This window comes from Alligator mississippiensis, chromosome 5 (genome assembly GCF_030867095.1).
Source record: "Alligator mississippiensis isolate rAllMis1 chromosome 5, rAllMis1, whole genome shotgun sequence".
NCBI lineage: Eukaryota > Metazoa > Chordata > Crocodylia > Alligatoridae > Alligator > Alligator mississippiensis.
The window spans coordinates 10,114,999-10,186,649 of record NC_081828.1 but is presented as its reverse complement, the minus strand read 5'-3'; the positions used below and the strand labels follow the sequence as shown (position 1 = coordinate 10,186,649).

At 45.0% G+C, this 71,651-nt stretch overlaps 2 protein-coding genes and 1 long non-coding RNA gene across 3 annotated transcripts; 1 reads left to right on the top strand and 2 right to left on the bottom strand.

The window, feature by feature from the left end:
* Positions 1-34,599: 34,599 nt before the first annotated feature.
* LOC106738071 (uncharacterized) lies at positions 34,600-42,245 on the bottom strand. The gene is made up of 3 exons (XM_059727848.1): positions 41,531-42,245; positions 39,644-39,746; positions 34,600-36,212 (listed from the first exon to the last, which is right to left on the bottom strand). The coding sequence occupies exons 1-3, from the start codon at positions 41,750-41,752 to the stop codon at positions 35,416-35,418; spliced, it is 1,122 nt and encodes a 373-aa protein (XP_059583831.1). The 5' UTR covers positions 41,753-42,245; the 3' UTR covers positions 34,600-35,415.
* A 1,113-nt stretch (positions 42,246-43,358) lies between these two features.
* LOC132250730 (uncharacterized) lies at positions 43,359-46,677 on the top strand. The gene is made up of 2 exons (XR_009462318.1): positions 43,359-43,526; positions 44,261-46,677. It is a non-coding gene; the product is annotated as an uncharacterized LOC132250730 (long non-coding RNA).
* Positions 46,678-50,124: 3,447 nt separating this feature from the next.
* DMRTB1 (DMRT like family B with proline rich C-terminal 1) lies at positions 50,125-64,752 on the bottom strand. The gene is made up of 4 exons (XM_006268747.4): positions 64,241-64,752; positions 62,126-62,358; positions 57,712-57,859; positions 50,125-51,330 (listed from the first exon to the last, which is right to left on the bottom strand). Exons 1-4 carry the CDS (start codon positions 64,665-64,667, stop codon positions 51,227-51,229), a joined length of 912 nt encoding a protein of 303 aa, XP_006268809.1. The 5' UTR covers positions 64,668-64,752; the 3' UTR covers positions 50,125-51,226.
* Positions 64,753-71,651: the final 6,899 nt, after the last annotated feature.

The window sequence follows — 71,651 nt, the reverse complement described above, 5'->3', positions numbered from 1 at the left end:
GACGTCTCTGAAATGAATGTTTATATTGCAGACTATAAAATACTACAGTCAACATAAATATGCTATTATATATTATGTCAAAGAGATATTTACCTTAAGGAACTGGCAGAGTAGCTTTTCCATTTTTCCAACAAAATTACTGCCCCATTTCCTTTCTTGGACTCATATTTAACATCAGGATTCCAATAGTTACAATTTGAACGCTTGAAATAATCCAAAAGGGTGGATTCATCATCATCTTAAATTTAATTAAGAATATAAAAACCACATGTCAAAATCTAAATAAAAATTGTCGAATGTGGATGTTTTTTGCCAAAGTGGTTCTTTTGATTATATAAAATCAAAGTGTGTGAAACAAAAGGCAATGTTCACTTCGCAAAAAATTCATATTGAAGTGCTGAGTCTCTAATTGAGTCATTTTTTTCCCTCCCCATTAAAATGTTGAGGAAAAAGTTGAGCTGGCTGCTCATATGTGATGAATCAGCTACCTGAATTAAATTCAGCTGCAACTATTTAAATCCCAATATAGTTTAGCCACTAGGCACCAAAAGCCAGTACTTTTTTTCCTGATCTTATTTATTCCCAGATTTTCAATGGTCCTCCTGGAAAATACTTTAAGATTAATATTGTTCGTCTTTTCTCAAAGTTCAATATCTTATAGATACAGATTAGACCATCCCCATGAGGCTGTACACTCTCGATTAGGAAGTCTCACATGGTTCCCTCTTCACCAGGACACTACCGCAGCCACTAATTATCATGGATAAAACATCAGCAATGAGATGCATCAGTGTGGCTTGCACACTTTTGCCCTCTTTTGTCCCGTGGTGTGGCACACTTAAATCATCACCACCACCATCATCAGATGAACATCAAAGAACAGGAGCTCCAGACAAAAGGAGTATGCCAGTAAGTAATGCAGGTAAGTAATTTGGAAACAAACACATTATTCGAGCTACCACTATGCCAGGATGGAAGAGTGAATATTTGCTACTGCTATGATTTATGCTGTGTCGTGCCTGAAAACCAGAGTCCCGTTGTGCGAGGCCCTGAACTGACACACAATACAACTGCCCTTGGCGTGCTACTGTCACTCTCTTTCCGCGACGTTTGTATTAGTAAAAACGTATTGTATGCACATTTCTTTCAATCGACACTTAATTATATTTTACTGTGCACCAAAGGCATTTCCCAGGTTTTGGCATCGATAAAGATGTATAATTGTGTGGCTTTTTGAATTAAAATAGGAAGGGAATCACAATTTCATTTTCCAAGCTTAAAAAAGAATGGTGTCCATACAGAAAAGCCTGATTAATGTGGCCAAAAACAGTGTCGAAGAATGCCTGCTCTTCTTCAGAGGAAAAGAAATCATTGCAGCTCAGGTCTTTGCCAGTTAGAACAAGCAGGTGTATTATGTGAAGTATGATTTTCACTCCATCAAAAAGCATTAACCCACAAGAAGATGAATCTTACTCAACAAGGATGTTAATTGGCGATTCATGAAGCACAAAACTTTTACCCTCCGTGTGAGAATTTGGGAGAATTAAGTTGTTTTTGCCATTCTGAAGCAGATGCAATTAAGACAATCCCTATCACTTTTCTATCTAATACTATTAAGAGCAGGGGTGGGCAAAATTCAGACCGAGGGCCAGATGTAGCTCTTCAGGCCATTCTATCCGGCCCGCGGGGCCCCTAAAAAATTTAGAAAATTAATAGTTATCTGCCCCTGGCTGCCCGTCATGCGGCCCTCCATGGCTTGCCAAAATTCAGTAAATGGCCCTCCGCCCAAAATAATTGCCCGCCCCTGATTAAGAGGGATGTGCCCAAGGCACTTAAAAGAAAGATCTCACACACACACACACACACAGAAAAAGTCAAGACGGCTGTACAAAGAAAATACAGCTTTGTCACAATGAGGCAAAATAAACCTTGCAAATTAAGATTCATCTGTAATAAAATCCCCTTGTGATTTCCACTTGTATTATTGAGTGCATAAGCGTATCTTGACAATGTTTGCATCTGGGCATACGCAGTCGTGGATCAGCATCAGCTAGCTAGTCATTTACTTACAGCGCTAACATGTCCAGGAACTGCCACAATCTCTTTGTGCTAACCATGAGTTTTAGATTTAATTGGAACGTGAATAAAGAGGCAGAGCTAGACAGTTCCCTACTGGGAGTGGAGAAGGCTTCAGAGCACAACTTAATTAACATTTCCATTACTGGCCATAGTTTACATTCACTCCTGCTCTATGAGCTGCTCAAGCACTAGCATTCCTAAATTATACTTTTTGCTAAATGGGTATATTTTTGTACCGTACATATTATCCCATCACAACTGTAATAGTCCAACATGTTCCATATGGAAATGAACCTCAATGTTGGCTGGAAGATGGAAGAACCAATGCCTTTGATCCGGTCATTGTTTCAGGGAAAATAAATGACAATATAACTTGTTAAAACTCTCCACACACTCTTCAGTTCCACTGAAGTCTTACTCTGCTATTGCTCCAAGTGGGTAACATAAGGTCAAGTTTATGGGCTGTCCTCCCCTTAAAACCCTTAACAAGTTAGTTTACAGTTCAGAGATCTATGGAGTGGATGTGAGAGCAGATTTTGGTGCAGTGTGTTTTTGGGAAAGTAGGTCATTAAGGCTATATACATCCTCAGCTGTATTATTCTTCCTATATTTATGTGCACCATCATAGCGTTCTACAGGTTAACCATCTATAGGATGTGTATCTTACAAGTAAATGTTGAATTACTTCCCCAAAAGAAACCATGACTGTCATTGGTAAAATATCTTGTAGCTACTGTCCAGTATTTACTAGTCTTGCTATGTTATACTGAAGCAGTTACTGTTTTACAAGTGTTGGTGTTCTCTGGTGGGAAATTCAGTAAAAATGCAGAAACTGAAATGTTGGGGGTTTTTTTTCATCTGCTGAATTTATAATAAACATGAGTCTCAACAGACAGTTACTCAGGCTGTAAGCCATTTGGTTTGTGTCAAGGGAAATTTAGGTTCGTGTGGACAGCCTACTGTTCTGCATTGGCTAAACTAAGAAAAACATGAAAATGTAGCTCCCCCCGCACACACACATGTACATATAATGGATTATATATATAACACAACTTGTGTTATAAAGAAAAAAAATTACAGAACTTTACATAAGGCATTGGGCTGCAGCAAACACTGCTCAGCGGTGGTGAGCGGGGAGGGGGGCACTTTCCTCCACGCTGAGCAGCAGGGCGCTTTTCCCCCTTGCTGAGCACCAGCTCATTCCCCATGGGTGAGCATGGGGCATGCATGTTCAGGGCTGCTCATTGCTGGAGCAGGGGCACTGGGAGTGAGCAGGCGCGCAGAACCTGGCAGGAGAGCAGGGCTTGCGCTGGTGCCCCGGGGCCAGCACCGGCGGGGCCCAGAGCAGGGTGGCAGGAGCGCAGGGTCCCAGCTGGCAGGGGATCTATGAAGCTGGGCCAGCTCCCCGCTCTCCGTGCTGGTGCAGCCCAGCCCGGCTCCACAGACCCCTACCAGCCTGCACCCCATGCTCCTACTGCCCCATTCTGGCCCCACTGGTGCTAGCCCTGGGACACTGGTGCAGGCCCCATGCTCCCACTCACTTCCACTCCTCTCCGCCCCCGCTGCCGCTTTCCCAGCCACTGGCTCCTGGCTGCATGGCCAGACCGTGGGACTCAGCAGGAGCTGGCCTGGCCCCGAGGACTGGGGTGATCCCTGTGGTAACCTCCCCTGCCTCCCCCTACTCCACACTTCTTATGTGAATTTCCCATGCCAGTACAGCCCGGACAGCCCTACGGTCCCTGGCCAGAAACCATGGCTAGGCAGGGGCTTCCAGCTGGGGGGGTAAGGCAGGGTCATCTTTAACAGGAGCCAGGGGCAGGTAAATATTCATTTATTTCTGCCAGGGGCAGGTAAATATTCATTCTGTATTCTGCCCACCCCTGATTTAACTCCCAGTTATTCATCTGAACTGTTTCCTTTTTTTCTGGGAAGTAATGCTTACATTATATCCATTACCTAAATTCTTTCCTATACTATAAAAACACTTTCATTACCATTACCCTTCATGCATTTCCTCACACAGCCCACACCTACCAACAGCTCGAGCTCTCACTTGGCCTTCAGATCAGGCTTTATCTCCTATAATTAACTCTAACAAGTTTGAAAGAGCCATTTTATGAAAACGTAAGGCTTCGTATGAATGCATTTTTAACTGCCATCATAATGTTAGCTTATGAGAAAGGAATATTACTACTGAAGACAGACTTGGAAGAAGCACCGTCAGTTCTCCAGTCCTTCCCCCCGGCACTCAATACTGTAACTCCCAGGTCATCAAGACAGGCAGTTTCCATGATTACATAGCAGATGTCCAGTGTACGCAGAGTTATATTCACAGCTAAGCAAAATAACACATCTTAGTTCCACGATGAGTGTGGACTTTGACCCAGGATGGGTTGGCTTGATGCAACAGCTACGAGAAGGACCTTATTCCTATTTGCTAATCTGAAAAGTGTCATCCTTAAGTGATCTTGGCCTATCCAGGGGTAAAACTTGTGGGACTTATATTTGCTGTCATCTCATTAAGTCCCTTAAAGTATAAATGCCCCTTAACTGTTTGTAGAACAGCGTCCTATATTGTCAGTGTGTTAAAGATGACGTTTCATCAAAGTGCTTGTGATGCTGGAGAACAGTTTAAGACGTGATGTTTGAATCACGTACTTACAGTTATCTAATTAAAATTATTGTTCTTTTGGTGTAGCTATTAAACATGAATTTTTCCTTTTGCATCTAAATATTTGCTGGTGGAAAAAATGTACCCTTTAAAACATACATTGCAGCCCAAGCTGATTAAGAAGAACATACTGCATTTTTTCACTTATATCATGTTTTGTATCTGATTTTTGTTGGTTTGTTTTTTGGGTTAATGTTATATATTACATCTTAGTTTTCCAAATGTCCAGCATTTGTGGACAAAGCATTAGAAATCGATCAAATTACCCTTCTCAGCTATTAAATAGCCATTGAAAAAGACGTGTTCAAACTTGCAGATACATCAAACATTTTAAATGCCCAACAGCTGTTTGAGCAAAATAAACCCTTGTTTCCATTTCTAGGTTAAAAATAAACTCAGAATGAATCTTGTCTTAATGAAGCCTCTCATCCAAATGATTTTTAATATTTCTTCCTTTTTATTACTTTTTAGGGGAATATTCTTAGAAGTCAGAATGTTTAAGGTTTTTTTTTTTGTTCTCACAAAACTAAAAATAATGAAAATATTTTGTAGACATTAAACTATTATTCACATTCACTGCATTCAAATTCTTCAAGTGCCTAAAACAGCTACTGTGAAATAAATGATTCAGCCATAGTTATTCTGGAATAACTCCCCTTGTATACATACTATCTCAGAATAAAGGGCAGTTTATCCCAGAATAATTAGTGTACTTCAAAGCACTGAAGATTTTTTTTTTTTTGCAATAGCTATATCTCTTTTCCCATATCTCTGTATGAAGTTCGCAACGCTACTCCAGGCAATCTAGCACATGGGTGCAGAAACCCCACAACGCCAACAAAAAGAGGCTCTCCAAGAGGCAGGAAACTTGTACCGATGGTCATTGTATTAACAAGAGACCAGGAAACGTGTACCAATGGCCATCCCATTAACAAGAGACCAGGAAAGAGAGAGGCAAGCTAGAGTGCGTAAACCAGAACTCATACACCAATTGCCAATCATCAGATGGACAAGCCAACTCACCAATGCTTTCTCCAAGCCAGTTCCTCAATGGTCAATCAATGCCCTTCAGGGTAAAATCCCACCGCTGCATTGGTTGGTGGGCTGAAAATGATATCTGCAACTCATGGTAGGAACTAAGAACATGTTAATTATGAAAATAACATATTTCCCCCCAGCAGTGAAGGAACAATCCTTTCAACAAAGTGCTAAAGAGAGCACACCTAGATTGCTCTGCTCACTTCTAGCCACCTCCCTCTTCCAATGTACTATAGCATAAAACATTTGGAGAGGAAAGAGAAATTAAAAAAATCAAAATATGGACAGGATAGCTGCTCCCAAATGTGGTCAAAGCTTTACCATCCTTAATACACTGGCATTCAAATAATCCTACTGAAATTGCTAAGTAAGGTATTATTTTAGTGTGAGTGAGTATCAAACACCTGCCCTACAGGAAATTAAAAGTACCAGGCAGAGGAGATTTTTATAGGTTTGCACAATAGTTATGATTAAGAATGAGGTGAAAATAGGGCAGGGAAAATTTAGGATGAATAGTGAGGGGGAAAAAAGTCCCCCCAAGATGTACTGTGATGTAAGGATATTAAACAGCTTCCCAAGGAAACAGAGTGTCACAGCAGGTCACACTGCCCCTTTATAACTGGACTGCATAAAACGCTAAAATGTGACTTCTATGATAGCTGCTTGTTTAGGATACCAACACCTGTTCTTCGTATTTTCAAAATAATTTATTAGTGTAAATGCCGGTGAAAAAAAAAATCTAGAGAATTATTTTTAAATTAGTTCTTTGTTATTGGGGAAAGTTCACCTAAGCAGGCTTTGCATTAATAAGCAAAGAATTTTTAATGTTGTATTATCACCACGAGAGGGAGCTCCAAGTTTGGAATTTGGAAAAAATGAGACAAAGTTCTTCTTAGCCAGTTTGTTCAAATAACTGAACACTTTGTTTAGTATTGGGCGCTTGAGTAAAATGTATCCAACAGAAGTCTGTCATACGTTTTGGAAATCCCGCATTTTTCCACTTGTAAAAAAAGTTAATAAAGAAATTGTGCTTGTGGAGCAACCACAATCATATTCATTCAGTTTCTTCCTATTTTTATATTATTAATAATAATACCTAATGCTAAAATATCTATATCTTTATACACACACTACATTATTTATTTGGCTCTCAAAATGCATTAGTTGCCCTGCAACCGTTAGGCATGTGGGTTTATGGTTTCTTTGTTTTTTACCCCAGTGATACAACATAGACTTAAATGTGATTAAATAGATTCATAGATGCTAGGGTCAGAAGGGACCTCAATAGATCATCGAGTCCGACCCCCTGCATAGGCAGGAAAGAGTGCTGGGTTCAGATGACCCCAGCTAGATACTCATCTAACCTCCTCTTGAAGACCCCCAGGGTAGGGGAGAGTACCACCTCCCTTGGGAGCCCGTTCCAGAATGATTTATTAACTAGCTGAAACCTGCAAAACATTTGAGATTAAATTTTTATCGCAAAAGTGTTTCTTTAAATATAGGATTTTTAGCTATGAGAGGGGTGGGGTTTGGTGTTGGGTAGGTGAGTCTTCTTATGTCATGAACCATGTGACAGGGCAAGATTTCCGGTTCCAAGACTGCAAACCTCACCTTCCACAAGGAACACTTCTAGGGCAAGGGAAAGGACTTCTATTGGCAAAGGTCAGGGGCTTGGGGTGAGTCTTACAGTCCCAAAGTGGTGGCCAGGGGTTGGGGAACCTGTCAAGACACAGGGCTTAACAGTTTGACAAAAGGTGTACCCTTGTGGCCTTCAACAGCACCCCAAAACTCATTAAGTGGCCCTCCAATTGCTCACCCCTGTTCTAAAGCATCCATTTCTGCCACTGTCAGACCCAGGATACTGGGCTAGAGCTTCACATGACCCAGTATGGCACGTTTTATGTTCTTATTATGTGATACCATTTGAGACTGAGACAGAATCCAAGATGAACATGAGTCAGCAGTGTGACGAAGCCATCAGAAAAGCTAATGGCACTTTATTGTGCATCAGCAGATGCATGACGAACAGATCCAAGGAGGTGATACTTCCCCTCTATCGGGCGCTGTTCAGACCGCAGTTGGAGTACTGCGTGCAGTTTTGGACACCGCACTTCAAGAGGGATGTGGATAACCTGGAGAGGGTCCAGAGAAGGGCCACTCGTATGGTTAAGGGCTTGCAGGCCAAGCCCTATGAGGAGAGACTGGGGCACCTGAACCTCTTCAGCCTCCGCAAGAGAAGGTTGAGAGGCGACCTTGTGGCTGCCTATAAGTTCATCACGGGGGCACAGAAGGGAATTGGTGAGGCTTTACTCACCAAGGCACCCCTGGGGGTTACAAGAAACAATGGCCATAAGCTAGCAGAGATCAGATTTAGATTGGACATTAGGAAGAACTTCTTCACAGTTCGAGTGGCCAAGGTCTGGAACGGGCTCCCAAGGGAGGTGGTGCTCTCCCCTACCCTGGGGGTCTTCAAGAGGAGGTTAGATGAGTATCTAGCTGGGGTCATCTAGACCCAGCACTCTTTCCTGCCTAGGCAGGGGGTCGGACTCGATGATCTATTGAGGTCCCTTCCGACCCTAACATCTATGAATCTATGAATGGGTCCTAACATTCAAAATGTTTTTTATTGTAGATAGTTGAATCCCATTTTAAACGTATATGTAAAATTTGGCTAGGCACTTCTGTTCTATAGAATGGTTAGTATTCCGCAAATGCATGACCATGCAACACAGCCTTTGCTTTACAAGAGTAAAGACACGAGTCACTTGATGACTCAAATTCCATCTGCCAGAACGTATGTAAATTTTGTCCAGAGAATCTAGCTTGTCTCCTGTTGCTCAGTGGTGTTGAAAGATTTTATGTATTTTAGTTTAACATTTCTAAGGCCTTGAGCTGTCTGAATATTTCTGAAATAGTTTTGCTTCAGAAACTCTTGTGAAGATAAACAAGCTAACTATGTAACTCTATCACATAAATTCTGGTACTTTTTATCCCTGATCTTTAGATTTCATTACTTGATGGAAGAGACTATGACACAAAAGCTACTAAGGACCTGCCATTTTTCCCATTTGAAAGTTTCGTAATGTCTCAAAGAGGCAAAATAACAAATGCAATGTAAGTTAAAGGGACACCATGTACTTTAGAATGCTTTTCAAAACCATCTGTTTAATTTAGCATTGCTAGAAATTGCACTGCAGAAACATTACTTGAAAATTGATTGTGATTTGAGCGTTTAAAGTTTTTTTGGTGTTCTGAAACTGCTCTGGAAATCTACATACCAAATTTGTCTTCCCGTTTTTAAAGATATTTTCATTTCATAGATCCAATACAGTTATTCTGGAATAATTTAAAGTATATGGCAGTTGCTAACATTCCTTCAAATGTTTCATTCTTTAGATGGAGGTATGGACTGGCCATCATATACTTCTGAGCTCCAGTTCTAGAGGTTATACTGATATGTATCATGACTTGTGGCACCATGTACAACCTTCTTTCCCTACTCTGTTCCATCTTTAAAATGAAATGAAATACTGCTTCCTTGCTGGTAGGGGTGGTAGTATCATCAGACCTAGTGCTAGTTTCTAGGAGTGTGTGAAGCGGGCCATATTCGATTTGGATTTGGATCAGCCCGATTCGGGGACAGTGATTCAATTTGCTGATTTGAATCACTGGCCTGATTCAATTCGGCTGAATCTGAAGATTCAATTCTGATTCAGCGAATCAGTGATTCGGCCATAGACACAGCTTTATATGTTTTTTCTACATACCTCAAGGTACCAGGTGCTGCTCATGAACTCTGAGATGGTGGAGCGAATGGAGTGTCCCACAGGAGCGTGGGGGGGTCCCCCGCATGCGTGGCGGTGGACCTGGAAGTGGACCAGAAGTACTTTTGGTCAACTTCCGGGTCCACTGCTGAGCGCGCAGGGGACCCTCCCTTCACCTGTGCCCACCTGGCCCAGCGATCTGCCATGGGGGGGGGGGGGGGGGGCTGGGTGCCCCCCCAGACCCAGGAGGCACCAGTCCTTACCCTACATAAAATCATAGAAAATTAGAGTTGGAAGGGACATCAGGAGGTCATCTAGTCCAACCCCCTGCTCAAAGGAGGACTATCCCCAACTATATCATTCCAGCTAGGGCTTTCTCAAGCTGGTCCTTAAAAACCTCCAACTTTTCTGGCTGGTGGAAGTCACGAGCATCTGGTTCAACTCCTGACCTAAATAGCCAGTGTGGCAATAAGAGAAAGAACTGTCCCTTATCCTCTTAAACATGCAGTAAGTCAAACCATCCTGAGGAAACACCCCCATATACCATTTCCAGCTAATTATTGTCCACTGAGCAAGCTCACTGAAGAGTTGACCAAGGGTAAACTAAAAGCTAAGTAACAGAAGCTAATGTTCTAGACCAATGGTTTTCAACCTTTATTCATTTGCGGACCCCTAAAAAATTTTGAATGGAGGTGCAGACCCCTTTGTATTGTAAGTGTGGGTATTCATTTACTTTTGACTGATTGTACTCATCTTTCACGGACCCCCTCACAGTCTGTGGACCTCCAGAGGTTCGCGTACCACATGCTGGAAACCACTGTTCTAGATAATACGGAGTCAGGGTGCTGGTCAGGACATGGAGCTAAAATTGTCTTTGAGGCATTGATGAATAGTCTCCTTTGGTCAATGGAGACAGTAAGTCATAAGCATCTTCCTGAAACCTTCTGCTGCCTGCAACACAGTTGACCATGAGATGCACCTGCCTTTCCTGAGAGAGATATCAGGAGACCAGAAGAGTGTGCTAAGATAACCTGAAACCTTCCTGGAGAGGCGGGAAGCTGCACCTCCTTCAATTGCCCCTTCACCTAAGGAGTTGTGCAAGGACCAATTCTTTCTACAGACCTTTTAACATCTACATGCAGCCACTGTGTGAACTAATCAGGCAACATGGGCTCGAGTGCCAGCAGAATATACATGCTCTACTTATCTGTCACCACATACTGCTATGTATTCCTACCTCAATGATTCAGGGTTTGGGTAAGGTCAGGCTGCAGATGAAGAGCAGTTAAATGAAGCTGAACTTGAGTCAGACCAAGGTGATGTGGATAGGTAGAGAAAAGTCTTTTGCAGTAATCACAGCCTGGAGCCATGTGGTCTTGCCTACCTGTATCCTGGTGTTATTATAGGACAGAGCAGCAGCAGCACATAGCTGGAGGGGACTAGGGGAGGAGGCTCCAGAGGGCCACAAAGCTTTGACAGCGCGCCCTGCAGGGTGCTGTGCTCCTGCTCAGACACCATGTGGCACTGCTCTGTTCTGTTTGTCCTTCAACATCTAGTCTTATTCAAACAGTGGAGCTTCAATCAAGCTCATGGTTGCCTAGTTTTTTTATTGTTGGGTTTTTTGTTTGTTTTTTTTTTATTTTACAGTCAGCTCCATTTTTATGGACTTTATGGGCAGGCATTTTTAACCTATTTTAAGGACTGTCTATAAAAACGCACGGACAACTGGCAGCCCTGGTTCATGTATACCTCTGCAGTAGGAGAATTTCTGACTTCATAAGGGAGGAAAAGAAGTCATTTGTAAATCAACAGTGAGAAGGGTTCCTGTTTTATCTCCGTATAGTCCCCATTCAGATATGAATTAGGCCAGTGCTTGACTTTACACAATTCAAGAGTTTCATTGACTTCTTAAAATTAAAGTGGCCAGTTGTCTGAGGCTAAAAATGCCACCGGATGTCAACCCAGCTCTCCCTCTCCGCTGCCTATGTCTCCTTTAGTCTGATTCATTGAAGACTTGCTCCAACATGACGGTAACCTGGCACAGACCACTTAAATCAGCTTTTGATAGCACTGTACAAGTTCCTAAATATTACCTTTTTGTTAGCCATTTACCACTAAATTCTTGAGCCCCTTTCAGAAACATTTCAAGAGCAGGCTGCTCTGTATGACTCCCGTCCATGATCTCACCCAAGCAGTCCTTCCCTATATTATTCTCTCTCTCGTAGTGTTTTTCAAAACGGCGTTAGTGCAGTAACTGGAAAGCTAACAAGATGTGAACAAAGCGAGAGATCTGAATTATTGAGGGATTTGGGGATTTGCAAACCAGCAATCATGACAAAATGTAAACAAGTGGAAAAATTCCTAGCTGCCACCGCATTCAACGCGGACGGAAAGGTTCAGCTCTTAGAGTATCCTTTGTCCATCTGACTGCAGGAGCAGCACGCGGAATTGAGCTTGATGTGTTATTTTCTGTCAAGGACATGGTTCAGTTGGCAGCAAACTACTGGCAGGACGGAGAAACCCTGTCAGTCTCTCACATCTCCCAGCTTTCTTCCCAGCTGTAGGTCCTCCTCAGCAGACAAACTGGAGGTAATTTGTTTCATTTTAATTGCCACTCTTTTCTGCCACAGAACGCCTACTCCTTTTGGATCCACGGTGCAGGCACTGCTGGGGAGGGGTGGTGAAATAAAGCCCTTTTGTGAAGGCTCACTACCTTCTTGTTTTGCTGCCTGCCTACCCAAGGCAATTAATGGAAAATACATTGCCTGCTGTGCCCCGTTCAGGTTATTCAACCTGTTCCTTGCTTTTTCTTGTTATATAAACAAGAGGGGTCAGACTTGACTTCTTTAAACTGAACTTTCTTCCCTCTTGTTGCAACAGGACGTTTCTCTGGAAGCTATACACAGCCCCATCGTTGTGCAGGAGCAGGATTGCATTGTCAAATATGGGGCTTTGGCCCAGAGAGGGGAGAAGGGAGGGGAAGGATGGGAGACTTATAAAGAGGGTTCACCAAAGCAATCTAAAAAGGCCCTAAGTCTGAGGTTTTTTAAGCTGTTTACAATTTAAGAACAATAATCAGAAACATATAACCTGTCTTTTTCTGTGCAAATTTTTTTCTGTGCAATGCAAATGTAAATAAAGGCCCATGCTGCAGCAGCTTGTTGCTCATTATGAACCTCTTTTACCAATCAGCCTTTAAAATACTCCTTGGAAGGAGCACAAGGCAGCTTAGCACAGACACACATGGGAGCTATGCCTAAAGGCAGTAGTGGTAACTGGGGAGGCTGAAAGCATATAGTTAGGGAGGTGGTAGGATGGGGTCTTTAGGAAACACGCTGGAGAGTCCACATGAGGATACGTGTTAAGCCAGGCCAGACCTGCTGAACTTCAGTAGTCCATGCAAGCCCAGCTTCAAGAGTCATAGGGCTGCGATTAGTTTTTGAAAGCGTGCTTTTTTGGCATTCATCCTGTGGGAGAGCCGCGGCTCCTACACATTGTGATTGCCCAAGTCTGGAAAACAATCCTCCATCCAACAGTCAGAAGAGGGGAAAGGAAGCAGTGGCTGATGCCTTAGCCAGATGGTCCTTCCCTGGCTTTCCTAGCAGACAGGGGCAATACAACAACCTTCTCGTCGTTTCTTTTGCTGTCCTTCTTGTGCTTATAAGCTCAGCCTGCTTACAGGTGTTTGTGTTGCCCTTTTGATGCAAGTGCTTTTGCAAATATAATTGATTTTGCTGCCCCAATTCCCAGTCTTCTCTTTCTATATTTCATCCCTTTCTCCAGCCCTTTGCTTTGTTTTGTCCATTGTATCTGCTTGTCCGTTAGCTCTGCGGGGCAAACACTGCATCTTAAGGTTGGAATTCAAAACACACGTCGTGGGACCTGATATGAGCTCTGCCACTACATACTACTGCACTGAAAATAATGATGATTAATAAAAATGATGAGAATGGTGACGATATTTAATTCATACCCATAAAACTATCTTGTCTTGATAATGCACAATAAACACACAATCCTCTTTCACCCTCTGTGTCTCTTTGCAGTATTTGACACCACTGACTGTCCCACTCTATCCAATGCTGACCTATTCTCGCTGACCGATGCATTTAGAGCTTCCAATCTTGATGACTGGAATGAAACCAAAGACGCAATGAAACGCCAGGAGTTGCAAAAATGCTCCAGGATCAGCCCATTGATCCAGTCAAATACTGCATGAGGTCTCATGTCAGAGTCACAATCTTATGACTCATCTCTCAAGTAACTATCTTCAGTTAGGTTAAATCTGGGATGAAAATACTGTTTAAAAACCTACTTAAAAATTAAATAAAGTTGCAAACACAGAAACGTTTTTTTGTTTTGACAGCTTCTGCTTCTTGCTTGCTTGAAGCACGTATGTGAAAGCTCTCCAGATTCTGAATAACTCATGGGGCTATTTGTTGTTCTGTGGCGTTTTATGCAACTAATCCTATTGGTGTTAGTTGAAAAATGTCCATACCACTCAAGTAAAGGTGGCAAAATTAAGCCTCGAATCTTTACTGGATTAGTTTATAAACAGACATTATGCAAACTAAGTTCATAAGAGGTACAGCTGGTGTTTAACTACAAATTGATTTGTCAAATTACACAACAATAAACAAGACACTTCCTTAATGGCACCATGAAAAGGCGATGAAGATTGTACGTATCCCAAAACTCATCCAACATCAAACATATCATGTGCATTTACTTTTGGTATCAGAAACTTCTTTTTAGATGTTGGAGTTAGTGTCATCCAAAAACCATTCTCCGCCCTGTCTCTTTATATCATTTTTCTTAATACAGAGTAATTGAAGCCTTGGCCATTTTTTTCCTTTGCAGTCAAAGCATTTTTTTTCTAATATTAGCTCTATTTAGTGTTTCATTTTTTTGTAGGAATTTGTAGAATATTACATAGGAAAAGGTTTACAATCAAGTCTTGCATGTACCATAAATGGGCTCTTAGATCCTCTAATGAGTTGGGTAAGCACTGTGTATTAAGAAGGGATTGCATGTCATATTTCTCCCTCTCAGTGCAAAGCACCGTTTTTACTTCAGCCATAACAGCTTCATCTTACTACTGCATAAACGAACCCACCCAATTACATTAAATTTAACCAGGGAGAATAGGCTCCCTGTTCTTAAGGCCATATTGTTCCCCCAGTGAAGTAAAAGGTCAAAAAAGATCTAGTGTATGTATGCTCGAAGGACGAGGCTGAGTGCAACTGAACCTACTTACTAGTAGCAAGTAGTCCTGCTTACAATTAGTGAGGATAATTGAATTGACAAATGGTGAATTAAGGAGGCATAGCATGAGTTAGTGGACAGGACACTAACCTGGCAGTCAGGTGACCTTGTTTTGCAGCCACTGGGCAGTGTGGCCCTGGGTAGCAAGTGACTTATTTGCTTCTCTGTGGATAGGTCTGTGTTGCAGACTGAAGCGCAGAGATACCCCAGCTATCTCAGATACTGGAATCAGACTAGACTCAGCAGCAGAGCTCCATGCAGGCTTGTTAACCCTGCCTCCTGGCACTATAAATCACACTGCAAGGACCTCTGGATTGCTGCAGCACACCTGCTTCCACTACTTGGCCTAGGTCATATACATCTAGCTCAGGTATCTACAATCTGAAGTGCAATGTAATGCTGAAAGACCCATGTGCAACTCTGTTTCCTATCCTACACTTTGGCTGTGCCTACACGTCGCCCTACAGTGACGTAGCTGCGCTATGTCGTGGTATGGTGCACTATGGAGATGTAGTGATCACACGGGTCTACACAGGATCGGCAGCTACGTCGATGTAGTGGTGAAATCTAACTGTGAGCTGCACGCACGGCACGGCACGGCACGCACGGTGGTAACTACCCGTACTGTGCAGTGCTTCCAAAAGGAAGTAATAAAGCACAGTGCCTGCCATAGCAACCTGGCCATATGGTGATGTGTAGACCCCCACTTTGAGTATGTTGACACTGCTACTTAGGCCTGCCCCGGGGCCACTCTCTAGCCTTAACCCATTGGCCATTTACATTACATTGTAGTCTAGCCCCCACATCCCTAGAAGCTCCCCGGAGCATCTGAGGCTGGGCTTTCTTCTTCATCTCCCCAATGTGGCATGTCCAGTCTCACCAGAGCTGAGCAGGATGGGAACACAGAAAAGCAGGCACTGGCCCTTTGGCATACCACCTACTGCCTCTACAGCCTGTAATCAGAGTCACCACCTGAGAAGAGATAAGAATAAGCATAATTCCTAGAAGAGCAACTTCTCTCCTGCTCCTGTCCAGTGGACCTCTTCTAGGAATCAGGACCTCCGCTACTTGTTTCTGCTGCACTTCACAAGAGAAGTAAGGGCAGAGCAGCAAGGTAATGCAGACAGGAAGGAGAACTTGTGTGGCTTATGATAGCCAAGAACAAGCCTTCAAATTGCCACTAAGTGGAGGTATAGATATAACTTTGGTCTTCTCTGTCTACTCAGAATTTAAGCTCCTTGGAGCATGGACTGTTTCTAAGCGTACGTGTATAGAGCACCTGACAAAGGGATTCCATGATGTAGGTCATAGGCAGACAAGGTTCTTTGGGTGAATCTGATATCTTTTATTAGACCAACTTAAATAGTTGGTGGAAATTTGTTTAGCAAGCTTTCGGGTTTAAAAACCCTTTGTCAGGCTAAGGAAGTCTCTGCAGCTGTTGCGTGCTCTTCCTGGATGGAGTGAATAGTAAAGAAGCCAGAGGCTGGGATGCATGCAAGAAGGGCAGTCAGTGAAGATGTAAATTGAGGAGTCAGTGGGTGAGAGAGAGGCTGGGTGGGAGTGGGGGGAAGAGAGAAAAGGGGGGTGCATGTAGCAGGTAAATAGTGGAGAGGTACCTGGGGAGTGACTAAGGGTTTTTAAACCTGAAAGCTTGCTAAAAAAAATTTCCCCAACTATTTAAGTTGGTCTAATACAAGAGATCAGATTCACCCAAAGAACCTTGTCTGCCTACGTCCTTAGACCAACACGGCTACAACCTACACCCAGATGTGGGTTAGGATCTTAAGGTACTGCTTTAGTTCAAACAACTACCACGTAACAGAGCCTAAATAACTGCCTTGGCATTGGTTAGTTTGGTATGTCGGCAGGACGACTCCTGCAATTAAGGTTTTCCTCTGTTTAATAACTAGTAATTTGAGGAAAGAGTCCAAGCAGCAAGGCTTAAAATAGGTCTGTTTAGTAATAAATTCCAATTAAGTGCCTGGTTCTGTGACTTTCTTCACATGGGTCATTCTTACATTAGCAGTCCCTTTGCTTTCACGGGAAAGTTGACTTGCATAAACTAGGTTTTGCAGAATCAGGCACTAGCATAAAAATCTCCACACAATATCAGGGTTAAAAAAAATAACTATTGATATCAATGCTAGAAGAGAACAGTAATTCCATAAACCAGCTAGAGGCCCAGGGAAGACTTGTGTTATCTTTCTCCGTGCAGCCCCTGGAACAATACGTAGGGATCTCAGAGGCAAAACCAGCAGCAGCAGAAAGAAGGAGTCAGGAGGAGGAACAGGAAGCGATGGGGAGGAGACAGGAAGAGGAAGAGACTTAGAGAGTTACAGTAGGCCCTGTAACAGCTCTGTAAGAAACTGCTATAATAAAGATACCATTTATATTAAATAGGGAGCTGTTCCTTGATTGCCCAGTCAGGGTCACATGAAACAGCCCCCACAAGCAGCACATGCAAAGTACATATAGTTTGCAGCATATATTATCCACAGCTTAATGATGCTGCCATCTGCCTCCTTTTTATGCTCTTCTCGAACCAACACTGTTCGAAGGGTGCTCTTCCTGCTTTTCATTCTTGCTTTTTGGCCTGCATATGAGCGGCCAGTTTCCTCTTCACAGGAAAGTGGATGGCGTTGTGCAAGTAAAACGCCTGCTGCTGTTTTCAGATCAACTTCAGTGAACATTGTAAGTGCTCGAGGTTCAGCACATGCATAAGTGGGTTGATGGATCGGGGCCAGAAGTTTCGATATCTTGCAAAATCAAGCCATGAGTCCCCCTGTGCTTCTATCTCCATTTGTGAAATGGGGTCATACTGCCTTTGTCTTGTCTATTTAGACCGCAGGCTGTCTGGGAAAGGAACTCTCATGTTATGGGTTTAGCACAATAGGGCTCCCATCTCTTGGTTTTCAGTACCTTAAAATCAGTAGGTGCTAATACAAATAAAAAGGAAGTCAGATCTTGAAAACTCAGGTCTTGATGATTTCTACACACATGAGCAAGAAGTACTCAGTCCAGTAAATGTCTACACTTTTATTAAATGAGCCCCAATGTATATATGCCTAATTCCTGATTGGTCTACAGACTGATCGAATTACACGTATACTGTACATAGCCCACGTGGCAGTTGCAAAACTAAACTAACTGCCTTAGGGTGATGGCAAAAGGACTTGAAATTTTAAATTCCATTTTCTAAACAAAATAAACAGTACTTATGAATCAATACTGAAACTTCATTATGGTGAAACGTTATACTGTTCATCTATCCACTTACCATATAATAACAAAGGCATGCTGACTCTGGTATACCACTATACATTCTTTTGGTTAAAAAATGTATTTTATAGCCTTTAATAAATGAATGAAGTGTTTTTTGGGGGGTAAATTATTTTTCATGATCAAAAGTTGTTTCACATTAATTTTATACACACATACACACACGTGTGTATGTGTATGTGATGAGAACTTCCCTTAATGTGCATTGTTTGATTTTAAAAGTATGTTTTCCCCCCTGCCATTCACTTACAGAAGCAGCCAGATCTGTCAGTTTATACCAAACAGATTTAAATGCTTCTCAAAATATTTTGAAGTTGGACTTAAGAACACGTAGTATTTATGAATGAATTATCTGGAGTTGAAAGTAATTTGGGATGAGTAAAAAGAAATTTCTCAGGCCAATTGTCCTTCTTGGCTAAGTACAGACAGTCAAAAAGCCTGAGGCTGAATCGATTCAGTCATTGCAGGTTAGTCTAAGCTCCACAGATTAAATTGAAACAGAAGTGACCAGACATTTACCTTTGATTCAGGAAATGCAGCCACGTGTCTGTGGTGGCTCAGGCCAGAAGCCATAGGGAGCTAGAGCACAGCTCTGGCTGTGTGTTCACTTCCTCTTCCAGCTGCCCCCAAGGTCTCTGGGATTTGCAGTCCAGAATTACAGCAGCAGGACTCTGCAGGGTTGATTATCACTTCTTCTTCCTGCTTCTAGGTGCCTTTGGGATTTGTAGTTGACAGTTGCAGCCAGCCGTAAGGTTGAGGGGAGGAAGGGGTGTTTCACCCCCACCCCCTGACCCCAGACCCCAGCTGGGGTTTGCCTAGGTGGGGGTAGTCCCCCTCCCCCCCCGTAAACTGGGCTGCATTCCCAGCTGGGCTTGCTCCCCACCCGCTTGTCAGCCAGCCCTCACTGCTCCAGCTGGGGAGCAGAGGGGCAGGGCCAGCCCTGCTCTCTGGAGCAGACAGCACAGCCAAGCCCAGGGTTGGAAAGCATGCTGGGATACTGGGGGACTGTGATTTAACTTGAACCAGAAAGGGGTCTGGGACAGAAGTTTCATAAACTAGCTTGACCCAAATCAGTTAAGTCTACATTCAACCAGGTTTATCTTAAACCAGTTTTAGCCATTTGAAACTGGTTTATGTGCACTGAGCATCTGTTCTGTTACAGGTTTAAACCAGTTTCTGATCACTTAAACTCATTTATGTGTAACTTCTGTCCCTGGCCCTTGAAATCCCATCTCAAGGCCTACTTCTGTGATGTTCCCAGAAAGTCAACCATTGTTGTTAATGAATATGTAAATTAAATGATAATTCCCCAAGAGTACTGTACAACAAGGACATCCACTCCCCTAATTGAGGTAATTGGATCATCTTACTGCTGTTCTTCCTGCCTTACCATCATTCCCTTGTTGAAATAGTATCTGAAATCAAGTTGTAAGCTCAGACCCAATATTTTTCACTTTTGAAGTAGCTTTTAAGGCACTAAATGTGATCTTTCTCTTTTTTACCTCCTCCCTTCCTCCCTGATTCCAGCAACGTGCCTAGATTTGGTCAGCTGTGCACAGCCAGAAACAATCCCATATGGCCATGTGGGGCAGGTACACATATTACCCTTTTACCAGTATAAGTGACCAGAAACCAGTCTATACCCATAACAGAACAGGATCTTGGCACACAGACTGGTTTAAAAATGGCGTAACCTGATCTAAGATTTGTCCTCCTCCCTCCACCAAAAGGGCGAATGTGTGTTCTGTTCACTACCGACCTAAGTACGGCGCTTACAGAAAACAGTGTAACTTAGATCAATTCTGTCTCAGGCTTTTTGAATGTCTGTACCCAGCATCGGTATCCAACTCCACTTGCCCTCTGTTCTGATCTGTTCGATCCAGGAAAGGGGCACACACCCTCTACATACAGCCCTGAATCCTACTGCCGTTGGTAGGAAAAGGGCTGGGTTCATACAACTCTCATGTTTACAGGGTTTTTTGTTTTGGTGGGGTTGGGGGGGGGTTGTTTTTTTAACACACACAAATGTCTCAAGTTTGATATTTGTATCTGATCTCAAACAGCTTAGCCAAAAAGGCAAGTTAACACATTTTGTATAAAAGCTGAGCAAGTGCTTTAAAATGACTGCTGGAAATTCAATTCGGTACCCTACTCATACCAGGAAATTCATGAGAATAAAACCCAGTGTTAATAATACCGGGGGAAAAAAGAGATAGACTGCGCAATCCTTTGTCAGGTCACTGAGCACAGCCTCCTATATAAGCCGTCACCAATATGAGTAAAGTTTGTGCTTTCTAACCCCAAATCTGGGTCAGGATGTTATAGTTTGTCTAGTTTTGTTTAAGAACTCAAGACAGCGGTGGTTTAAACAAGCTGTCATCTCTGACATGAATGATGGCGTGGGTATCGATACAGATCACACACATACTTCCCGAAACTGCGCTATGTAGCAGCATGGCTCTTTAAGTGGCATACGATATTTTAAAGTATTGCCCAAATTTACTGCACAATCAAAGAATGCTAGAAAGCACTGTATTGTTTTAATAGTCGAAATCAAGTATTGGTAGTCAGCTAAAATGCAATCGTTTAAAATACAACGTCACATTAGAGACTAAGTTTACTTCAGGCAGTCAGCTCATACTAAGTACATCCTGAAAACCTTGACTTTCTTCCCAAGCTCTCTTTTGAAAAACTTTTGAGTGATGAATAAAACCAGTCAGGTTCTGAAGACTTCCACTCATTATCTCGAGTAAATATTATTTCAGTCAAAGTGACAACTAATATGAACAGCTTTTCCTAACAGAGTTGGCTTCATCTATTGTATACATGTAACAAGTTAAATCCCGGCATTAAGGTTTAGCAAAGAGATGACTGTCAAAGTCCTTCTACCCCAATGCCCATTTCTTGTGTATTTGGAGAATTAACAATGAAAGCACTTTTCAATCTGCTGAATGAGATTTTGGGACATTTAACAAGCCTTGGCTCAGGACTGAAACTTCAAGAAATGTGAAATGCCAGCAATGTTGACACTGTATGACAAATGAGATGTTTCTTAATATACTATGTCACTCCATTCAGCTTGATAATTGGCACAGACTGAAGTTGAAATCTCATCCAAAGTATACAGAATTAACTGGCACCTGTTTTGTCTTTTTTTAGTCTTTTGTGGACTACAGGACTTTAAAAGTACTTATTCAATGGGGCAGTATGCTAATATTACCCATAAAAACATATTTAAATGTTTTAAACGATACAATTCTTTGCTTTAACTTTCTGGCTAGCTGCGTACAGCCATCTTGAGCTGCAATCGATGAAAATGCACTTGGCTTTAGTGTCTAGCCAATGAACAAAACTAATTGATACATCATGTACTGTACGTACGGATCACCTTACCCTTCAAACTGCCAACCTCATTCAAACCACTGAAATTCAATAGCTTATTAGCAGTACTGTATTTGTTTAGTACAAAGATTTTCAAAGGACTATTGTTCGTGGGGAAGAGTACATGTAATATTAGCTCTGGGGGTGCAGCGTTTCAAGTTATAATTATTACCCTGGTTAACAAATTAACTCTGAAGAGGAGATGCAAAAAAAGTAGTGGTAATGCAATTTATATACCGCATATTTCACAGATGGGGAAACTGAGGCACAGATTGAGTCCACAACTAAGACCACGGGGTTCTCTGAGGCCATAACAGAAATTACTAGTTAGTAGCCAAAGCTGGCAGGAAGCAGTTTGGGAGGCATGTTTTCATTGTGACATGTACTGACTTTAATCATTCCTGAGTTGTATTAAAATGTCGGATTACTATCACCCATAACTCTTCTGCCTTTCAGACCACTGCTAGCAGTCTACAGCCCCTTAAGAACTACACCTTCCAGCCCTCATCTGCCTTCAAATTCAATGGCCAATTTTCCATTACCTTTGACAGGAGTTGGAATAAACCTTAAGATAGGCTTTATGGCCAGATGTTAAAAGCATTTAGGCCTCTAAGGAGGCAGATACTTGCCAGGTCATCTCTGAAAATCTCCGTCGACCCCAAACCCACATCAGTTTCCGGGGGTGTCACAAACGCTGCTTTTGTAGATAGATGCTACTGAAAATTAGGGCTGTGCGAAGCTTCAGGTGCTGATTCGATTTGGAGGAGATTCAGACCGATTCAGTGGCCGAATCTCTGAATAAGAATTAAATCAGGGGACCAATTAAAAGGTCCGAATCAATTTGCAGAGCTTCAGTGATTCGGGCAGTCCCTATCCGCTGCAGCAGGGAGCTGGACCCGGACTCCAAGCTGGTAAGCAGGGGAAGGGATGGGGGAGGCTGGGGGAGGGGAGAGGGGACCATAGGGGGACCCCTGCCAGGCCCCATCCCATGCCCACTCCCCCAGCTCACTGACCCCTGCCCACACTCCCAGCCCCCACCCCTCATGGCTGCCTTGCCCACCCCAGCCCCAGGCCCTTTAAAAAAAGCCCCCACTCAGCAGGTGTTGCTAGGCAGGGGGGTGATCTCTGCTGCTCCCCACTGTTTGGGGGACTCTGCTATGACCCCCCTAACCCCTGTCTGCTCCCCCAGCTGCCCCCACGGCTGCCCCACCTGCCCCAGCTCCTGCCCTTCCAGAAAAAAACCCAAACAAACCCCCAACTCACCGGCTGCTGCAGTAGCCTAGGAGCTTCGGGGGCTTGTGCAGAGCCCCGCCACACAGCGCGGGGCAGTGGGGATTGCCTCCCCCCGCTGCTGGGCAGCACCTGGTAAGTTGGGGCTTTTTTTTTCCCCAAGTGCCGGGAGCTGGGACCAGACGGGTCAACCATTGCCCGGCTGGGAAAGCGGGTGGAGGATGGGACCTGTGTAATTCAGAGATTCGGTTGATTGGCAGCAACCGAATCTCTGAATCAGATTTGGCCAAATTGATTCGGGACAGTGATTCGAATCACCAAATCGAATCACTGTCCCCCAAATCCACCGAATCTGAATCTGAAGCAAATACTAGCCGCTTCGCACAGGCCTGAAAAATCCCGCCAGGCAGGCACCTACATCTCTAGTCTGGTCCGTGTACCCTGATCAGCCGTGGAAGGAATTTTTCCATTGACTTCAGTAGTCTTTGGATAAAACCTCACTTGTAAAGAATCAAAATAAAAATGCTCTTATGAGATCAGAAAGTATGTGCAACTTCTAAAAGAAAGGCATTGGGACAGCAGAAAGAAGAATTTAATTATGTATAGGGGTAACCATCTACCAGCTGACTAACCAATGACCTTATAGCAAGGGAGATAAATTAAACAATTCATAGATCGTAAGGGGCTGGAAGGGACCTTGCAGATCATTGGGTCCAGTCCCCCTGCTCTAGGCAGGAAGACAACTGGGGTTAGATGACCCCAGCGAGGTGACTGCTCAGTCTCCTCTTGAAAACCTCCAGGGTAGGTGACTGCACCATCTCTGGAGGGAGTTTATTCCACAGTTTGGACACCCTGACTGTGAAGGAGTTTTTCCTGGTATTAAGCCTGAAGCAGCTTTCTAGGAGTTTATATTCATTGGTCCTGGTCTTCCCCAGGGGTGCCCTAGTGCACAACTGTTCACTGAGCTCCTGATGCACTCCTCTGATATAGCGGTAAGCCGCTATCAAGTCCCCTCTCCACCTTCTCTTCTTTAGGCTAAAGAGGCCCAGCCTTCCCTCATATGGCTTGCCTTGCAAGTCCCTGATCATACGGGTGGCTCTTTTCTGGACCCTCTCAAGTTTCTCCACATCCTTATTGTACTGCGGCGCCCAGAACTGGACGCAGTACTCTACCTGCAGGAGTATCACTTCCTTAGTTTTACACGAGATGCATCAGTTGATGCACACCAGTGTTGTTCACCCTGCTCACCACCGCATCACACTGATGGCTCATATTCATGCAATGGTCAGTCGTTACCCCTAGGTCCCTTTCGGCCGTGGTGCAAATCAAGCTATCACCTCCGAGCCTGTATGTATGTTGAGAGTTATTTGCCCCCAGATGAAGCACCTTACACTTGGAAGTGTTAAACTTCATCTGGTTCCAGTCTGCCCAACTCTCCAGCCTGTCCAGGTCCACCTGTATCAGCAACCTATCTTCTGGCGTGGCCACACTGCCCCATAATTTGGTGTCATCCGCAAACTTGGCCAGCGAGGTTTTCACTCCCCCATCCAAATCATTAATAGAGATGTTGAAAAGCAACGGTCCAAGCACAGACCCCTGAGGGACACCACGGGCCACTTCTCGCCAGGACAACACAGATCTGTTCATGAGAGCTCTCTGGGTCCCACCATGCAGCCAGTTTCCCACCCACTGAACCATCCAGCAGCTGAGCCCACAGTCTTCCAGTTTTTCCACAGGGATATTGTGGGATGGATACTAGATCAGAAGCCTTTTGGAAGTCTAGGTATATAGCGTCTACCTGTATCTCCCGTGTCCAGGTGGCGAGAGCCCTGGCCGTAGGAGATGAGACTGGTAAAACAAGACGTACCCGCAACAAAGCCATGCTGGATGTCATTCATAATCTTACCTTTGCACATAGATTCTTTAAGGAGTTTTTCCAGGATTTTCCCTGGGATAGAGGTTAGGCCGATTGGCCTATAGTTGCCCGGGTCCTCCCTCTTCCCCTTCTTGAAGATGGGCACAATGTTGGCCCTCTTCCAATCCTCAGGGATCTCCCCCATGTGCCACGATTTCTGAAAGAGCTTTGCCAGGGGTCCTGCAATGACCCCAGCCAGCTCCTTCAGCACTCTCGGATGGAGTCCATCCGATCCCGCTGACTTATAAACGTCCAGCTTTTCTAGTTGGTATTGCACTTGCTCAGCATCCACAGTGGGCGGCTGGTAGTCCCGGCATGCCCCCTATGATCCTTACTTGCTTGACTTTCCCCATGGTCCGGTGAAATACCAAAGCAAAGTGGGCATTCAGGAGTTCAGTTTTTTCCTGAATGTCAGTCACCAGCTGTCCCGAAGCGTTGAGCGGGGGGTCACACACTTCCATTTGTTTTCCTTCTACTGCCTACATACCTTAGGAAGGACTTCTTATTGTCCAGGACTCCCGTGGCTAAGTTGTCCTCAACTCCCGTGGCTAACTGTACACCTATATAACTTTTCAGATCAACGCTCCAAGCCAGATTCCACGCAAACTCACCTTTAGGTGAGAAAAATCAATTGAAATCAATGGAGTTCGTTCAATGCAAAAATCAGTGTTGTGAGAGGAGCTTTAAAAATATTTGTTTCTAGGATCATGCAGCCTCATGCAGCCAAATCATATATATACATACATATACATATATGCACACACGTAGATAGATAGATAGATAGATAGATAGATAGATAGATAGATAGATAGATAGATAGATAGATAGATAGATATCTGTTAGGGCTCATTTCCTTCTAATCAGAACTTATTCTACACTTACTTTTATTCTTTTCTCCAAACATGCTTGGGATTGTTGTGGGGACTCTTTAACCTTCTTGGAACACCACAACTATTCCAGATATACCCAAAGGATCACTCTCTGGATTATGTTCAAGTTTCAATTAAAAAAAAAAACTGTTTGCAAAGATGTCTTAACTTGGCATGAACATTTATCTCAAATAAGTGAAATTTATTATATTACCCAAACTCTTAGCACAGGAACTATTTGAGAGAAAAATGTAACTGCTTTTTATTTAGAAAACTAACAAAAAAGTTCAGTTTAGTTTAATGCTGTTTGTCAAATGAAATTGTGTTCCATTACCTTAATGTCTACATACTTGCTATCATTAAATTTAGCATTTACCAATAGTCGCTATGACAAGAGGCCAGAAAAACTGGGATACTTCTGCATATTGAAGCACATGGAAGGGATAAAAACAATTAATTATTTAATACAACCTGAAATACGCAATTTGACACCCATTTACAGTAAAAGAAGTAAAGAAGATTAGACTTCTTACCTCTTAATACCTTTGTTTCACTTGAATTATAACTGTAAATGTACCTAAACATTATTTTCTGCATGCACATTTATTCCATGTCCTCAATTATTTTTCAAACAGATGCAAGGCACAAGAGATAAAGCTGTCTTTCCACATTCCTCTTCCAGTTCTTCCATTGCATAACCTAGAACAAAGGGTGTAACTTCTCTGTTCTCCCGTTTATTCATCTATAAAGCGAAACAATCAATTAGCAAACGTAAAGTGCTTTGAGATCCAGGCTTGAAAGTTATCAAAAGTGCAGAGTGGTAATTATTATTGTCGTTAATAATAATAATAATAATAATCAGTTTGTTCATTTTTGTTCCTGCAGAAAAGCATGATCTACTGCATCAGGTTTTCATTTACACAGATAAATACTGGTTGAATTCAGCCTCACTTTACACAAGTGAACATTTCAACTTCCAGACTTGGATTACAGTCTAGCTTCATTTTTTTTTTTTTTTAATCATAATAACCTGGGCTTCTGGGTAATTGGAACAATTAGGGTGATTAATTGCATGTTTGCAATAAAAACAGAAGACTAGGAGGGTTGCATTACAGGCTAAATATTTTCAGAAAACTCTATCAGCTGGTAGACATAACAAATGTGATCGGTCCAATGTGCAACATGAAGCGGGGCGAGTTGCTGCTGACTGGTTTGCTCTGGACCTCAAGTCTCCTTAAAAAGCAGCCAAAGTGTTTAAAAAAATAAACGAAGTAGGAGTGCATAGGGGGAAAAGAAATATTGACATGTGAGGCCACCATACTTCCAGCATAAAGAAACATTGTTTCCCTTTGGTCCTTTTTATTGTCTAAATAAAAAGTGCAAAGCATTTGAGAAAGCACACAATAAGGCAAAGTGTGGGAGCGAAGGTCATTAGTGTTAGCTTGGAAGTAATGAGTTCTGCTGGAAGGAGAATTAGTAAAGCACACAGCAAGATACCTACTAATACTTACTCATTCCTTAATGGCAGCAAGAGTTAACCTGTCTGTCACTGTGATCACAACGGAGAACTAAGCTTTTCCCTTTCCAAGGGTAGAGAAGAGAGGTTTACACTGAAAATCTTAGCTGAGGAACCATTTACATCCATATCTCATCTACCTCTTGGGTATTTATACTTTGCTCATCATTTCCTTATTTAAATTTCATAGACATTAGGCCTTAGGGCTGGAAGGGACCTCGGAAGATCATCGAATCCAGCCCCCTGCTCAAAAGAGAAATGGTTCCTAATAAAGCAGGCCATGTCCACTTACTACAAGCCACCAGGCCATCACAGATCCCTTTCATTTTATGGCAAAATGAGATTGATTTAAGTTCTCAGAGACAGAGCAAGAGAAAACAGATAAAATAAAGAGTCCTTAATGAAATAATAACTTGATTGCATGCAGAATAGTCTCTGTGTTAATTAGGGACACATCATGAATAGAGTACTATAGATGCAATCACCTCAGTAATTGGCTTGCTAATCACCTTTTTGGGGGAGCCCTGTTGAGGGTAAGGTGCAGGGCGCACAGCACCAAGTCTGCAGGAAGCCACAGCCAATGGGAAAGAAACAGAAGTAGGCAATCTGTTTTAAAAGGATTTGACTTGTGTTTGGGGAGAGGGACTTTGTGGTTAGTGGATTGGCAATACAGCAATAAAACTTTCAAAATCAATGACATTTAGGTGTGCTGACTCCAGGAATCATGCTAACTTGCACTGCTGTGGGAGGCTGGACAACCTCACTACCAAGGCTAAGATCTGACAAAGAATTGTGAACAAGCTCTTACTTCTATGTGTTAGTATTTTATGTTTCCTAAGCAATGAACTGGAAGGCTAGGACAGCTTGGGTACAGTAAGAAGTCCATGTTTCCACTGGACATATCAAGAAGGCACTATGCTTTGAGATGTATATTAAGATGTTTTCTTTGAAATGGTGGAAATCATTATTGTGCTTGTAAGACAGATCTCTGCTAGATGAATTAAGGATGAGGCTAGGAGATCTGGGATCTAATCCTGGTGTTATGCTAATTTGCTGTGTCTTTTGATAGACACACAGCAAATCAATATGTTCCTCAGCACGGAGGAGTAAAATAGTGCCTCCCTCTGGAGGGTGTTTTAAGGATTCATAATGTGATTTTTTTTTTATGGAAAGTACTGAGTGCCACTGTTCATGCTCTGCTGATTTGGAAGTAGAAGAACTACTAGGGCTTAAAGCTGAAACTGTCTGAGTAACTCAAACATAAGGCAAAGCTTCCTACTGACATGATTTTGTATTTGCTTGCCGTGCTTGTTAAATGGGCTGGTGCAAGAAATTCCCCAAAGTGCAAAGGGGGTTGTGGAAAGTGGCAACATGGAGGGTGCAAAGGAAATGTCAAGCCATTCTGTATAACATCCCTGAAAACATTTCCATTATTTCAGAACAATAACTTACTGCAGGACAGACTGATCAGTTATCACTGACCTAAATAGCAGTTCCACCCCATCAGTAGAAATCTGGATTTTGGGAAGCATAATGTTACTGTTCCAGCCTCCGGGCCAACAAAGAAGCAATTAAGCACATGCTTAACTTTAGGCGTGGGAGTGATCCCACTGAAGTCATTGGGGCTACTCCTGCTTCTGAGTTAAGAACACAATTTGAAGGGCTTGCTGGACCTTAGTGATTTCTTCTACAAGAGCATTACATATGGGTGGGTATGTGTGAGGTCCATCTCAAATGGAAAGGGGCTAAACAATCATCCCCTATTCCCTCAGCTAACATATGCATTGAACTGCTGTGCTATTCGCTTTCCCTAGCAAGGTACTAGTGATGTTTTAGCACCCTCTTATTACAAACTCTTGATTCAATGGCATAGAAATCATAGAATCATAAAAAATTAGGGCTGGAAGCGTCCTCAGGAGGTCACATCTAGCCCAAACCCTGCTCAAAGCAGGACCAGCCCCAACTAGATCATCCCAGCCAAGGCTTTGTTTACGCAGGTCTTAAAAACCTCCAAGGATGGAGCTTCCCCACCTCTCTGGGTGACCTGTTCCAGTGTTGTACTACCCTCCTAGTGAGAATTTTTTTTTCTAATATCTAACCTAAACTTTCCTTGCTGCAACTTGAGCCCATTGCTCCTTGTTCTGTCATCTGTCACCACTGAGGACAGTCCAGCTCCATCCTCTTCCAAACCCCCCTCCAGGTAGTTGAAGGCTGCTATTAAATCTCCTCTCAGTCTCCTCTTCTCTAGACTAAATGAGCCCAGTTCCCTCAGCCTGTTCTCATAAGTCATGTACCCCAGGCCCTGAACCATTTGTGTTGCCCTCCGATGGACTCTCTCCAATTTGTCCACATGCTTTCTATAATGGAGGGCCCCAAGCTGGCATGTTATATATAGAGAGACCCTGCAGCAGGGGTGGGCAAATTGCGGCCCGCGGGCCAGATGCAGCCCACCAGGCCATTTTATCTGGCCCATGGGGCCCCTAAAAAATTTGGAAAATTAATATTTATCTGTCCCTGGCTGCCTGTCATGCAGCCCTCGATGGCTTGTCAAAACTCAGTAAGCAGCCCTCTGCCCGAAATAACTGCCCTCCCCTGACCTACAGTTAGGTACTTGTGCACATTTAATGCAGAGCAAAGCATAACGAACCAGATCCACTCAAAGGGTGCCTAAAACTTAAGCATTGCGAGGGCTGTAAAATGCAGAACCGAGTTAGGCTCCCTGTACAGTGCAAGGGGAGAGGTGGGATCCAAACAACACGCATGCTGGGCAGGGAGCTATCTAAAGGTACCCAAGGGAAACACTGGGGAGAGGGTTGAGGCCTAAATCCCAGCCCTCTGCACTAAGGTGCCTCCATCCACTTGAGAGCCACAGCCCAGCATCTTCTCTGGAAGGCAGGTCCTAGACCCTTTCTTTCAAAGAACTGAATGAGACTCTTTTAAACACGGCTGGAGGAGGAAATGCTGGTACCCACCTTTTACAAAACAGCAGCAGTGTAACTGGAGGGGGTGAGCTGGGTACCAGGCCCAGGGGCCAACTGTGACAGGGCACCAGAACACCTGCCCCCTCCATTCCCCCGGAGTCTATGCCATGGCAGGCATAGCTGCCCAGCCATAGGAGCTGGGCAGGCACAGCTCTGCTCCCAGCAGTGTACCTGGGGATGGGAGGCCACGTTGGAATGGCACCCTCCTCCTGTACCCTGGGATGTCTCTGCACAGAAGGCACAGCCCTGCACCCAGCAGCATATCTGGGAGGACAAGGGAGGAGGGAGCAACAAACAAGGCACCTGGAGCAGCTCCTATGAGCCCATGCAATAGGGCTACAGCAGGAGTGAGAACTGCAGCTGTCTCTAGGATGTAGAGGTGAGCAGGCAAGACTCTGCTGCCCCCTTCTTCCCTTCCCTTCTTCTGCCCCTTCATCCTGTCTCCCGTGGTCTGCAGATTCCCCCTAGCCTGCCCCAGATACTGAAAAAGCTCACTGCACCTTTGTAAAACAGCCCAGTAACTAAGGCACTTGCCCCCACAATGGAAGACTCTTGCAAGGAAATGAATCTCATTCTCCCCTGTCTGGGCCTGGGGTTGTAACCCTAGACCAGAGGTTCTCAAACCGTGGAGCTCTATTCAGGTGGTCCGTAGAAAGGTTGTGGAACAAAAGAGAATGTCTGTATTTGGCCCTGCACTTGATTTATTTTTATTTTTATTTGTTTTAGTGGTCCGCTGAGACCCGCAGCAATTTTCAAGCGGTTCACAGAAAAAAAAAGTTTGAGAACCACTGCCCTAGACCGCTCAATGGAAGCTGAGGTAAGGTCCCCACCACCCTTCCTTCTGGCTGCTCTTTAAAAGAAAGTGACAGATACAGCTCCAGTTTGTATCTGATCTGATAAGGATGTACTAGTACTAGTCATGGATGTACTAGTCCGAGTCATGGATGTACTAGTCCTGCTCTGAGAACACCTACCAGACTCGTCCTCCCAGGGACCTGGGGTAATGAAGGCCTAGGTTTTGGATCCCGTTGGTTAGTTGCAAACCGGGCTCTCATTACTTCGCTCTATCAACATGGGGTGGTTCAGGACACTTGGAGCTCTATGCATCTATTACAGTAAAAACAGGGCACCTATGGAGTTGTGCTTCCAAAATTAGGAAACAGGAGTGGAAGTTTTGGAGATCGTGGTTTGGTACTCAGACACCTTTCCCTTGCAAGTCACCATGGGCACTTCTGACCCATGGATCTGATCAGCTGGGATCCCTGATTTCACGTGAACCTTCCCCAGAATACTCAGATCTATGTAGAGGAGCAATATAAGGTTTCTCTCTAAATAAAGTAAAAATTCTGCCTTTTATAAGGCCCACACTGGCTGCATGCTTGCCTGGTTACATGGGGATGGAGATGAATAGTGAAAGACGTTATGTTCCATTTGTATGATTGGGGACATTGTATTAGATAAGCACCAAGTTCACAGGTCAAAAGCGCCGTGTTTTCTTTACAATTAGCATGAACCTAACATAGATTAGATTAGTGTTTTGTTCTATTTATTTTAAATTGGCTACATGTTAACACTATTCAATGAGCTTGGATAATCTGACAAACAGATTCCTGAGCTTTTAATTAACCCAAATTGAATGGATGACCCTGTATTAAAATAAGACCCTGTATACATTAACCAGAATACACGCACACAAAAATATTTTACCAGCCCCTTATGCATCTGAGATTGTCATCTAGTCAGCCTGGATCAAATAATTGAAAGGTGGATTTGAGAACTCATCACTAAGACATGCGATCCTTAATTGAGAAACTCTTCCTCTGAGGTGAAAGGAGTTTTGCATGATTAAGGTTTGAATTGACCTTTTATTCTTAATTGTGATGCAGTGTCAACTCTTATCTCACCTGCCTGGAAGCACTGGAATTGCCTTGAGCTGTATATAGATGTGCTACATAACGTGTCTGAATCCTGAAATCGGCTTCTTGAATATTCGTGATCTCTCGGAGCTCCATCAGAGTGACAAGTTAAGATTTCATGGGGTATTTCTACTCTCATTTCTCTCTCATTTCTACTCTCATTTCTCTTCTCAGCTGCATTACATAGCATGCATTGTTCTGGGTCACATTACCCACAAAACCCTCTTTCCTAAAAATTAAAAAAAGAGAAAACAGTTGTAAAAAAAATTGAGAAGTACAGCTACCCTTGTTGTAACTCAGGTTCCACTGTGCCTTGTGCAGCGCTCACAATTTTGTGCACATTCATATCTGCTGTTATTCATTTGTGTTGTTGCAGCAATGAGGAGCCCCAGGCCTGAATCGGGACCCCATGACATTAGGCAGTGTATAAATACATAATTGAGTCCCTTTATGAAGGGCTTTTACTGTCTATAGACCAGGTGCAAAGTGTTCAGGTTGTCCACAAAACTTGCAGTGCCAGTCAGCAGTTTGGTCTAGCTCAAAGCCCTTGTCGCTTTAATTTAATGTGAAGGATGTGGTGTCCTGCAGCATTCTGCCTGCCAACTTTTCGTCCTATGTTTTGTATGAATTACACTTGCATTTAAGACCACCAAATGTAAAATGCTCAGCTTGTAATCAGAAATATGGCAGACAAAAGATTTCGGGTCTGATCTTGCAAGCCCTCTTCAAGCACAAACCCTACTGATGTCAACATTATTTTACGTGGACTTGAAAAGGGAAGCAGCTGACAAAGTCAATATGTTATTAAATTATCTCATTTACAAAGCTGAACAGAGGTATAAAATTGGCTCTGAGCGTCAGATACAGTTCCCAGCCATCCTACGGGAGTCCTGTTATTTAGTCTGTGTTCCAGACACCCTGCCTTTGCTTTATTAGCTCCCTGCTGAAACAAGATAATTATTCATAATCTGTGTGTGTGGGATCTAGACAAAAAAAGGCTCTTGAAATTCAGCTGCTTTAATGAATGGCTGTTAACTTGTAAAACACAAGGTTTCCTATTATATACGGACATCATTTAGCCTAGAGACAACCCCCTGTGGCTGCTCTACAGGATCCGAGGGCCTCCTTGCCACAGAACGAACACATTTTTGTCACACGCCGGGAGCGGCAGAACGGGAGGATTTCGGGCCAGGGAGATGTATCCAAGTGTAGAGGCTAGAGCCGGGATCTCTCCAGGAACTTTGCCATAGGGCTAGAAGACACGAGTCCTGGCGTAGCTGAGCAGATAGCAGTGCGATGCTATTGCCGCAACAGTTGCGTTACGGGATTCACTGGCTTCCCCAGTGCCTCAAGAAGGTGCCTAGGATGGGAACTGGGATAGCATTTGAATCCAGCCTAAAAAATGCCACTTTCCTCTCTCCTCCCTACCCCAAGTTAACATTACAAAGAAAAGAAAAAAAAGAAAATCACAAACCCCCTTGCTCATCTCGTATAATCTTCTGGAAATAAATGCAAAAGGATAACGGTTAATAGGAAGGCAAATCCTCCTTCCAGGCCTACAAAAATCATTTTTGGCATCCACATGAGGCTTCAACATGTATTGCTCACCTTCCCCCACCAAAGAATGCCTGTGCTTGGATACAAGAGGCCCTATTGCACAGTCAGCTTTTAAAATCAAGACATCCTAACACCTCCTGCAGCAAGGTCTGTTTTTAAATGATAATTTATCCATAGCAAAATAGAACTCGATGTGACGCATGCCCTTGGATCTCTAAGTAACTGGCATTTTCTCTCCTTAAAAATCACACACAGATGACTCTGCGACTTCTTTCTTCAATTTGCAACTGAGTTCTCAGCTTCCATCTCCATTGGGCTGCGATTGGGGGATTACAGCTTGATCTGTGCATTCGTCAGGTAAGGACGCGGCTCTGAAAGTCCAACTCGATCTTGTTGGCCAGCCAAGCACGTACGTGGAAGAGGACTGTTTTCACTGGTACTGTGTATGTTTGTCTTAATACCATCCTACTTGTTTTGATTTTAAAAAAGATTAAATGCGTAGCCTTTTTTTGGTAAGCATTTCAAATCTGGATTTATCTGTCATTTAAGTTCAGAGAAGTTTAACTAAGTCTTCCCATTGGCTTCAGTGGATTTTGAGTGAGGCCGCAGTATAGGAGGTCCTAATTTATACCAGTGTGAGACAGCAAAATAAGACACTTAAATGATCACTGGCCACATCTACACATGTGCGTAACTGTGGAATAGGCTAATTAGCTGCGGAGTAAAGCATCACCATCTACATGTGCAGCACTATTAGGCCGCAGTAAGCTAACACCACTGTAAAATAGTACTGTCTCACACCAGGGTAATTTATTGTGGTTAAACATGTATAGATGCTGACCATGGGTGTAAATTGTGCCCAGTCAGCCCAGCTAGCAGGGGGCCAAATTCCTGCCTGGAGCCTAGCCATACTTTCAGCAGCCTCATGCCCCACCCAGCCCCTCCACTGCCATCCCCATGTTCAAACTGCTGCTGTCCCAGGCACATGTATAGACGCTGTGCCCAGGAGTTTACTCTGGCTCAAACTGCTCCAGAGTTTATTACTCTACATTAATTGCATGTATAGATGCACTCACTATAACTTAATCCCACTGTATTCAAAACTGGGTTTTGCATTTCTATAAAATGGCACCACGCATCAATGTCAGTGTTTATTTCGGTACGTGAACAATGCATTTACATGACACCTTGTCAATTAACAACGTGGACTAACAAGGAATTAAACTGAAAAATAGCCAAATATCCTCAATCAGCTAGAAAAATGTGCATTATAAAAACTACACTTTTCTTGACAGTATTAAAAAAGACCTTAAAACTACAGTTACTTTAAAAACAAGCAACATAAATTACATTAGAAATACAGTATAACCAAAATAATACAGTATCAATTATTTTCATGGCAGTCTTTTGAATGTAATGTATCTTCAATAAGGAGAGTTTGACCTTGCATCTGTGACGCTCACAAGTAAATCACATCTGAAGGTACAGGTCCATTCCCATTCAGGTCTATGGAAGTTCTTCATTGAATTCAAATGGCAACGTAATAAATCAGACTGTAAATGATTGGCACTACTCAGAGGAACAAGGGTTACAGATTCAGTCCCACAATCTGCAGTGTATTGTGAGTTTCATTCAAGCTAATTTACCCTACTTCTCATCATCCTCTAATTTACCGAATATTTCTTTAAAGGAGGAGAGACTTCAAGTTTACACAAAGCTCTGTCCCGTCGCAGCTCGATAACGCAGGTACCAGAAGCAAGTTAATTTAAAGCTAGATATGGTATCTTTGCCATGGTCTGCTGTGTAGACAGACTCACAGTTCTTCCCTGAAACAAAAACAAATTCTTACCTGAAACACTCAGTGCTCAAGCCTACTCTTGTCAGAGGGAGTGAGATTTTGGTCACTGCAGAAAATGCAGCAAGACTGCACCCCTAAATGGTTATTTATACAGGCTTAGCCTTTTAACAAAGATTCGACTGAAAACGATAAACTCTGCTTTTGAATTTTTGTTTCTGATGCGCATTCTCGGGATAGTCTAGCCAAGTATCTGACAGTCTCTTTGGCCACACCATGCTTATTTTTCACAGGTTGGTTCACGCTCTGCTTTTCCCCTACGCTGTGGACGTTCTGTACAATAAAACCTTGCGATCTACTGTCCTGATTGCGGCTGGATACACAATGCTCTTTAACTTTTTCAGAACGTGCTTGCGTTTTTTCTGCCTCTGATCTCAGCTCCTTCTGAAAGGAGCTATGCTCTGTGGAAAAGACACCGGCCTGAGTCAGTTCCCTCCACTCACAGGCCCCTTCTTTGCACGTTTCTGCCCATTTCACAGCATTCCTGGCCAAGGCAGTTTTCTGCACAGAGCTGCTTTTGATCTGACTTGATGCAAAAGTAATTACATTCAACGGAAAAAAACCTTGAGTCTGACAATGGCAGTGCCCGTATTCTAGAACGGTAGTGCTTGAATGTATCAGAGGAAAACAGACATTTAGAAAATCATGGTTAAAATATGTGTCACAAGGCTGGCTGTGTCCAGTCCTACCCAGATTAGTTTCTGTGACTGGTAAGCAGTCTTCTTTTGGTCTCTGGAGATGGTGCATGCCAGCTGGGTCCTCCAGTTCTCTCTGCCTGAGTTCTCTCTCCAGCATTATGCACTCCAGCTCTTTATCTGCAAATGTTCTTCGTTTCCTCATCCTCTCACTCAAGGTAGAAATAAGACGTCGGTTTTCCTGTGGAGGAGGTTTATAGCCTAGGAGAACAATGGAAAGCTTTCTTGAGCGTTTTCTTTATCAATTATCAATACTGGAACTTCTTGCTACAAAAGATTTGGGCTTTCTTCAGCTTAGTGCCATGCAAACACATGGTAACAGGTTGTCCCTACCTTGCATGTCTTAGAGTAAGCTGGCCAAAACTTTTTTTTTTAGCAAAATATATTTCATCGGCTGACAGTTTCATGAAACTGCTCATTTCAATTACTTTTTTGGATGACATTTTTTTTTTCAGAATAACTTGAAACAGAACTGAGTATTTTACTTTCCTCAGTCTTCCCATTTGCAGTTTTTGAGTTGTTACTTATATTGCCCTGCCCAGACACACCTAACTTCTTTCTTTCTGGTCCCGACGGAAACAGTAAAAATTAGCTGAAAACAAAACATTTTATTTGTTCTTTTCTTGAACCAACTCATTTCCTGAATTTCTGTTTCACAAAAATGTTTTAAGCGTTGTGGTTTTGTCCTGAACCACAACAAAATACAATTATGGAACAGCCAAGTTATTTGTGAGCTTAAAGCGTCAGGCGTTCTAAGCCTGAATAACAGACTGCAAGTAGATTTACAGTCGAAGTAGGCAAGAAACAAAGAAAGAGGTCCTGAGAACAGAGGAGCAAAGTGACTTGTGCATACCCACCTAGGAGAAAGGCTAGGAATAAAGCTAGCAATAGTCCCCAAACCTTCTGACTCCCAATTCACTTTCCTATCAGCTATACCATGCTACCTTCTTTCCACTTACAGTTTACCAAGAGTCCTAGTATTTTATATTCAGATCAAACAAAACATTTTTGATTAGGATTAACATTTACACAAGTATAATTACATATATATAAATGTACAGGGAGACTCACAAATGTAAGGCCTTCTTACAGTGAAGTCAATATAGCAACTATAATAAGGACGAAGGCCAAGCTGCCCGGACCTCCTGCATAAGATAGGCCATAGACTTTCAATTGAATAATTCTTTCATTGAGTGCAAATACGTGTGGCTGAGACAAAGCATGTGTGTGTCAGGACTTCAAGCAGTGGAGAAGCCATGACATCCCTTGGCAGTTTGTACTAATGGTTAAACTGCCCTTGTTAAAAAAAAAAAAAAACAACAAAAAACTGGACTTTAAATCCTTATCAACTTGAAAACTTCTTAGGTTCTGGTGCAAAATTATGTGTCAACAGTTATAAATTGGTTTAAGAATGGCAGGTTTCATTTTATTTTAATCTAGGAACCAACTGGAATTAAAACTAAATTAAAAAAAATTGATAAAATATCCAAGCAGCCAAAATTGGCCATGAAGTGTGGACCCCCACCCCCAGATACAGATTAAATTTTATGCACAATTCTTCCTGGTTTTGTGTTGCAAGTCTCAAGGTTTATTCCAGTCCCCTCCCCACAATCTAAATAATTTTTTGTTTTATTAGAATTCAAGTACATGTTTTAAAAGGGTAAAGTTGGGGAGGAGGGATCTGCACCCCCCCGGAATATAAATATTTTGTTTTGGGTGAGATGAAATTTCTCAGTTGTCCTAAGCAAATTCCCCCATCCCCAATTCATCTAGAAAACCAACAGAGCAAATGCACAGGTCTCCGCACTGCTGCAACCAATGCGTTGAAGGAGAGAAAAAGCATGCCTTATGTTCCATTTAAATGAGCCCTAATTTCTACTGTAAGGTCCTGCAAGGCACTTAAGCACATACCTAATTCTAATAAGACATGATTAAAAATGAGGGATCCCCAGCACGCATGAAGTTAGGTGTGTTTGTAAGGAGTCTGCTGTGCCGGGGCCTAATCTGGCTTCATCTTCCTGCCACTAGGTGTTGTCATGCTAAGATGAAGAGCCACTCTTTCCACGAAGGCAGTTGCAGACCGTCACTTCATGACATTATTGGACAGATAACACTTGACAAAGTAGACTGTTGCCTATGAAAGCTCCTGCCCCTGAACCAGGTGCTACCCGGTCCTAACTTCTGCATAATATTTATTAGAGGTTGGTTTAAAGCCCAAGGAAAACAACTTGCATCTTTCCCAAAATCTTAAGGTTTTTAAAAAACTTTAAGTGTCACAACTCGGGATATCGTTATTATCCATGTAAAATAGTCAAATGCAACATTATAAAATGAATGCGTGTCCTTCTGTGAAGCTGACAAATCTAGATCTGAGGGACTAGCACAGAATTTCTGTGGAAAGCAATAGAAAATGTCGATTAGGATTTAGAATCACAAACGTATAGCAATAAAAACAGATCCTTTGCAACATTTAATATTTTAAAACAGCAGAACCTCTTTGACACCTCTTTTAAGCCTGGTTGTACAACTTGGGATAAGCAGTCTCTTTCTTGGATTTGCCAAAGATCTGCTGATACAGAAGCTGTTTTGAGTGTGGTAGTTTCACAAAAGTAAACTGTGGGCATGTCTACAGGAGACATTTACTGAGCAGCTGACTATATTAACCGCGCACTAAATATCTTGCCATCTCCATATGCCCTATTCGGGCACACGAAATACATTCTGCAGCAGGGTAGTACTTGCAAAATGTAACTACTACTCTGCTGTGGAGGTTTTCATGCATGGTAGCGCATGGGCCGACGCTGCCCTGGCTGGCTGGGGCACAGGGTGCATCCGTGTAGGGCTAGCTGGCAGGCAGCCACCACGCTGAAGCCCCTCTGCAGCATGTGGAGCCTGGGCTGGCAGGCTGACCCCCTGGGTCCATTGCCTCATGCTGCTCTGACCAGGCTCCATGTACTGCGCGCAAATACGCTCCAGAGTTTATTTGTGTGCATTAATCGCAAGTGTAGAGGTGCTCTCTTGGAGAGAAACACGTTCTGTAAAGAGTAACCTACAATGTATTGTAATACTAAAAGCATACACCAGCCAAGGGATTTTTATATTTTTTTACTATATTGTGCAAGTTGCAAGATTAAGGGCCTGACTTCATGACCCTGAATAGTTTACACCGATCAGCCTTACAGAGGACAAGAGAATTATTTCCTGAATGAGGCATTCCTCACTGTAAGCAAGGGTAGGTAGCACAGTCCGATCCTAAGTGTTAAAACTGGAAACTATTAACAAACCAGCTATTTCACCTGGCTGGGGTCATTTGACCCCAGCGCTCTTTCCTGCCCAGAGCAGGGGGTTGGACTCGATGATCTAATAGGTCCCTTCCGACCCTAGCATCTATGAAATCTAAGAAACCTTTCCTTGGATTCTACATCTGTAAAAACAGATCTAAAAAGACTATGTGCTAGCTTTGGCATATGTGCTTTAAAGCTGCAGGTAATTAAAAATAATTATTTAGCAAAGTTCTTACTACTTGCCTAGTTTTAACTGAACCAGTAGCCTTACTGAAATAGCTCCTTCATGCCTAAAGTTGGCCACATGCCTTAGTATTTGCTGAACAGGGAACACAGGTAAATGCTTACCTTCCAATATGCCTTTGACCAAAATACTGGCATTCTTGGGATAACGCTGATACTTCTGCCTGCGACTGGAAACCGAACATTCACTATCAACACTTTTCTTAGCCTGTTCAAAGTCACGGAAAGAAATATGACAAGTTATGCAATTCATTTCACTCGTTTCGTTGCTAGAATACCACTAAAACGAGCATACTAGACATACTCAAGTTATTTTGAAAGGAGGAAAACATCAGTCAAAAGGATTTAAAAAAGAAAAATCTCTCTATAATCTTATTTTATAAATCCCACCTAGACATTTGAGTTTGTTGTTAACTGCATCTTGTTAGAAATCTAGAAACTTAAACACACATTTAATTATCTGAACAGACTTTCATTTTGTTGCAGACTTAAAGAAGGGAAAGCAACCTTCTTCACTGACTCCTTTTCCCTTTTTCGCCACTTAAAACATGCGAGGGCACAATTCAGCCAGTGAAAAGCGAGCCGATGCTAACACACTGGGCACGATCTTGTCCAACAGATGCTGGTTCTTCAGCACGATCTACATTTCCTACAGAGGCTCACAGACTCCGTAGGGAAAAAACACCTGTCTGACAGGGCGACTGCAGCTCTTCTTCATTCCTCACCCCAGGACAATTACAGAGAAATTGAGATTTCAACCCCGAAGTGTTTGCGGCCACAGAGTAATTCTGGAAAAATAAGGAGCAGACGACAGTGCTATTTTTGAAATATGCATTCACAGGGAGCGTTCCTCCGCTCCTCCCTGAAGCCCTGAACTCCTTTCCTTGACGCCGAAGAAAATGTCAGTTGTCAGGAATACGCAGGCTGGGACTTCTGACAGCGGGAGCCCAACGCCGAGATGCGCTCGCTGCGCTCCCCACCGGAGATCTGCCGCCGGAGGGGGCGACGTCCCAGCCGAGAGCGCGGGAACGCTGCCACTCAGCTCAAACGAGCGGGTCGGTTTCCCAGGGCCCCAAGGGCGCTGGCGCTGGGGAGCGCTCGGCACCCGACAACGTGGCCACCTGCCCAGATGCTCAACCAGCCGGAGCCTGCCTGAACAGCCACTTCCCTTATTTGAGGGCAATGTCCAGCGCCCTAAATCTGGATGTGCAAAACTGCAGCCAGACGCAGGTGGGGTTGGGGTGGCTTCACACAGCCGCAGCCTTTCCCCGACCGGGTCCCTCCCGTCCCCAACATCCAACTAATCTCCAATTAGTCCACACCATTCCCCTGGCTTCCTTCCACCATGAGGTGCCGCGAGCAGAGCCGTGCATGTGCCAGCCTCTGACCCCCCCTTACACAAGGCATCCCACATGGTATCTGCACACCCCGCCCCGCCAAAATAAAAAATTTTTTAAAGTTTTGTAATTGTACCCATTTCCCAGACGCGGCAAACTGAGGTAACTGGAACCCTCCAATACAAAAAAAAATAATAATTTTTTTTTAAATTGTACCCATTTCACAGGAGCGGGAAACTGAGGTAACTGGAAACCCCCCTCCAGGGGGAAAAAAAAAATATATATATATATATATATATATATATATATATATATATATATATATATTTGTATATTTTTTAAATTGTACCCATTTCCCAGACGCGGCAAACTGAGGTAACTGGAACCCTCCAATAAAAAAAAATTAATAATTTTTTTTAAATTGTACCCATTTCACAGGAGCAGGAAACTGAGGTAACTGGAAACCCCCCTCCAGGGGAAAATATATATATATATATATATATATATATATTTGTATATTTTTTAAATTGTACCCATTTCCCAGACGCGGCAAACTGAGGTAACTGGAACCCTCCAATAAAAAAAAATAATATATTTTTTTTAAATTGTACCCATTTCACAGACGCGGCAAGCTGAGGCGCGGCGCAGAGCTCACCTGGGCGCCGCCCTGCTGCCGCCTGCGCAGCGCCACCTGTGCCGCGGTGACGCGCTGGCGCTCCCGCACGCGGCGGCAGCCGGCGCACACGCAGTCCCGCCAGCGGCACAGGCGCTTGTGGCCGCGCAGCCCGGACACGACGCCGTGAGTGCGGCACCGCGCGCACTTGGGTGCCCGGCCCCGCCGCCGGCCCCGCGCCGCCTCCCCGCCGCCGCCCGCCATGCACCGGCCCCGGCCCGCGCCGCCGCCTCCGCGCCCCTAATGAAGGGCCGCCGGCTCCTCCCCGCCTCCGCGCCCCCGGCCCAAGGGCACCTGCCGGGGGCGGGGAGCGGAGGACGGCTCTGCCTTCTCCCCTGGCCGGTGAAGGGGGGGGAGGGAATCGCCCAGCCGTTTCTGTGAGCGCCTCCCCGGGGGAGCTGCTTGCTGCCTGGAGCTGGCCCCTTGCCCTGCGGCGTGCTGTGCCTCCTTGAATGGCGGGGGACGCGGAGGGAAAGGCCACTGCAAGGCTAGATCTTTCTTGGGCAGAGGATGGAGCTGGGGTACTCGGACCAGCTGTTCCTCCTTGGCAGGCCCCAGCCCTGCTCTGCCCTACTCTTTTAGGGCTCAGAGCTGAAGGAGAAGCTGTGGGCTCGAACCCTCCCCTGACTCCAGACCTGGTCCAACACGAGATACCCCCTGGGAAATCCTCGCCTCCCGCAGGGCCGCCCTGGCTACAAGATCGCTCTTGCACTAAGCTAGCAATGCACTAGGGGCTGCCGGGAGGAGTTTGGGCAGACCAGGCTCTTTGGGTCAATCTTTTATGAGGCTAACTCAAAGAGTTGGGGAAATTCTTGGCAAACGTTTGGGTGTAAAAACCCTTGGGCAGGCGGAGGCGGGTGCGTGCGCTCTTCCTGGCTCACCAGTATTTTGGGGGGCCTCAGTTTGCCAGGATTTCCAACTGCAGGGACCAGACCCCCGACTTCCCCAGACGTGGGGGGTAGAGCAGGCTGCGTTTCACATGGGCAGCTTTGAAAATGAGGGGTTGGCTACCAGCTCATGCAAAATAAGCCCTTCTGACTCCAGCAGTGTTGACCAGGATTGCCCCTGTTGGTGGTTCTCTTACTCGAGACACCAAAATACCTGGCTGCACCCACCAGGCGTGGCGCATTTGGTGACCTATTCACGTCCAAAGTCATGGAGTCCACAAATCCAATCTTTTTTTCTGGCATTGATAATGAGCTGGGTGCCAACTGCAGACGGGTGGGCTCTTCAAAGGCCCCCGTTGCAATCTCTATAAAAGGATTTATTGAGGGATGTGTGTTTTGCAGCACGTCGCTGTTCATTTGTTAGGGAGCTGTCTCAGTGCCAGGGATGTCGACTATTGTTTCTGAGATTGTATCGAGCAAGTGAAACCGAAGGCTGGATGGTTCGCATTTATTTTGGATGTGTACAAATCCATCTGCTTTCCCTTGGGTAGATGAAGGAATATTCCCCGGGGGGCATGGCCGAGGTTTGAATTCACCGCAGAGATCTGCAACCAGGCAAAGCGCTCGGAGTTGCCGTACACTGGCATCTACGCAGAACCTGCCCAAAAGGCCGTTTGGGGCTTTTGAAGGTAATTCTAGGAACACTATCTTTCCTGGGCCCTAATAAGCAATCTTTGAAAACTGCATTCATCAGTAGAGAAAAAAAATGTATTTTCATCCTCTCTTGCTAAACCAGGGGCAGGCAATTATTTTGGGCGGAGGGCCGCTTACTGAGTTTTGGCAAGCCATCAAGGGCTGCATGACGGGCAGCCCAGGGCAGATGTATATTAATTTTCTACATTTTTTAGGGGCCCCGTGAGCTGGATAGAATGGCCTGGCAGGCCGCATCTGGTCCCTGGGCCGCATTTTGCCCACCCCTGCGCTAAACGAAGCCGGTCCCAGTGTCCAGTTGATGCCCGAAGAAAAAGCTGTTTCCTCGACTCCTCTCGTTGGAACCAGCGCTGCACGTCTCTGGGTCCCTCCTGCTGGAGGTGAGGCCAGGGGTTGGATTGCATGAAGGCATTGTAAGCTCTGGCTGCAAGATCTCTGCTGTCCTAAATGTTAGGAAGTTCATGAGGTCAGTTTTCCAGGGCAGGACAATAGAAGATAGGTAAGTCATGTATTTCAGAGCTTGAATTAAAACACCAGCAGGAGATGCCAACTTTGGTTGTGGACCCCAGGCCACGCAACCAGAAAGTCAAAGCTGAAGTTCTGCTTTTCCCCCTCTCCCATTACACCACAGGATCCATTCTGGAGAGCCGGTGTTCTTTGTTTTCAGAGGCTCCCGGAGCAGGGGTGGGCAAAATGCAGCCTGCAGGGCCCCTAAAAAATTTAGAAAATTAATATTAATCTGCCCTGGCTGCCTGTCATGCAGCCCTCGATGGCTTGCTGAAACTCAGTAAGCGGCCCTCTGTCCAGAATAATTGCCAGCCCCTGTCCTAGAGACATGGCACTGGTGGTGTACTCAAAAGGTCCAGGTCTCTGGTCACGGCCAGATCCTCCTTTTCTAAACCACTGCACACAGATGTTTAAATAAATACCTGTATGCCAGGGACACAAATCCCATGACCTCTCTGGGAATCTGTCCCAGTCTCATCCTTAGAAAGTTCTTCCTAATATCACACCTCAATTTCCATTGCTGCAATTTAATTTTCTCAGTTTAAAATGATCCTTCGGTGTTTCCCATTATATTTAATGGTCATCCGTCTGTCTGCTACCCTCCTAGATTTATTTATGGAAAATCACTCTACTGGCTCTGAAAAATGCTGCAGCCTGCAAGGACCAAAAAAAAATCAATAAATAATTTGGAGGCAGTGAACTCAGTTGGTGGACTGACTCTCCGTGGGCTCCTCACCATTGCTTGGCAGCTTTCAGTGACGGGTGTAATGAGCCTGGCTGAAACATATGTGAATATCTACGGTAAAAGTCCAGGCCCAGGACTGAAGGGCGTAGGAACTGAAGAACGCATTTGAACACGCTGCAATGATGCGAGAAAGGTGGTGAGGAAGGGAAGCATGCATCTCCAAAACAGGGGTACATGTTGCTACATGAGACTTTTTAATCATATAATTGTGACCATATTTTTGAGACAAAAGAACATCAAAACTGTACATCTGCAATTTGCTCAGAAGAACACACTTCCTAATGGGGAACAGAACCCGTCTTGAAAAAATGCACGGGTTCGCCCAAGAAATTCTACATGTGCTTGTTATTTAAACCAGATTCGGGGGAAAAAAATGACTCGAGTTGCATTGCCTTCCTCTTGTGGCCTGGGTACCTCATAATACCTGTAAGACATTTAGAGCTTGACGCTGATGCTTGGTGTAAGTCAAGAAGATCTCGATTGAAATCAGCTGGTGCATGGGTGCAAAAACAGTGAGAGACCAGACTCAGGCCCTAATTAGGTCTGAAATCCAATGAAATTAATAGGAGATTCAATGAAATGAATAGGAGATTCAGCAAGTGGCACAATCTAAAAGGTCCTTCCATTTTTTCAAGTGATTCTATTTCTATTATTACTCTAGTATGGATTATTCTGCTATTGCTAAGAGATGCCTGACTACTAACTAAATATATAGATGATAACACAGGCTCCACCAGGTCTTTATATACTGTATGTACCATGTGGTTTGTACATATGGAAAGAATTGATCAAGTGATACCTCTCTCCTCACACCTAGTAACCTTATTGTGCCTGATAGGATTCTTGTCTCTGTTTTCTTTCCTGCTGTAAATCCAGACTTCACACGGTGTATGAACAGCCATGGTCAGAGATCTAATTGGAAGAGTTAGGGTAGCTCAATGGACTCTTACGGATAACGAAGCCCTAATAGAGTAACAAATCCTGCCCATTTGAAACCAGAATATCTCCAGAATGAAGTGACTGTTCAAACATGGAGAGTTAGGGTAGATCTGCAATGGGACCCCGGAGAGCTTGACACGGCACCCTGAAGGTTCAAGTGATGACCTTCCCCTGCTTTGCACTTTTTTGTGTGGGCATCCACACCCGAGCACTGTGCGCACGTGACAATGGTAGCACGTTACATGCACTTGGGAATGATTTTGCAAAAGATGGCATGAAACAGCGGAGAATCAATTCCTTATAAAGGATGGAGCTGGAGCTTGGACATGCGTGTGATTTCTAGTTACAAAAATGTATTCGATTTTTTTTAATCCAATGCCAGAGGATTTTCCCGTGCCCAGAGGCTATGTGCTGGGTTCCCTGCTCTCCACACCGGAGCGAGGATATTCCTAGTGTGAAAGGAAATGTGGGCTTGTGGTTTCCTTCAAGAAAATCCCTAGCAGGGAAAGGACCAAAAGGGGACAACAAGGGAAAGCAGCACAGACAACACAAGAAAAATCGATAGTTAAAATTAAAAAACTTTGACAATAGATCTGGTGTTTAAAAAGGTTAAGCGCTAGATCAGGGGCGGGCAATTATTTTGGGCAGAGGGCTGCTTACTGAGTCTTGGCAAGCCATCTAGGGCCGCATGACAGGCAGCCAGGGGGAGATAAATATTAATTTTCTAAATTGTTTAAGGGCCCTGCAGGACGGATAGAACGGCCTAGCGGGCCGCTTCCGGCCCCCAGGCCGCATTTTGCCCACCCCTGTGCTAGATCTTATAACCCCTACTCACATGGATGACCATTTATGTCCATATATTCACATTTAAACGAATAGGACTACTTGTTCACACAGGACTACTTGTTCGCGAGTAAAGCACTCTTCTGGTGAGAACGAACTCGGGCAACTGGCCCCGTCTGTCAAAGCAGCCGCTCTAACGATGAGCCACGGTGAAGAAAGCCATTTAGCGATACCCTAACTTCAAGAATAAACTCAACAAAGTCCTCCTTTCAGTCCGTAGACTTTTCTATGCCTTTTTGGCAGGCGAAACATAGGCATAGCTTTGTGACTAGCGCTAATACTGGAGTAGTAAAATAGTGTTCAAAAATAGGAAAACCAGACCCATTTGCTGATGAAGAATGATTTAATTAAAGTTTCCACCGTTCCAAAGCAGGTATGTTTCACATCATAAAGAATCGCTGTCATGAGAATGATTTGTTTTAGGGGGAGAAATATTTTTTTCCAGCAAACTGTTGACTTCATTGGTAGGCAATTAAATATTTCGCTTGTTAACTGGATTACTGTTCACAATTAATTACTCACTAATGTGGAAAAAGCTGTATTCTTGCTGGGCCTTCAGAGTTTCACATAGGCTGGACATAATGCCAAGACGAAGAATACCCACTACATTCCCATTTTTCATTACCTGGGAAGAGTTAAGTTTTCCCCATTCCAGTTAGTATCAAACAAAAGCAGGCTTTAGTCCAGAAACAAAAGCTGACACTGTAAAACGTTACCATCTCACAGTCTGCTTTAAGACAGTGACAAATTATTTTTACATATGTTTGCAGAATGCAAATGCTATTTGACCTTTCCAGAAACCATTCGCATGGTTTTTTTTATACTCTAAACCTCCCGTGGAAAATGTAGAAAATGCAAATCTACAATATACTGAGGTTTTGGGCAATGTCACAGACACCTTTGTACAAAACCTGGACCCCAGGCCTGCATACCTAAAACTCACATGTGTCAGCTGTAGACTCTGGCAAATAGTTCTTCTAAACGCAAAGGTCCTCTTGTTAGTGTAAGAGTTTGAAGGACAAGCGCCTAACCAGCTGATTCCCTTCAGCATGCAAACGACGACCGTCCTTCTGCCATGGCTTCAATGCTAGACATAATGCGAGGGAACTGAAAGATGAAAAATAATAAAAGCAAAATTTTCAAAATGACATCCAGAGAAATGTGCGCTCAGGGGAAAAGCTGCCTCCAAAAAATGAATGGACTCATAATGATTCTATTAGCGGTTCATGCATAAAATCACCACCAAAGTCAATGGTAGCGTTGCATACCAAAGGCTTGCAGGGGTCTTTTCCACAGTGCACTGTTCTAATATTTTGAAGTTCTACTAATCTGACCAACATTGGTGCAATTTCAGCTACAACAAAAAGCAATAAAAATCATAGCCTTGGTTAGGACCCTCTAAGACCTGTATAAAAATACCAATTGTAATGAGCTGTGCATGCTTTTATTAAAGAGGGTCAGGTGAGACTGAAACACAGGGCTAAAATAATACCACGACAACTCAAAATAATGCCCAGTCAGCTCAGTATGGACTGGCTGTGCCCCCTTGCTAACTTACACTGCTTTTTTGTATAACGTTGAGTGCAAAAGAACTGGTGAATGCATTTCCTGACTGCATGATAAAATAAAAGGTTTTACTTAGATAATACAAAATCCATGGATGTGACTGTGCAAACATTTCCTAAATTCATAAATACCAGAAAAATCACTTTTGAACAGGTCAAGAATGAAAAACATCATCCCCTGGAAAGCAAATTTACCAAAAATTAAACACCTGATTTAGAATGGTAAAGGCCTGTCAACCAGATGTTCCCACTGTGTGGATAGGCATAAAACTAAAGATAAATAGAGCGCTGAACTATTCCCACAAAAATAACTAGCAAAACTCACATGGCTGTCAACGGGAGAACAAAGGAGCCCCGTGCGACAAGACTTCTGATGCCGTATTTGTTCTGATCCTGTTAACTCTGTATACAAGTCAAGCTCCCATTTCAAGCTTCAATTTTAGGAAAAACAGCTGGTTCCCTGAAAATGAGGATATTCTAAACCAGGGGTCTGCAGCCTAGGAACCATGGCCTTATCTGGCCTGCAAAGTAGCAAGGAGGGGATCGGTGGCAGCTTGGCCTGCCCTGTCCCCTTTCCCTGCCCTGCACCATGTCACTGACCCCCTCCAGAGCATCCACCTCTGTACCCATCCCTGTTGCTCTCCCTTGCCTCCTACACCAGACGCTGCTTATAGTTGGAGTCAAATTCGCCTCTCCCCACTCTCACTGGGGATAGGCATTGGGGACAGGAATGCATTGGGGTGCATGGCAGAGGCGGTGGCACATGGCAGGGGTGGCAGCAGGGGAATGGGGTCTATGGAAGGGAGAACTGTTGAAGCGATCAGTGGCCCGTAGCAGCAAGGGCATCAGCAGTCCATGATTATAACTACTTTAAACAGTTGCCAACCCCTATTCTAAACCCCCATATTCAGCGTTTCTGAGAGAATCAACCAAAAACTGGGGGAAAAAAGCCATGATTACAGCCTAATTGTCAGGGGCCTAAAAAGTCAACCCTCTGCATAAGCCAAGTATGATTCCTAGCATTCTTTTTGAGGAAAATAAGGCTGACTTATAATCCTAAAAATACAGTATATCCAGCAAACGGACTTGTGCCAAAGTTCGTTCTCAAATAGAGATGCATTTTCAACTGATGTCAATGGAAACTGCAGGCCAGTCGTTTCAAGCAGAGTTTTGAGCAGTCGAGGCTGGATCACTGGGATCTGGCATGAGTTGCAGCAGCTACTGGAGAAGCTTAATAGAAATCCAGCTCTCCTCGACTACTCGGAGGAAGCCAGAATTGAAAGTTTCCCCAATCATGGCCAGCAGCATGCTTGTCGTGGCCAGGCAGAGAACTAGGTGGTCGCGTGGCGTTCTACCTACTTGTTCCTCTCCGCTGCATTTATATTAGCAGGATATAAAAACGTTTCACATCTATCAGAGTCAAATCAATGCTTTCTATTAGCTTCAACTGATGTCAGAGCAGGAGTAAACACGCTCTAAAGTTTCATCACGGCTCTTTTGTCTATCATGACCAGGGATGTACAATCAAACCAATGGGGTATGTAGCCATGAGCCATTAGGGGCTAAAAGTAAGGGTTGCCAAAAATGATGCAATGAGGAAAATCCCACTGGGACACAAGGTCAGGATCTAAACAACCCAAGCAAAAGTCCCCAAACACTTACAAATGGAAAGAAAACAGCAGCAGAAAATGAAAACAAGGAGTGTGTTTTTCCCACCTGGAGGCAGAATCTGACACAAGCAGTAGTGACTGTTTGCAGTCATTGAAAAGAGTGTGCTGGAGTCTTCCTTTCGCTGGAGTTTTAAAGAGATAAATGCAACAGGGAGAATAAGTCTGTTAAATTAAAGTCACTTAAAATACTGCTCAACATCAGTCATGATTGTTAGGGCGGCTTGCATTGTTTTTGATGGGAGAGACTCAGGGCTGAGATGCGTTGCAAATCTGGTTCAAAGTGTGCACTACAGCAAGTTAGTCTCCAATATAAACTTTGTAAATTATTTTTTTACCTTCCCTTGGCAATCTAAAGTATACAGTCTCCATCTTTCACTCCCCAAACACCCTGGACAGGTGTTGTCCACCACCATAATGCAAAACCATTTGACCTGATAATTTACCCCGCTTTTCAATATGAAATGAGTTTGAACTGGAATTTAGCTTCTTTAATTCTTCAGCTTAGCAAAATATTGCTAATATTCATACCAAACATAAGAAACAGTGAAGTGTGTTCACCTTGCCTTATTCTTCCACTTCTAAAATAGCATTCAGAAACTACTGAAGTAATAATCTTGAAGTCGAAATCACTTTCCGGGCTGGGGTGCTATATCGAATTGTTCTGAGAAATGTTTTGAAGTGGCCTGGATAAATTACACAAGCTTCAACATTTAACGATCAAATCAAAATGTAAATTTTAATGTTCTTATTTAATGCACCTTGTTTTACTTATACACAAGCAATTATGCAAACATTAACAACTGATTTACTTAACACAAAAACATTTTCTTAAGTCAATATAGCAAGAGAAATGCTTTTTTTTCCAGTAGTATTCGAATATTATTGTCCTCATACGACAGACAGTGTGTTCTACTGAGGTTGCTTATGATCAACACTGGTGTTCTGCTCCAGTTACAGCACATCCACTAATTTCTTCTATAGCTCAAAAGAAATTTCTAATTTGCGTATGTTGGACTGCTGGCCCATGCGCCTTAAAAATCAACTTCAGTATTCAGCTTTAATTATTTGGGGTTATACAGCCTGGAACAGATGTGCACGGTGCCCAGGGTGCTCCAATTTTGCAACACATTCACAATTTAAAGAGAGGGTGCCTCTTCAAGACAGCTGGGCCCAGTGCTGAGGGGACACTAGATGTCTATCAAGAACAAAAAGAGACCCCCTCTTTCCAATTTTCCTCCAAGCCCTCATAGACAAATGTCCCAAACCAAGTACTTCTCTTACATCTAAGTCCCTGAACTCCAGTGTCTCAATAAAGTTGCACACATCTGTCAGCAAAATGTCCCTTCCCCTGATTTTCCTGTTCTAAGTCCCATGGCTGAACTGCTCCACAACACCGAGAACAAGTTTTTTGTAAGAGACCTTCAAACGATGCAGAATTTGAATGCTGCCTGGACCGTGCAAGGACAAGACTGGGCCTACTGTACTCAGGTCCACCACGAGACATCAAATAGCAAGAGAAAGCTCAGGGAAGAACTCCAACTTTGAGAGCTGCAATTCTCCACTGCTCTCCTCTTTTTCTAGGAGGCACTAATTTGCTGTAACACGAAAAAAGCTCTGCTGGTTGGCGTGCTGGTGAGACGCACCGGGTCGAACAATGGCAGCTGTAATGGAGCCGGAGCAGTGATGCTGGTAGTCCTAATGCGACTATAAAATAGGTGAATTCCCCTCTTCTAATCTAGCCCACAATTAACTAATGATCTTCCCTGTCAGGAAGAGTGTGATGGGTGCTACCCAGCTGTTCCCTGGAGCATTTAATGTTTGGGGTACACGGTATGATCTCCGTCCGTTTCCTCCTGAGAAGATGGCTGGCTGCACTCGCAGATCGCTCCGGATTCCTGGCTATCGGGGAAGGCAGCTAGGACACAAAAGCAAGGTATGAGGTTCTCGAGTTTCCAGACAAAGAATGGAGCCGACATACAATCCCATTCATGACAACCTTAGTTGTGACTGCCCATGCAAGATGACCCTTGTTACTCCAGCCCAGTCTTTTCTCCAAGTAGTCAAAGCTGCTTGGCCTTTCTGAGGACTAAGGTTGCTGAAGTCACACTTTGGGTTTCAAACAGCAGCTGATCTTGCCCCAGCCCTGGCTAAGGAAGAAAGCAAGAATTTTTTAAAATGGCAAAATGCACTTATTGCATCCATGCCAAGTAGTTTGGAAAGTTAAGGCCATATGAAAATAAGGATTAAAAGGCAATGTCTTTGTGACTTTACCTAGAGCAAGCCACGTTGCCTGTCCACCATCATGCACATTTAAGGATGCCAAAGGTGCAAAAGCTTTGACCGAGCCCACCAAGCACCCATCAAACTGGAGCTCCTTAATTCACCAAGATTGTACGTGCTGTTATCCACTTTAAAGTTCCCTCATATCCATACATAAGGATTCTTTTTTCAATACCTCGTTCTTTCAGTGAAAAATAACCCCACCACCATGTTCTGCTCTCTGTTACAACTGGTGGTGAACTAGCACCATTGCACGTAGCAAGACTTACCATGTGGTATTTATTACATCAAAAGGATGTCTATGACCTTTCTACAAAAATTACGACGTGGAATATTACAGCAGCATCTAACGTGTAGATTTTAAGTCACCTTTATAAACCTAACTGGAAACGAATCCAAACATTCAGCTGCAAAATCAAATCTCTGTTGATCCTGCAACCATGGAAGACTTTTCAGCTCTCAGTTGTAAGCTGCCTTGGATTTCCATCAAGGCAGAGGTTCAAAACCATATCCTTTCCCACCATGTTTTCTTTCTGCTGGCATTTTGTATATCAATTTTCTCTAAACTATCTGTCAAACTAGACAAGGAGTTGAGGAAATGAGGGAGTTTTTAAGTGCAAATCAGCAAATAAAATCCTAATGAATTAAGAAGCTTCAATTTGATAGGTGGTAGGGGACTCCATCAAAGTCTTTCAGTACCCTGACTTCCTTGTTTTGATCTGAATCCAGTAGATCTAGCAATGTCAACTTGGTTGGTTTGACTTCGTTTTCTTCTAAAAAAAAACCACAGCAAGATTGCACTGGACCTGACCACAATAATATTTATCAGGGTTTTTTTACTTTCTTTCCTCAATATTTATTATCCTTTCCCCAGACTTGAAACAGGAGCAACATGCTTGAAATGGTATCAAAGATGTCTAGATTTACATTACCTTATCATATTACCATACATTTCTGTATCTCCTATTGAAATGCTAAACATAATACATATAAAAATAAGCCCTGATTTCCTCTATCACTGGTCCAGTTCACCCTCACTCTCTTGTATTGAAAGGAAAAGCACTGACCCTTTTATATCGATACCAAAAAGTCCTGTTCCTACAATCAGATATTGCTGTCAGGAACAGTTTCCTGAGTCCCGCTGACTTCAGGGGCTAAGTACGGACAGTCAAAAAGCCCGAGGCTGAATCGATTCAATCTTCGCAGGTTTCTCTAAGCTGCGTAGATTGAACCAATAATGACGTGAACAGACATTCATATTTGAATCCCGAAAGGCAGCCAGATGCCTGAAGCGGCCCAGGCCAGAAGCCAAGGGCACTAAAGCACGCCTCCCTGCCTGGTGGCCACTGCTGAGGGCACCCGAATGCAGCCGAGTGCCTGACTGTGCCCCACAGACGGGAACCGTCCCTCCAGCCCAGTCAGCAGCAGGCATCTGCCCACATGGGGCCAAGCAGGGGTTTGTTTCCCACCCCGGGCAGGGTCCCCCTAGCCCTGCCAGAGGGGGAACTCCTCCCTCCGCATGGTCTGGCACCAGTTTAGCCCCACCCTCACAGGTGCGGGGAGCATGGTCCCTGCAACCAGGGGCCCTGCCAGTGGACATCAGCTGATATGGGGGGACCCCCCGCACCTGAGTAAGGGATCCCTGCCCTGGGCAAGGTCCCGGGGCCCTGCTGCCAGTGCAGAGGGGGAGTTCCCCCCCCCAGTGCAGTCCAGCCCTGGCTCGCTTCCCCGTCCCTGCACGCTTGTGGGGGTGGGACTAAGGGGTGGGAGTGGGGAATTCCCCCTCTGTACCAGTGGCAGGGCTCAAAAACCCTGCCCGGGGCAGGGATCCCCCCATGTGGGCTGATGCAAGGCACTGGCTCGGCCCCAGGCTGGAGGGACTGTCCCCCCTGCACCTGCAGGAGTGGGGCTAAACCTGGGGCTGAACCATGCAAGCCCCCCGGGCACAGCAGTAGGGCTCAAGGAAACCTGCCCAGGGCAGGGGAACCCCCACTGAAGCATGGGGATCAAGGCTGGCCCTGGGCTGGAGGGACTGCTCCCACCTGCATGTCAGTGACTCACACGGGGGGAACCCTTGCACACCAGGGACCAGGACCAGGGCTGTGGACGGGGGCTCTTCCCTCGTCTCCCCCCTAAATCAGTTAAGTCCCATCCCCTACATTCATCCAGGTCTATCTTAAACCAGTTTTGGCCATTTTGAAACTGGTTTATGTGCACTGCCTATTCTATTATAGGTTTAAACCAGTTTCTGATCACTTAAACTGGTTTATATGTAATGTCTGTCACTAGCTCAAGTGTGTTAGAGTCCCCCTCTACACGTTACGCTTAAGGCATGATTACCCAGGGAATTACACCTTAAGTTGTGACCCAGCTACATGTCCAAGCAATTAATGGTGTGATAAAACAAGCAAGAAACTGCAAAGTTACTCCACAAAAAATGTGTAATAACTTTGCCACTTGTTCTATCTATGCCATTAATGGAACATGTGGCCAGGTGCTCCCCCCTGTGGCTAGGAGCCCCATCAACTGAGGGACTCCCAGCCACAGGGCTGCACCCCCTGCTGCCGGCCCGGGGCTGACAAGGTCTGCAATGGCGGGAGCGTTGTCAGCTGCAGGGCTTGCAGCGGGGCAGCAGGGAGAACATTGCCCCCACGCTGTCCACGCTGCAAGTGCCACAGCCAGTGTCACGGCAGAGCTCACAACGGAGGCAGCAGGGAGAAAGCTGCCCCTGCTGCGAGACTCATGGGGTCTCGCTCCTAATTTACAACAGGACAGGACTAGACAGGGAATCCCAATTCTAAGGTCAGTCCCCGGGTCCAATAGTATCCTTGCACTCTAGGAAGATTTGATTCTAGACCTGATCTCACCTGTCTTTACAACAAACCTGAACTGGAATATCTAATTCAGCCATCCCCAATCCCACAGAAAACTTATGTCCAAAATCCACTCTTTTAGGACATCCTTATTTCTGCTTATTGATACAAATGAAATTATGATGGTGTTTCCAGTAAAGAAACTATGATAAGCACAATCCCCATTGATTCAATGAGGCTAATGCACTCTTTAGTTTGCTCCGTGTAATTCAGGAGAGACAGAACTCTCCCAAGATGTGTGAAAGGCAGATTATTTGTAAACTGTCCATCACAAGGACAAGGCATTTGATCACATTCATGTATTTGCCTCATAAGGGAGAAATAATCAGTTTGTATATAAGTATTTTCACCAACAATTTTGCATAAGCAAGGGCATTCATTTTGCTGGTACTAGTGGTTCATTCTCTGAGCGTTTCTTCCCTCTTGTGGTCACAAATGGCTATATTTCAATTTGTCAAACTAGTTACACATACACAGTCACTGTGAACATATATCTGCCATCTTCCAAACATGGGATATAAGTTATGACAGTGACTGAAAAATGAAAGATAAAACATTATCCTTATAGGAAATATATAATAGTGTGGGGATTGAGTCCTTTTGTCTAAAATACTGCTTCCATAACCTGGGCAGGTGATGATTTTTTTACAGCCAGCTAAAATGCAAGATTTCTGTTTTGAAATACATTTATACATTTTTTTAAAGTTAGTTTGTATTCTATTCTGGAGAAAAGCACATTGCTTTACTTTTCATGTAACCCAGAAATTCTGAACAAAAGTTTTGGGAACATCAATATAGAACATTTTGAAATTAAATGTTCCCTGCCAGGATCTTCACCTGTTGTGTTGAGACTAACAATAGTTTCAATTTAATGGAGAAGTTGCTAAGGTTCCCAAGAGACCTGCAGACACCTCTGGACTTCCAGACTTCCCACAGTTGGCTCCCTGGGCTGCCTGCTTCCTGAAATGGGGAAGTCCTGGAGCCACCCACTCCTAAAATTCATCCCATGACTTCCAAGTCCTGAGGCTAGGCTCTGTTAGGCAACCTCATCCTGAAAGGCCTCATCAGCATCGGGTTTGACTGGATTTCCAAGCTCCTCACTGCAGAACTAGGAATCAAGCCCTGGTTAGAGTTGGGGCTCCAGGCCGTTCAGATGTCTGGAAACTCTGGCACAACGGGCATTTATAGACGTGCTCTGGGGGTTGAGGGGCGCTTTAATTAGAGCAGCTCCAAGTCTCATGTATCAGCCACATGTATCAGCATCCCAGCTCGTCAAATGAGCTTTAATTAAAGTGCTCCTGCCATTTTTTTTTCAGCATGGGGATGCTGATACACAAGACGCTGGAGTCTGCTGAAGCGGAGTAACTACCATGCTCCAGCAGACTCAATTAATCAAGAGGCACTTAGGGTTACCATATGTCCCAGACATGTCCTGTTTTTTGGACCCCTGCACTGTGTCCAGGTGGGTTTTTAAAATAAGAGCAAATGTCCAGGTTTTCCGCTGTCTTGGGCTGGCTGCTTGGGGCTGGGAGCAGCAGGCAAGGGGATTGGCTGTTGGGGGTCCGGCACTCCCTGCACGGGCTTTGGCAAGCCAGGTAAACAGAGAGAGAGAGAAAGCGTGTGCATGAGCAATGCGGGAGCTGCTTGGGCAGCAGGGCTGGGGGGGCAGGGGTCTGCGGGTCAGGATTGAGGGGCACTGGCAGGGCTGGGTAGGAGGCGGGGGGCTCCAGGTCTGGAGTGAGGGGCACCGACAGGGCTGGGAGGGGGGCAGGGGTCTGCAGGTCAGGAGTGAGTGGCACCAGCAGGGCTGGGAGGGGGGCAGGGGCTCCAGGTCTGGAGTGGGGGGCACCGGCAGGGCTGGGAGGGGGGCAGGGGTCTGCGGGTCAGGAGTGAGCAGCACCACCAGGGCTGGGAGGGGGGCAGGGGTCTGTGGGTCAGGAGTGAGTGGCACCAGCAGGGCTGGCAGGGGGCAGGGGCTGTAGGTAGGGAGTGAGGGACAGTGGCAGGGCTGGGAGGGGGGCAGGGGTCTGCGGGTCAGGAATTAGGGGGACCGGCAGGGGGCCAGGGGGTTACAGATCAGGAGTGAGGGACATGGGGGACGGGACGGGTGACTGTGGGTTGGGTGTGCAGGATACTGGCAGCACCAGGGGACTGTGGGTCAGGAGTGAGGGGCACCAGCAAGGGGTGGGGGGCAGGGTATTGCTGTTTGGGAATGAGGGGCACTGGCAGACTGGGGTCAGTGGGTCCGGAGCGAGGGGGAGCAGCAGGGCTGGTGGGAGGTGGCTTGTCAGTGAGGGGCAACAGAATGGGTAGGGGCACGTCACTGCCTGCCACCATCATATTCCCTCTGCCCTCCTCCCCAGTGACAGGTGTCCTCTTTTTTGAGCCTGGAAATATGGTAACACTAGATGAGCTATTATATATTTCTGGTATAAATAATGTTTTACCTTTCATTTTCAGTTATTGTCATAACTTATATCCCATGTTTGAGAGAAGGCAGATATACATCCATAGTGATTGTATATCTGTAATACAGGGTGACGGAGCAGCCTCGCTGCACGTATATAGGTGCCCAACATGGCTGGCTTCCCCAGAGCTGCATACTCTTGAAACACTGAGGTCCCGTGTAGCGTGCCATGGGGACCCTCCCACCTTTGCTTCAGCAGGGGGTCTCTGAAATCAAGATAATTTGGGTCAAACAATTTAGGCTGAATACATCAGTATATTCTAACTAAACTCCTCTTTGGCTGAAAATTTCTCACCGATTCTGTTGTCACTTTTCCTGTAAATTATTTTCCACTACAAGATGAAGGCAACATGAAACTGGTATAGCATGCATGCAAATAAGGGCCACCTGGAAAGTTTAATTACACAATAAAGATCCAGTTCTACTGTCCCTCCAGATACAATACTCCTGTTGACTTTAATGGGCTTTTGCATGGTTAGTAATGGAGCAACAGCTGTATAAACATTAACATAAACTATATTGTAGAGAAGTACACAATATATACCAACCAAAGTGAAATCACCATAGGTGCACACTTTTGTTGGAGGTTTACACCTTAATGAGATAAAGACATCATCCATTTTACCAAGATCTGTCATGGCTCCTGCATGAGATCACTCATCTCACACCTTCTTACCAGCTGCGTCCTTGGATGCTTCAGGCAGCACGCCGAGTGGAAAGGGCGGCGATGGAATATAGTGAATCCCCGGCAGGAAGCCCGGCGGTATAAACTGAGGCAGCGGAGCGTAGTAACCTTGTCGGAAATCTCCCCCTGCGTCTGGAATCTGCACAAACATACCAAACAAAGCTCCTTCAGTGCAGATGGAGTCTCACCCGCCAAATCAAAGGCCAAACTCTGTCCCGACTTGCACTGCTCCTGAGGGCATCAAGGCCACGTCACAGCCATTGTTTTGTGACACTGTATTTAGAAATGTTTGGTTCACAGCCCCTGGCCTTGTCATTTCTGAGTCACGTGCCGTGCAACTAGGTGCTGGACCTGAGACACAAGAAGTGCGTCTTGCACGATGCTGGCATGGATCCTATTATCAAAGCCTACGTCTGTCTGTCTGTGCCTAACTCTTTATTTGCGCTCTGATTGGCTGATAAACAGCCAATCAGGGCTGGCCTTGCCCCCCCCCCACCCTGCTGCCTACAAGTAACGCAGGGGGGAGGGAGCAGGTCCGAGCCCAACGTGTGGGGGGGGGGGGCTGAGCAGGGGAAAAGCCGGCCCACCATGGGGGGGGAGGGGACAGTGGGCGTGGCCTGACACAGCCACAGCAGCAGGGAGAGGGAAAGAGTGGGCCCCTCCTCCCCTTGGGCCCGGGCCCACTCCTCCCCCACCCCCCTCCTCCACGTCGCCCCTGAGCCAGATCCTCCCATCCCCGAGCAGGCCCAACGTGGGGGGCAGGAGGAGTGGGTGCACCGTGGTGTCAGCGGTGACGGTGGGGTAGGGAGGATTGGGCCCTATGTGGGGGGGGGAAGCCAGTCTGCCGCAGTGGGGGACAGTGGGCCCAGCCCGGTCCAGCAAAGCAGCCCACTCCTCCCATCCCCCCACCTCTGCAGCGGGGAGGGGGGAGCAGGCCCAGACCCCAAGCAGCAGGAGGGAAGAGGGAGTGGGACCGGGAGGGGGGCGACCCAGGGCTCCATCCCCGCTGGCTTCCTGCCCCCCACTCTGTCATTCTTGACAGGCAATTGGCTAGTAATATTATACTATGCTTTGCACTTGATGCGACCTGCTGTTAGTTCCTGTGCTTGTCTTGGGTTATCTGAAAGCCCTAATTTCTATCATTAGAGTTTCTGAAATATGTCAAGCAAATTCTATCGTGTTGCTCTCGATCACATCTTAGGCAAAGGAGAGGCCAGAACTGACTTCACGGGTGGATGTGTGACATGGTAATTGCTTTCTTTTGCTAGATTTTTCACTATTAAATCCCTATTCCGGGGAAATCTAGAAATCGTAACTCAGGCACCACTAAAGTCAAGAAGAGGCTAGGCTGCTGGCCTCACATTTTACACCATCCATATCTGCCAACAAAGTATCTGAGTGCCTGAGTTGAAAACTTCAAGATCTGCCCCACTGTTAATGATTTGGCCCTTGTACAGTTAACAAATGCCACGGGTGCTTACTACCAAGGAGTCACACTGAAATGCTGAACTATAATATGTACAATTCTGAATTATTTGGGTATTAGTTTGCTAGTCTCCAGACAGTGCTGCCAGATTCTCACTTTCATGAGCACATGTGTTTTTATCAAAATCCTTGAAGTTGACACATTAAGAATGGCCCCTCCCCGGCCACACTAACAACTGGAAGTGTCCCTCTGTCCATACTCTCCTTCATCAACCAGGCCCCCAAGTTGGACTTTATTAACCATCATGCCCCGCCTTCCCCTTACCTTCGAAAATTTAGTCTACAAAGGAGAGGGAAAATAGAAGAGCGTAAGGCACCACAGCGACATTTCCAAATCAAAAAGTTCTAAAATGTTCCATTTTGGAACTCTGGCCAAGTTTCCATGGAAATTTTAGATGGATTTTGTGATGTGTTATACATTTGTCATTAAATATGGTACCATTTCTTTAAACGTGGTTAGGCTTTGTGCTTCCTTAGACACCACAGGCACAGACAGAAGTGACAATTTTTGCCTGATCTGGCCCCAGAAAGTGCTCTACACACGTGACCAAACAGAAGTGTACGGCTGCAGACCACTTTAAAAGGGCCCGATCTCGTGAAAATCTGAATCCTCATGCAATGAGAGTTCAGATGAACACACTCCAAAACAGCGCGTGTTCTGTAACTTGTGTCTGCGGAGCTCCCATCCTGTTGCTGCTTTCACAATGGGAGGGGGGGAAAGGAACAGATGGAGTTTGGTCTGAGGTGTTTTCAGCCAATGCTGGAGGGTGAGGGAGGTGGCTTGGAGCCCACCCCTAGGTGGGAGGGGCTCCAATCCACCCACCCCACCCTCCAGCTCCGGCTGAGGAACCCCCAAAACAAGCTCCATTTGCTCCTTTCCTCCCCTCCCATTTGGAAAACAACTCATAGCGCTTCCTGCAAAGTGCCACAAGCTGCAACGGGGAGCTGCTCTTCTGTTTGCGTCCCATGTTTTACCTTCGGTTTTGGTTTCCATTCAAAACTACAAAGTTACCATCTATATAAGCTGTGTGGTGTTCTCTCTGCTAGTCTGATCTCCCCACTACTGTGGAACCACAAGATATAACAGTTTTCTTTTCTTTTTTTCTATTTGGTAGAAATTTTCCACAGGAAAGTTCTGGCTGCTATATTTCCAGTGCCCGAGAGCAGAAGAGAAAAGTGCAGCAGGCTCACAAAAGAGCGGGCTCATCACACTGACCTACAACTGCTGCCTGGATTTATCTCACACTGCAATGTCTCACTTTAGTCTAACAGGACCCCCTAGTCTGACACAGAAACAGGATTTTCAGGCTTGGCAGGGATTGAAGGTAAGCTCTCTTTGAAGGACCTGATGTAGGAACGACAGTAAAATGGAAAAAATTAGTACAGACAATTTTATATTATATTACGGTACTTATGAAAAGATGATGGGGAAATGCTGCTGAGCCGCTTTGTAAAGTGCTTTGAGAGCTACTGAGAAAACACGCTCTACATAAGAGTTAACTGTTCCTAGTCCATTAATGTATTATTGTTCTGAGGGCCTGTGTTATGAACATTATCTGGACTACTGTATTTAAAGTGGTGAAGGAAGACATTTACTTTTCATCATTTATGTTCTGGGTTTCCCTTGTAGCAATTCTCTGACTTGGGACCAGCACAACAACAGACTCCATTTTACTTGCACGGATGTTAAGTGCTTGCCAACTGCTATTGCTAAACACTGACATTTCCTGCTCCTGCCCCTAGCACCCTGCTGCATGTTTAGCTTTGCTACCTTGGAGAGAGATGGCATTTTATTTAAATGCAAGGAAAACAGTTTTCTTTAAATCTCCTTTTAAGATTCACAAACACATTCTGTTAATTTGCAAAATCTTTTTTTTTTAATTAAAAAAATAGCAACCGAATGGCCTCAGTTGTTCGGCAGTGTCTCTTTCAGTGGACACTTCTGCCATTTCTGTCCTAACATATCATATATGCGGCAATTCGGAGGAACAGTAAAACAATGACCTGCAGTTTTAGGGTCAGACCCATCTCTCGTGTGCTGCAGTGACACAGGCCAAGCTATGTGCACTGCTCTTTCTCTGCTGCTACAGCAGGAAATCAAGACCCACAAAAAAACAGCCATGAAGCTGCCCCCAATTGCTCTTCTTAATATCATAGCCCCATGGGGCTTTGCAGCAGCAGGGAATCATAAAAGCCTTGCACTGCCTTCTCCCAACCCGCCTTCTTCCCATCTGGGTCCACTCCTTACTGCCCCAGTCTGAATCCTCCTGTCTCTTCATAGTTTCATATATGTAGGGTCGGAAGGGACCTAAGTAGATCATCAAGTCCGCCCGCTTGCCCTGGACAGGAATGAATACTGGGCTCATATGATCCCAGGTAGGTTTGAGCTCATATGATCCCAGCTAGGTAATTATCAAGCCTCCTCTTAAAGACAGCCAGGGTAGGAGCCAGCACTACTTCCCTTGGAAGTTAGTCTCTGAACTTCTGCTGTCATCAGCTTTGGACGTCAGCTCTGTCTTGGATATTTCACTGGGGAAGCCAAGAGGCGTCCCTACAGGCATTTTGGTTGCCAGCTACACTGACAGAAAGCCACACTTTAGTGGCAATTTTCCCTAAGAAACCTTTTCCTACAATGCCCTTCCATCCAGAAATGTCTTTTCAGACAATAGGAGCCGGGTGCTCAGAGCACACGCAAGATCTGGACCCTCCGGTCACAATACTTCTGATTTTTCTGGGTTGGAGCGAGACCTTTAGCACTATTATGTGTCGTGCTTCCTTCCACTTAATATATCAAGCTGCTGTTTGAAGAAACTCGTAGCCAGGGTAACGTTTCATGGTTACTTTAACAGCAAGATTGCATCCAACAGCAAAGGAGCAATATATTCAGCAGCAGTTTAAAAAAAAAAAAATCACTCCTTACCGACAGAGAAGCTGCACTTGCTGGTATGTGGCTGCTGGGAGCATGTCTGTAACCTCGGTGGAGGGGGATCCCTGCAGATGCCGGTACGCCCCTGCAGCTGGGCTGATTGATGGCAAAGCCCATGGGGAATGGGTGGTACGGGTACATACCCGAATACCCCGGGTACACTTTCGGAGGCTCTCGCTCGAGGAATTCTGGGCTAACCAGGCACTCTGGAGGCAGAGCAGGGTAGGCTGTGAAACAACCAGGAAGGAAAAGTCAAAATAAACACACCAAAAACATCACAATAAATCCAAATACTAAATAAAGACTGACGGTGCCCGATTCTATTCTTAGCCAGTGTAACGGTGCACCGAGCCTGGCCCGTTGGTTTTACATGCAGCTGCTAATCATTTTGGATGTTTTTTTAGACACTTACTACTGGGAAATTAGAAAGGCTGAAAATAAGGAGGTGAAGCAGGTAACAAAGAAAGAGTAAATGGATTCTCTTCTGCCACGCGCATCTGGAAGCAAACTGCCAGCAAACTCCTGCCTGCAGCACCTCCACCTGGAAGTGCTGCTGTAACAAGCATGAAGACAGCTCGATTTCCAGTGGCAGCAGCTGAAATATCATCCCCTTGAAGACTTGCACACCAACAACACTAATTACTTAAGCCAATGCAGGGGAACGAAGCGCCTGATGCTATCTGTCATTGTTATAGGGTTAATTTTTAGAGAGTCAGTTCCCTTTTATTATCATTTAAAACAGACCCCTCACAAGTGATCTTTCTGAGACAGGTGGAGACTCATTTACAGCGAGGCTGCCTGCAGCTTAGCCCCATCCGTACAAATTGCTCCTAGAGATTCACTAGTCTGGTGAGGCTCATGCAAATTAAAATAAAAGAAGAAAGAAACATTCACTGGCAGATCAGCTGATACTGTTAACCTCCCTTTCCTCTGGATCTGCCAAAGCATATGGTCTATCTTTGTCTGTCTTCTTGATTGCTTTTGTCTGAGGGCCCAGCCAACTCCTAGTCTGGGGTTTCAATAAGGAATGAGACTAACCCAGCAGTTCTCAACCTTCGTCGACTCAAGGCACCCCTCAGAAAAAGCCCGCTCTTAGCTTTTAATGCTTTCTCGCCTACAGAAAAACAGCAGAGCATTTCTTCCATTGCAACCAACTCAGAAAGACCACAGCAAGTCAGAAAGGTTTTAACACTACTGATTTTTATTTGCAAGCTCTGGGTCTAGTTGATGAATCGTGTGCGTGCACCTAATAGCGCTACCCTTGTGTGGCATCCCGTGGCACCCTTGAAAGGCTCCCAAGGCACCCCAGCGTGCTGTGACACCCTGCTTAGGAATCACATGCCCAAGACCAGATCGCCAGAAACAATCTGAGAGGCGACAGATGAAACCACCACGACATTTCATAGATTCACAGATTCATAGATGTTAGGGTCAGAAGGGACCTCAATAGATCATCGAGTCTGACCCCCTTCTGCACATAAATATGAAATAAACTTTACACCAAATTATTCCAGCTGAGCCTAGCCCTTATTGCAGCAACCAAGCCCAGATGCCTCCCACTGAGCTTCCCAATTCATTTGCAAGTGCTGGGCTGGGGGGCATATGGCTTTGTGCTGGACAGGATGCGTGCATATTTAAAGTCAGTAACAGCTCAGAAGAGCAATCAAAAGGTGCTGTCCTGGATACTGAGGGCTGTGCTCCCCCCACCCCACTGCCTCCTTTCCCTCCTAAACAGGGAACACAGGCCTGAATTCAGCTTTGAAACAATGAAACGACCACAGGAGCTGCCTGGGATTGTTCCTGCAGCTACAAAGTTCAGGGATGCAGCTCAGAAACTGCAAAACCAAGGTTTTGCACCAAGCACATCCCAAGTGGGGAACAGCTCAGGGCGCACTGGGCCATGGGAGGCCAGGTTGACTTCTGTTTCCCTAGACAGGTGGAAAAGGTAGCTGGACAGATGCTGATCAGACAGCCACCACGGAGAGATGTACAGACAGATGCTGAGTGACGCACAGACAGACAAAAGGAAATGGAGATGGACAGGCAGAAGCGAGCCATCTACAGTAGAGGCTAACAGGACAGATACCCCAGTGCTGTGCTGGTCCCTACCGAAGTCCCCAAAGGGCTGGGAGCCAGGAGCGTCTAGGGCCCTGCGGGTCACCATTCTGCTGCTGCTGCTGCCTGGTCCTGGGACAGCCTTGGCTCCCTCGTGCCCGACCGCGTGGCTGCTCCGATCAGAGGCGCTGGAGCTGACAGCAGGCGTCCCCCGTCCTTCGCCGTGGCCTGGGGTGCAGGGTGCAGGTAGCGACACCACCCCGGGCAGGGGATCTGGGCCCTGCCTCCGCAACGCCTTCTGGGCTGCCATGATCTTCTGACGCTCCGTGATGAGCGCGCATTTCTCGCAAGGGCACAGCTTCCAGCGGCAGTGGCCCGCGTGGCCTTTCACCGGCACCACGAAGCCGTGGTTTCGGCAGCGGGAGCACTTTGGGGTTCGCAGAGCTGCCTTCTCAGCTGCCAGCGCATCCTCGGCCTCCATGGCACTTCCAGCCAGGCAGGCACCTGACAGCCAGGCGCAGCCAGAGCTGGGAGCTGATGTACAAGGCAGGTTGGGACAGCTCTCTCTTGTACCCACAGCTATACAATGTAGCAAGTGAGGCTGCTAGGCCTTGTGCATGGGGAAAGGAGGAGCTCATTTGAGTCCAGCAACTCTGTGCTTGGGGGGCTAGGGAGGATTGTCAGCAGGAGCAGGAGGAGCAATGCTGCAAGGGCTTGCAAGAGACAGCCTTGCTCTGGAGCAAGGAAATCCTGCACATTTGTATGGTGGCTGGGCCAGCGCTACTCCAAAGGCCCTGATCTACTCTCAGACAGAGCCCTCCACTTTCCAAGAGCTGGGTGGGGAGTGGTGGGCAATGCTCTTGCTGGGGGCTGCACAAGGCACTTGTCAAATATTGTCCCTTTCCCATGCAGTTGCATGATCATAAAAGAAAAGGCTGCATGGCTTTGACCAGAAAGTAGACACAGCCAAGTCTGCAAAAACATGGCCTCTAACCCTTTCTGTGCCCGTGCCCTGCGTTTGCATGCGTAGATCGAGTAGAAGCGCACCTGATTTACACCTTTTTCTTCATGCAAGCAGAGCCTTTTTATGCTGCATCTAAGCTGCACTCTCCTGCTTTGGTCATCTACTGCCCATGGCTTCTATCATCCTTTGTAAGAAATTGCACTACCTTGAATGATTTCAGTTCCACTTTGTTTCAAATTTCAACTTTTATTGGGTAAGGGGATTGTCACCGTGTCAGCTTCTTTATTCAGTTCTTCCAAATGTTCAACCAAACCCCACGTTTACAGTCAGGCCAGAAGGCACACCTCATTCCTCTAAGTAGCTCTCTTTCCCCAAATCCTTTATACACTGGAAGCAAGCGTAGGTTTAAAATGGAAAAGGTGCCAATGCACCTGTTTCCATATTTCTTATAAAATGCCCTGTGTCATTTGTTACTGTTAGCAGTTACAAACCCACATCTTATACAGTAGCTCATCAACAGGCACATCTGAGCACCAAGCAGTGTAAGGAATGATACTGCAGATTTTCTTCCCCTCCCAAAGATAAGGGGTAATTTGGGTTTGTCGGTACCACCTCCCCAGGGCTCTTGAGAAAGCTGATAAGAAGCTCCTTCCATCCACTCAACCCTGCTCTGGATGCATTCAACTCAAAAACAAGGTGGTGGAGCTTCAAAATCTGGGAAACAAAACCCTTGGCATGACTTTACTACCTGATTTCTGGGTTTGCTGCTGAAGGAGTGCTCTCAAGAGCCCTAGGGAGGCTCTAGATCAGGGTCAGGCAATTATTTTGGGCAGAGGGCTGCTTATTGAGTTTTGGCAAGCCATCGAGGGCCACATGACAGGCAGCCCAGGGCAGATAAATATTAATTTTCTAAATTTTTTAGGGGCCTCGCAGGCCGGATAGAATGACCCAGCAGGCCGCATCCAGCTCCTGGGCCGCATTTTGCCCACCCCTGCTCTAGAGACAGGTCCCATGATTTTGGCCTTCGGACTGACCTGAAGCCTGTAATTTCGCCCTGTGAAAAGAAACCTGTTCAGAATGAAACAATCTTTAACTGCAAAACAGTTGGCTAATTTTTCATCCATTTCCAGGGAAACAAGGGACAAGCTGAAGTACTTATCTCAGCTGTTTCAAGAGTACATTAATGATGAACTGGCCTTGCTTTAAAGTCATGTTGAAAAATCCCCTCCAGTGGAGGAGGCCCTCTGCATAGTGTAGGTCATAAGGGGTCAGATCTTAATCAAAACTGTTGACTTGAAACTCAGCTACTTAGGACAAGATTTTGGAAAATTCCCGTGTAACTTTGGAGTGTGAGTACCATTGGCTTTCGGGGGCGCTCGACTTCCAAAGGTAATCGCTTCGACCCAAGTCCCATGTTCAAATCCTCAAAGTATCCTAACTCTCATTGATTCCAGCCCTATTCAATTTTTATTTTAGGTGCCCAAAAGCCTTTGAAAATCTCACCTCACCAAAGTCACTTAGTCACTTTTGAAAGTTATTATCCGTAGGCCTCAAGGCAGGAAAGTACCTGACACAAGTGGTTGACTTGAGTTCAGTTAGACTTAAAGCTCACAATGTCCTGAATTGCTGCTATTTTGACTCAGGGCCTTAGAGAGATGGAGAATACTTCTTCAGCCACTCTAAAAACTAACTATACTCTCTATTAAATGTAAGTTGTTGGCAGATTCCAAATGACATCTCCCAATGTCATTGCTAGATGTAGCATGCACTTGCACATTTATCTGTAAAATTAAATCAGATAAACAACATCCTTCTAGGTAAAGGTTGTTATATCTTCCCTGAGATGCCTAATCCATTCATATTCCATCAGACACAGGGTAGGTGAGTTATATGCATTTGTTATAGTAAATTTTGTCCCAGAGCCACATCATATTAATATTGAGGACCTTTAAGCAAGCATATATTGTTTTTTATTCTTGTCTCTCAGGACCAAAACAGCAACTGTGGACACTGATAGTTTCTGCATAAATGATCCCTACTTTTGAAAGGTACCTGCATTTGGTTGTGAACATTTGTCATCGTAGCATGCAGGAATTATTATACCTTCCATATCATTTGTCTCTAACTTGTCTAGACTGGCTTTCTTTAAAGACATGAGTTTTTATTTCACTAGTAAGATGAATACTTTTGCAGGCAGTTTGAGAAGTGCTGCTATTCCCAGTCTGCTGTTCTTTTATATATAAATTTTAGTTAGCTGCCCTATCGCACAGCATTAAGATTGCTCAGCAGAGCAGATGTGCACAATTTATCAAAAGAAATCTTGATTCCCTGTGAATAAAGAAAGTTGTTCTGGCTTAAAGTCTATGACACCATTCCTTTGTCCACTTTTAAAGAACAATTAAATGCAATAAGGAATCTATTTTCTCCAGAATTGGTTTTTAAAATATCTTGGATGAAATATAGAAGAAGTATCGCATTATCTACATGCAGGTAGCATTTTGTAATAAAATAGTTTGCAAAATAGTTTGTCAGGTCAGGTTCACCCATCTCTGTAATTTACAGTAGCCTGCTAACTTCGGCTCTAGAACGTAGCCAAGGGAAGTCCAGCTTCTCCCTGTACGGGTGACCATACGTCCCAGTTTGGCCGGGACAGTCCCAGATTTCATAGGCCAGTCCAAGCCAGTTGGTGAAAATTCAAACAAAAGTCCTGGAATCGGCCACCTAGGCAGAGGCAGGTGGCACAGGGTGCAGGGCAGTGGAGCGGCATGGTGTGCCAGGTGGGCAGGCAGGCACCGGGAGCAAGGCAGGCAGACTGCAGTGATGCCCAGCCCAGCCCCTGCCTCCAGCCACTGCTCAAGTGGAGCCAGGCCAGGTATATGTGGGCAGGGCAGCACCTGCTCCGGTCAACATGCCTTGCTCCTGCATAGCAGCAGCGGTGCCCGCTCGCCCACTTGCCAGAAGCACCATGCTGTTCCACCTCCCTGCCAGACCGCACCCCACGCTCCTGCCCGCCTGCCTCTGTCTCTGCCTGCAGCAGTGCCACTGACTTGGAGGGGGAGAGGGGGTGTTCTTCCTTCATTTGAAACTCAGCGTCCTGGGTTTCCTTAAAAATAATACGGTCACCAAATGTACGGTCTGTACAACTAATGGTCATTTTGCTCTCTCCGAGACTTCAACACACTCTATTCTGTCTGGTCAGTTTATTTTGAACATCAGGTCTTGGCATCTGCACGTCGAACTAGCTGTTCTAATTAGGCTGTCGGTCTTTACTGTATGTCATTTATTAGCGTGTTTGGGATAGAAAGAGATCACCAGCAAAGTCCCAGCTTCCAAGTGCTCCATTTAGCCATGCAGTTGAGGTGGACACCCACCAGAGACCTGTCACAGAGCCACCCATTCAGACTGAACAACCAGCCCTTTTCCCTAGTCTGGCAGGGAGGTGACTTTACCCTCCCAGGCCTTGGTGGGTATTTTTACACAGCTGCATTCAGTGAAACACTGACTTTTATTGTGACAATTTCATAATATCAACCAAAATTCAAAAATTGTTCAAAAGGCCTTTCTAACCCCAACTCATCCCTGTCTCATTGCTTCCTTATACTCCTGCTCATCTGTGTTCATCTGTTGCTGCTTGGGCCGTGTCTACATGAGATGCTGACTGCGTGGTTGTTACTCCCCGCAGGTGGCAGTGCTGGGGTGGAGACAGGGGTCTTGGCTGGCCCGAGACCCAGGATTTTGTTTGCCTAGGGGCCACTAAAGGGTTAATCTGGCCCTGGTCCCCAAACAGCTTTTTGGTGATGCTGACTGCACAGTATCTCATTACTACTGCGCAGTAGCATCACATCACGCTTCATGCCACACAGCATTACTTCACAGTAGTAACGAGCTGCTGTACTGCACAGTAGTGATGAGCTACTGCACAGTCAGTGTCTCGTGTAGACGCAGCCATGGCCTACCTGAGCCTACAAGGTCCATTCCCATAGTGCGGGAACCATGGCTAGCACCCCAAATCCCGCTGCCTCTGTCTGCCCAGCTCATAACAGCAGGTATCCATTTAGACCTGGGGCAGCTGCGAGCAAGGCTTGTGCTCCTGCCTTTAACACTGCAGCAAGACACATTAACTATTCTTGCACTCTCCCCAAGACTAAGATGGTAATTCATTACAATTATCATGTTGGGTCAAGTCTTTTTTTGTTCTTTCCATACAACTCCATAGGCATCATTCCTTACACTGCTTGGTGCTCAGATTTGCCTGTTGATGAGCTACTGTATGAGATGTGGGTTTGTAACTGCTAACAGTTGTATGGAAACAGCTCCATAAACTCCCTCACTCCATAAAGTCCTGGCCTGTACCTAGACAGACCTTTCAGGGATGAATCCAAATTCATAATGGATACAAATAATAAAGTGCTTTGCAATATCTTCAGAGTACAGAATCTCCCAGTTTTGCTGGCTGCTAATATAAAACCTCTTAACATAACTCTTTAATATGCAAATCGTAGAAATGAAGGGCTGGAAGGGGCCTCGAAAGATCATCGAGTCCAACCCCCCTGCTTTGGGGGTCACACACGTGGGACTGTGGGAAAGATCCTTTGCAGGCGGAGGTTGAAGTAGCGCCATGCATTCGAGAAAAATTGTTCTAGTTCTCCGGTTCCCACCAGTGGTACGCAGACCGCCTGTCAGCGGTACGTGTTGACAGATGTATTATAATTACTTTATATGACAACAATGTGCTGGTGGTACTTAAGGATGAACTGAAATGTTTGCTGGTGGTATTTAAGATTGTATCATTTTAAACTGGTGGTGCATAATCTGTCCGAGTTTGGGAACCGCTGTTTACATCAGCTGAGAGCCGTTCCCAAGCATCACCTGGAAGCACTGATATAAAGAGACATAAAAAACTTGAAGAAACTCTCCCACCATGACCTTCAAGTTTAATCCCACCCTGCCTCAGCCAGGGTGCCCCAGTGCAAAGCTCTCCAGGTCCAGATGGCTACCGGATGTGGTAGGATAACAACGAGTCGCCTGTCAATCAACTTTCAGCCTTGAGGAATAAACACATTTTTAATGCGGAGTCCTCTTCTCCTTCCTCTCAGCTATAGTTCTTGTCATTTTTCATTAGAAAAGAATAATGTAAAATAGATTAGAAATGCTCCCAACTGGCAAGAAGGGACTTTATGCAGCACTTGCAGCGTATGGAAGGCTGACGATTTAGCATCATCTTTGCTTAGGACCTGTTTGCCTCTGTAAGTGTCAGCAAACCCAGAGCAATGCTGTGCATGGGTCGGTGGGCAGGTAGCTGCAAGACCTCGATGAGCATCAAACGTGCTTGCTGCAGGCAGGATTCCAGCTGGGAACATCAGCACTGCTGCGTGCCCCACGCCTCCTTACTTCCACTCTTCTGACCTCTTCACAAATATTGTCCCACCAGCTAGAAAGCATGAAATGGCCAAGCAACCAGAAAACCTTCACGCCCCTCACTTAGCCCTTCCTATTTATTGTCAGACACCCTTTTACCACCCCATCTTCTCGATGCATATAATAATAAGGTAGAAAAAGCCCCTCCAAGATATGCTGCAGGAAACAATCTGAGAGGAGGACAGACTTGATGTCCCTAGGAGTTTTTCCTCTCTACCATCCATTTTCTACTCCTAAATGAAAAGCAAAGTTTCAGCCCAAATAACTTCAGCTGAGTTGAGTACGTGCTGCAGGAATCCAGCTCAAGAGACCTCCTTTTCTTTTTTATGTTGCCACTATAAAACACTGCCTTTGGAGAACCGCGACAGATATTTTCCAGTTGATTTGTAGCTGTTGATTTATTTTTTCCTGTTATTTTTCATGGGACGGGGGTATCTACAAATGTAAAAATAATAACAGCGAAGAAGAAAGTGGGTAATCAGGGCTCCGCCACCACCGCAGATTGATTTCCCTCTGAAGCAAGGATGAGTTGCTTGTTTCCATCTTTGTAACAATGAAGCATGCCCTTGAGCTGGATTCTGCAGCTACAAAGTCCCTGAGCATGACGTGGAAACTGCAAAAACAAAATAACTAGACACTGAAGACAGAATGGATCCACCTGCCAGCAAGCCTTCCTCAGCATAGAGAGATGGAGGGAGACAGAGAGAGATTCACAGTACTAGAAAGCAGGCCACCTGGGACTTACAGAAGTTACAAGGGTATTAAAGAGCCAAGAGATATAATCAGAGCTGCTACCCGACCGATAGCAAGAGAGAGAGAGAGATTTGTGCGTTGTCATAAAACCACAGTCTAATGCATCACAGTTGATAGAAGTACATGAAAAATAAGGTGCTGCACAGAAGAATAAGGCATGAAACCATGAATTATTATCTTAAAACTTGCAAAAAAAAAGAAAAAAGAAAATCTGACTGTGTTTCAGAGCTGGTTAGCTTGACCATCTCTAGAAAACAAAGCTACAAACTCATGTCACAAACACCCCAGCCAAGTATTGACATTATACTGTTACTGGTAAAAGTGATTGGA

Bases quoted from the DNA above. Each gene is read 5' to 3' on its own strand.
- LOC106738071 (XM_059727848.1), bottom strand. From the start codon at position 41,752: ATGGCGGGCGGCGGCGGGGAGGCGGCGCGGGGCCGGCGGCGGGGCCGG. The intron at 39,747-41,530 runs GTGAGCTCTGCG...GACTTTGAACAG, and splicing joins GGCAGCAGGGCGGCGCCCAG to GCTAAGAAAAGTGTTGATAG. The intron at 36,213-39,643 runs GTAAGCATTTAC...TTGTTCTCCTAG, and splicing joins GGTCAAAGGCATATTGGAAG to GCTATAAACCTCCTCCACAG.
- DMRTB1 (XM_006268747.4), bottom strand. From the start codon at position 64,667: ATGGAGGCCGAGGATGCGCTGGCAGCTGAGAAGGCAGCTCTGCGAACC. The intron at 62,359-64,240 runs GTAGGGACCAGC...GTTGTTTCACAG, and splicing joins CCAGCCCTTTGGGGACTTCG to CCTACCCTGCTCTGCCTCCA. The intron at 57,860-62,125 runs GTAAGGAGTGAT...ATGTTTGTGCAG, and splicing joins CAAGTGCAGCTTCTCTGTCG to ATTCCAGACGCAGGGGGAGA.